The 72,089-nt window shown below is 35.4% G+C and overlaps 6 protein-coding genes across 6 annotated transcripts; 2 read left to right on the top strand and 4 right to left on the bottom strand.

The window, feature by feature from the left end:
• The first annotated feature begins 31,959 nt into the window (after positions 1 to 31,959).
• On the top strand, positions 31,960 to 33,197 carry LOC107861364 (EPIDERMAL PATTERNING FACTOR-like protein 2). Its single transcript, XM_016706703.2, has 4 exons — positions 31,960 to 32,146; positions 32,256 to 32,444; positions 32,558 to 32,598; positions 32,697 to 33,197. Exons 2-4 carry the CDS (start codon positions 32,354 to 32,356, stop codon positions 32,964 to 32,966), a joined length of 402 nt encoding a protein of 133 aa, XP_016562189.1. The 5' UTR covers positions 31,960 to 32,146; positions 32,256 to 32,353; the 3' UTR covers positions 32,967 to 33,197.
• A 6,318-nt stretch (positions 33,198 to 39,515) lies between these two features.
• On the bottom strand, positions 39,516 to 41,404 carry LOC107860148 (cysteine desulfurase, mitochondrial). Its single transcript, XM_016705408.2, has one exon. It carries the CDS (start codon positions 41,153 to 41,155, stop codon positions 39,788 to 39,790), a length of 1,368 nt encoding a protein of 455 aa, XP_016560894.1. The 5' UTR covers positions 41,156 to 41,404; the 3' UTR covers positions 39,516 to 39,787.
• Positions 41,405 to 41,740: 336 nt separating this feature from the next.
• Positions 41,741 to 45,535, top strand: LOC107860147 (uncharacterized protein DDB_G0290685). Its single transcript, XM_016705406.2, has 2 exons — positions 41,741 to 42,178; positions 42,999 to 45,535. Exon 2 carries the CDS (start codon positions 43,026 to 43,028, stop codon positions 45,258 to 45,260), a length of 2,235 nt encoding a protein of 744 aa, XP_016560892.2. The 5' UTR covers positions 41,741 to 42,178; positions 42,999 to 43,025; the 3' UTR covers positions 45,261 to 45,535.
• Positions 45,536 to 46,961: 1,426 nt separating this feature from the next.
• LOC107860146 (cytochrome c oxidase subunit 6a, mitochondrial) lies at positions 46,962 to 53,093 on the bottom strand. The gene is made up of 4 exons (XM_016705405.2): positions 52,600 to 53,093; positions 51,756 to 51,862; positions 48,138 to 48,180; positions 46,962 to 47,243 (listed from the first exon to the last, which is right to left on the bottom strand). The coding sequence occupies exons 1-4, from the start codon at positions 52,715 to 52,717 to the stop codon at positions 47,209 to 47,211; spliced, it is 303 nt and encodes a 100-aa protein (XP_016560891.1). The 5' UTR covers positions 52,718 to 53,093; the 3' UTR covers positions 46,962 to 47,208.
• A 316-nt stretch (positions 53,094 to 53,409) lies between these two features.
• Positions 53,410 to 62,862, bottom strand: LOC107860145 (tubulin alpha-3 chain). Its single transcript, XM_016705404.2, has 4 exons — positions 62,615 to 62,862; positions 54,989 to 55,223; positions 54,526 to 54,896; positions 53,410 to 54,299 (listed from the first exon to the last, which is right to left on the bottom strand). The coding sequence occupies exons 1-4, from the start codon at positions 62,705 to 62,707 to the stop codon at positions 53,643 to 53,645; spliced, it is 1,356 nt and encodes a 451-aa protein (XP_016560890.1). The 5' UTR covers positions 62,708 to 62,862; the 3' UTR covers positions 53,410 to 53,642.
• Positions 62,863 to 63,131: 269 nt separating this feature from the next.
• LOC107860144 (LRR receptor-like serine/threonine-protein kinase HSL2) lies at positions 63,132 to 68,197 on the bottom strand. Its single transcript, XM_016705403.2, has 2 exons — positions 65,283 to 68,197; positions 63,132 to 63,814 (listed from the first exon to the last, which is right to left on the bottom strand). The coding sequence occupies exons 1-2, from the start codon at positions 67,858 to 67,860 to the stop codon at positions 63,438 to 63,440; spliced, it is 2,955 nt and encodes a 984-aa protein (XP_016560889.1). The 5' UTR covers positions 67,861 to 68,197; the 3' UTR covers positions 63,132 to 63,437.
• Positions 68,198 to 72,089: the final 3,892 nt, after the last annotated feature.

The raw sequence follows: 72,089 nt of genomic DNA, 5'->3' as shown, positions 1-72,089 counted from the left end.
ATGTCGTTAATTAGGAGGTGATTTATTCATGTACTAAATCCCATATATCTAGTATCACATGCTTGGTAGCATTTCTTTGCTATGTATAAAATGCAATACGTCAAGCACGGCTTTTGTTTAGCAATTTAGAATCTTGACAACTGATACATTATTTTATGCAAAGTAGAATATAAGATAACTACTAATAACTAGGTACATCACTAATATATATCTGCATAACTTTAAAATGGCAGGACCAATATGGGTTGTGGTGCAGCGGATGAGGCTACTCCACCTTAATCAGAGGTCGAGGATTATATTCTGGACATGAAAAAAACTCTGTTGGGAGCGCTACTCCTCGAATGGGATCCTACCGGCGCAAATCCAGATTAGTCGGGCTCCGATGCGGTACCAGACATGGGACACCGGATGAGAAACAAAACAAAACTTTAAAATGGCAGGAGGGGAGGGATGTATCATGTATGTATGTGGATTCTGTGATTGGTGGGATGACTGTTGAAAGCAATCAGAAGAAGAAACCTCCTAGAATGAGCAAAACATATTCACACTGTTTAAGAAAATTCTGAAAACGAAAACCCCATAATTCAAAACAGCTATATTCAGGTGTCTGTTAGTGTATTTTTGGCGTTTTAAATGGATTCTTGCTGTTTTGGGCCCTTGCTTCTTTTCTCTTCTTCTGTCCTTTGTAATCCGCTCATTCACTATCTCCTCCTGCGCACACTACCTTATCTTCTTTTGCTTTATGCTTTTTGGACTTTACTTACGATACAGCTAGAACAAAAAACAATTACTGTTTTACACTATCAATATCAATATAATAGTATATTCTTTCTATCTCAATTTATGTGAGTTGGTTTAAATTGACATGGAGTTAAAGAAATAAAGAAGACTTTTGAAATTTCTGGTCTAAAATAAGGGTAAGATATTTGTGTGATTATAAATCATTTTTTTTTGGTAAAAAATGTGAAAGATTACCATTAACAAACAACAAGGTTTACAATCTAAAGAGCCTCCAGTGTTCTGGGAGAGAACAGCTAGAGCTCAAGGAATCACCACATCTAAGTACACAACTGTTATATCAAAGTGCTACACTTCTGTGTCCTCTTTGAGCCTCTAAGTATCTCTATTCTCTCCCTCACTTCGTGTTGTATCTGCATAGTAACAACTTCCGCATTAGTATTCACTTGTTGCAATATCTTCCTATTTCTAGCCTGCCATATGTGGTAAATCAGGACTCCGTATACTGCTGCAACAATTTCTTTCCCAAATAATTTCCATCTTTTCCTTTTGATCCATTGAAAGATTTCATAACAATCCTTGTTTTCGAATTTGATTCCAAGCCATGCCTGTAAAAGTTCCTTCACCTCTGTTGTCCATTTGCAATTCATAAAGAGATGTTTCTATGTTTCCAGGATACTTTCACCACATAAACTACAGTTAGGATCATCTATATGTATTTTCATCTTGATTAATCTTCCTTTAGTTAGCAATCTTCCCTTACAGGCTAGCCAGGCAGTGAATCTTTGTCTTGGCAACATGACTGAGCTCCAAATAGTTCAGCCTCCTTTAATCTTGGATGTACTCCTTTGAGAGCATGGTAACTACATGAAATTGAATATGATCCTGAACAAGTCAGCACATATCTTCCATTTTGATACCACGCAACCATCTGTGTCTTGAGACCATTTAATTTCCTCCACTAACAACTGGAATCAGCTGGGTGTGTGTGTTCCCATATATTTGTTGTACCTATCATATATATTCCATTCACCCATTTCACCCATAACACATCTACCTTCATAGCCACTTGCCATAGTAGTTTACCTACTGAAGCAATATTCCAATTTCCACATCCTTTAATATTTAGGCCTTCATACTTCTTTGGTACACACAAATTTTCCTATGCAACTAGAGCTATCTTTCTTTTACCTTCTGTAGCACTCCATAGAAAATTTTTGCATATTTTGTCTACCTGCTTCACCACACTCTGAGGCAAAATGAAAACTGTACACCAAAAGTTGTAAATAGAGAATAGCACCGCCATCACTATTTGCAATCTGCCAGCATAGGATAAGTACTTGGCATATGCATTTTGTATTCTTGTGATAATTTTATCCACTAACTGTTGACACTCTATCTTTGTCCATTTTTTGGATGCAAGTGGGAGTCCTAAATATCTAATAGGTAGAGTGCCCAAAGAGAAACCAGTAGTGGAAGTATTTGCTGTTTCAAACCATCATCAACTCCTGCAATAAAGATGTTTGATTTATCCAAATTTGCATGTAATCCTGTCACTTGACTAAAGTGCTCCAAAGGCTCTTTTACTCTACACACTAATTTTATATCTCCTTTTCAAAAGATCATAAGGTCATCTGCAAAAACCAAGCGAGTTAACCTGGTCGATTTGCACATTGGGTGAAAATAAAAATCTGGTAGGTCACTCATTTTGCTCAATAGTCTTGACAGGTACTCTATTACCAAAACAAACAATAGGGGTGCTATGGGATCCCCCTGTCTTAATCCCCCCTTGCCTTCAAAATAGCCATAGCCCTCTCCATTTATCTTCACAGAAAAACTTGTTGTAGTCACACAAATCATTACCATAGTGACAAAGGATTCTGGAAAGCCATATCCCCTTAAAGCTTCTTCAATAAATTTCCATTTGACCATGTCATAAGCCTTCCTCAAGTCTATTTTCATTAAACACCTAGTTGTTGTCTTCCTGTTATAGTGTCTCAACAAGTCATGAAAAATTAGCACATTGTGGATTAGTGATCTTCCTTCTACAAAGGCTGCTTGGGATCCATTTACTAGACTAGGAAGTACTGCTTTCAATCTCAAACAACTCACTTTTGATATGCACTTGTACAACACATTACAACATGAGACTGGCCTATATTGATTGGCCAATTTTGGCACTTTCACCTTTGGAATTAAAGATATCATAGTAGAGTTTATTTATTTAAGTAATTTACCATTTTCTAAGAATTGAAATATTGCTCCTGTGATATCCTCACCAATCAAACTCCAAGCTTCTCTAAAAAACCCACTGCCATAGCCATCAGGTCCTGGACTTTTGTTGATGTCTATTTTGAACATGGCCTGTTTGTCTCTACCTCTGTATATGTCTTTATCAACTCCATCTGTTGTGTCAAGGTGATCTGAGGTCCATTCATCAAGATATTATCAGCTGTTCTGACTCTATTTACTGCTTCTTTGCCTAGCATGTTGTCACAGTATTCCACCATTATTTGTGCTACTTTGTCTAGATTAGTGTGCAGGACTCCATGCTCATCCTTTATTTGTGTGATAGCTTGTTATAACCTTCTCATCTTGATAATGGAATAAAAGTATTTAGTGTTGTCATCTCCTAGTTGCTACTAATTTGTTTTACTCCTCTGTTGTAAGAAAATTTTTGCCATATAAGATGATCTCCTGAATCTCTAATTTTTTTCCTTTTCATCCTGCTGTAGGCTAGCATTGTTTGGATCAGTGTGTAGCTTATTTTTAACCTGTATTAACACATCTCTATCCTCTTCAACTTCAGCAAAAATATTGCTACAATAGATTTTATTTAGTTGTTCAATCTCTTCTTCAACAATTTTAGCTTCTTCACTACCTGAAGTATTTTACATCCATATATGGGAGTTAACCAGACTTCCTTAACAATCTCCAGGAACTGTGGGTGCTTTGTCCATAGATTGCAGTATTTGAATGCTCTTTTCTGTGTGTTATTCCTGCCCTCTTTTGTAATCTTCAAGGGCAGTGATCACTTATTCCTTCCCATAAAAATTGCACCTTTATCATTGGTATAGTGTCCAACCATTCATTATTGACAAATGCCCAGTCCAACTTGGAATAAATCCTATTGTTTCCATGCCTATCATTCCATGTATACCTGCTGCCACTAGTGCTAGCTATTACTTTGACTTTATAGTAATTCGGTCTCCAAAACAACATTTTTTTTACCATTGTAGTGCTTCTCATAGTTAGTAATATGACCCCAATCTCCAAACATACTATTTGCCATTTGACTCACTTTATCTACCTTTATTTTTGTCTTTAATAAGGCTACTAGACCAGTGCTTTCTTTATTACAAAGGAGTCTTACCTCCCTTTGCTTGTTAGGGGCATTCATGCCCCTAACATTCCAACATAAAATGTTATCCATCTCCCGTAGGTGACACAACCTTGCCACCCTCATGTTGAACCTGGCAATCTGCAATGACACTATTATCACCTTCTCTTAACATATTGAAAGGATTCACGTTTGTTTGCCTATACCCTGTCTTCCTTAATAGTAATTTGCTAGGATTTGTTGGAGTTATCCAACCAGTTTGTTCCCCTTGTCTATCCTTCTTCCCCAAATATTGTTTTTCCTCTACTTTTTAGCCCTTTACATGTTGTATTTCTGTTGATTCGGCACCCTTCTCCTTCCCATGTGTATTATTTACCACAGTTTCCTTAGGTTCTTCCCTCTTCTGTTCAGGTTTCTTCTTTTTCTCGCACTCATCCTCCGCATGTCCATACTTTTGACAGTACTTACAAAGCATTGGTTTCCAGTCATACTGGATTCTCTATTCAATTAGTATTCCTTTCTCATTTCGAAAGAACACTTTATCAGGCAACTGAGCATCCACATCCACTTCTATAAGCAGCCTTGCAAAATTCAACCCCATTTTCTTCTTTGTGTTTTTGTCGACCATCAGAGGTTTGCCAAATAAGCTTTCAATTTTACTTAAACCTTTTGGACCCCAGTATTTGAAGTTCAAAGCAGGAAATTTGACCCAAATTGGTACTGTTCGCAACTCCTCCCTGGTGAAATCCATGTCTTCATTCCATGCCTTGACAATGAAGGGTTTATTGTCAAAGTGAAATATTCCTCCCTGTAATACTTCATTCTTCCCATCCTGAGAATCAAAACGTACTAGCAGTATACCATTTTTCTGCATCGAAACTTTGTTTATGCCATGTTTGCCCCATTGTCGTTGAACATAGCCATTCAAGACGGAAAATGGTGGGTGCGCCCCCAAAACGTAGCAGACCACAACATTCCTCCAATAGGCTATCTCAGAAGAGATATCATCTATCTTAATTTCGTATATTGGTGCATCACCTTGTCTTTTGGGGTTAACAAATTCCAACTAGAAACCAACATTTGATACTCGGCGTCACACCCCTTTTTTCGCTCGAGGGGATCGAGTCGAAGGGTTTTTCCAATTAAAGTGACGGTATTGAATAGAGATTAATTTATTTACAGAGTCGCCACTTGGAATTAAGTTATGGTGTTTCAAGTCACCTTTTGAATCCCTAGTCAAAAGAAAATGACTTTTTATTGGTCTGCAAAAACAGAAGACTGGGTAAGGAATTCTGTTGATCGGGGGGAAGGTGTGAGGCACCCCTCGAGTCTCGTGGTTCTAGTATGGTCGCTTTATCAACTTATCTTGACTTAAATTATTTTAACAAATTATATTAAGGCTTAAAATCACTCATTTTTAATTATACTTAAACTTATCTACACTTCTCGTATCAACTCATAGTATATTAATTTTTTAGGAAAAATATTTATCAAGGGGCATTATTGCATCCATGAATTTTAAAATGTCTCAGAAAGATGCGTATGCTGCATTCTCAGAAAGTGGCTAGTGGAGTTAATGCCGCAATGGGAAGGAGTTTTGATGGCTGATTTGCTAAATTTTTTACTGGTTTTAGCATTTTTCCCAGCGAGTTTTCGATATGAATTTGCCAGAGAACTTCAAGAAATAAAAATATTTTCCAATCAATTTTCTACCATCTGATTTCTCTTAAATTTTGCTCTCTAAATCATCTGATTTTATGGATTTTTTTTAATATGAATTTTGTTGCAATTTTTGATACTCTATGTGTATTGTTGTACATCAAATAGTGTTGACTTCTTTCATCTATTTCTCTTTTTCATTTCAAATTATCTTTAACAAAATTAACACAACACAATTTTTTTTTTACTCAAAACATAAATAAACTTGTTATAACTTAATCAAATAGCATACAATGATAATAAACCCATATAATCAATTAACTATGCTTACTAAATAATGCATAAAGCAACTTAACATTGTCTTTATTCATGCATTTATAAAATAAATTCATAATATGAGTGGTACAAGATATAAAAAATAAACATGTGATTGACTCAAAAGGAATAATGAAACAAGCAACAATCGTCACCGAAATCTTGAACACGAATCCAAATTCGACTTCACCGTTTTTTCTCTCAGATTTCTTAAAAAAAAAAAAAAATTTTACTGGCTTTTTCTACACTTTAATTTTTTAGTATCTGATCCCTAATAATGTACGTAGAGAGAATCCTTAAATAAAGGATTTAAGGGAGGAAACAGTTATTCTTTAGAAGGGAATTCCTCATCAATAGATAAGGAAAAAAGGGTATTTAAAATTCAATTTTTTATTATTTTTTTTATATATATATTTTTATTTTTATATATAGAAAATAATAGTAATAATAATAAATAAAGATAATAATAATAATAAATAAATAAAATAAAAGTAAAAATAAATATAATAATAATAATAAAAAATATAATATTAATTAATTAATTTTATATTTAACATAACATAATAACAATTTATAAATAGAAAAATATAAATATAATAAAATAAATATTAAAACTATCATTTTTTTTTATTAAGAATTTATAAAAGCAAAATTATTCATTTTTTTTTACTAAAATTTATTAAAAATAAAAAGAATAATCAAAATAATATATGATTAAATATAAATATAAATTTTTAATATCTATAAACAAGTTAAAATTTAGAGAGGATCAAAAATCACGTGTCTACATTTTCCCCCCTCTTTGTGTGGAATCTCGAAGAGTTTTCATACAAAGAAATTGTCAAGATATGATTTTTTACCCTCCAATTATTTGAAAGGTAAGGATAAAATAAAATTAAAATAAAAGAAAAAAATATGATCGAGTCCTGTTTTCGGACATCCTACCTATCCCGGATTATAAGAGAATCAGGTCACGAGTAGTTCAAATGTAATTTGTTGAGAGAAAAATATAAAGTCGAGTGAGATTCCGTCAAGTTTCCGGCTGACAACTTCTACCTTTTACATTTAAATGACTAAAAAAATGAAAAATACAAATGAAAATTGTAATCTCTAGAATCTTGGTCCTACTCTTCGCAATTTGATTTTGAAAATTCACCCTATTCTTCAAGCGGGCTCCTGACTTGTTATTTCTTCACCCTGTTCTTCAGGCGGGTTCCTGGACTTATAAATTCTTCACCCTGTTCTTTAGGTGGGCTCCTAGATTTTCAAATTCTTCACCCTGTTCTTTAGACGGGCTCCTGGACTTCCTTTTTCTTCACCCTGTTCTTCAGGCAGGCTCCTGGACTTACAATTTCTTCACCCTGTTCTTCAGGCGGGCTCCTGGATCTACAATTTCTTCACCTTTTTCTTCAGGCGAGCTCCTGGACATACAGTTTCTTCACCCTATTCTTCAGGCTAGCTCCTAGACTTAAAATTTCTTTACCCTGTTCTTCAGGCGGGCTTCTGAACTCAAAGCAAATAGTGAAACATAAAAATAACATCCCATTCTTCAGGAGGGTCCTGGACATAAAATAAATTTCCATTTTTCAGGAGAGTCCTGAGAAAAATAAATTTCTATTCTTCAGGAGGGTCCTGAACAAAATAAATTCTCATTCTTCAAGAAAGTCCAGACCCATTCTTCAGGAGGGTCCTGAACAAAAAGTAAATTTTCATTCTTTAGGAGGGTCCTGTCCCATTCTTCAAGAGGGTCCTGAGCATAAAATAAATTTCCATTCTTCAGGAGGGTCCTGAGCAAAATTAAATTTCCATACAACACACATAAAAATTTTGCCCTAGTTTGTACTGAAAAAATTTGTGTGTCATCAAATCTTAATGTTTTGAGAAGTATAGTGAAAGAATAAATCAAAGCCTGAAAAAGCTTTGATAAATTCATCTTGCAAAGAATAAAATTTACCATAACCGAGATCCAACATCGTATGTTGTAATCATAATTCTTGCATTGACAGAAGTGTGAAATTGCATCCTTTATTTGAAAACTTTCTATTTCTGTTTCAAACAAACCAAAGAAAGTCATGAGTTTTAAAAACACGTGGTGGTTGGTTTGTGGTATTTGGCTCTTAAAGTGACTGTTCTAGCACTTGCCATGTTCAACTCTTTTTTCAATCCTTGATAGATATCCATTGACTTGTCACACTTCTGACCCAAATTCTGACTACTAAGACTCTCAACTCAAAAAACATTTCTCTTGTATAATATCTCAGAATTTTTTTATCCCATACACCTTTTATGTTTCAAAGAGTCAAAAATTGCCAAATCAACAATCATTCCGAATACTTTATTATTCTTTGACATGTTGTCTTTGTGCGTCGACCCTTTGTCTTGCTTTATATATTGAAGAAGTTGGTAGCAAGTTTGGAGTCCTTTCTCACTTGACCTGACGTGAATTTGACTCAACAACACACAAAAGACAACAAAAATTTTCATTTGATAACAAGGACTCAAAAATCAGAAATCAAAATAAATAAAAAAAAAGACAATAGGTATCTCTTTTCAAAATAATAAGAAAAACTTATTGAATGTGAAAACCGATTCTGGTGATTATGACATGCATTTCGAATTATACAACCAGATCTAATCACCAATCGTTATTAACTTTCGTCCACTTATTGAGCTTGAAAATTAGGCCAATCTTAAACTTGTTCCTTCTGGATAATAACCCTCCTTCGACTAGTGGCACCTCAATGGGTTTTTGCCAATGAGCCTATCTCATTTCCATTTCTTTCTCAGCTCATATTCGCCTTATGGTGCCCAAAAGAGTTTTCACCAATAAGACTCTCTCATTTTCATTCATTTTTTTTATATGTAGAGAGAAAATAACACCCAAAATATGAAATATCATGTACCCATAAGATGTTAAGCCTTGACATTCTTAAAGATTGATCTAAAGGTCTTTCTTTGGTTGTAACTTGGATTTTAGAAATGGGTTAGAAAGAAAGGGCGGCATGAGGCTAAAAAATTTACATAATCATTGGGTAAAGCATTCAACTTTTGGAATCGACTCTTTTAAAGAAATAAACTTTGGCCCCAGTTTTATTTCATCCTGGGTAATTTGAACTTTATTTTGGTTGGACCGAACCCCGGAGTAGGGCTGCCTACGTAACTTGTCATAGCAAGAATCAGGACACACGTAGTTCAGGAAATGCCATTCTTTATACTTGATTTTGAATTTTGATTGATTTTTTTTTTTTTCAATTTTTTTTACTTTAATTTAATTCCAAAAAAGGGGTACGAAAAAAAAGATAAAAGCTCAAAAGGGGTAGGCAGAGGTTGATATATTATTCGGATAGTAGAAAAAAATGTCTTCATCATTTCAATCTTTTAAAATGTAAGTACAAAACATACATAATGTAATTGTACATGAATATCATATATAATATCTTTTAATTGTATCAGTATTGACCGACATTCCTTCCATTTTTCCTTCTACATCAGTCAGGTATAACACGTCATTAGGTAACACTTTCTTCACCATGAATGGTCCATGCCAATTAGAAGAAAATTTGCCTTTGGCTTCAATCTGATAGGGTGGGATGCGTCTTAGTACTAACTGACCAACTTCAAAATGTCTGTGACGCACCTTTTTGTTATATGCCCTTGCCATTCTCTTCTAGTATAGTTTTCCATGACATACTAATGTTAATTTTTTTTCATCAATCAAGCTTAATTGCTCCAAACGAGTCTTGACCCATTGGACATCATCAATTTCAGTTTCTACAACTACTCGGAGAGATGGAATTTCAATCTCTACGGGTATAACTGCTTCATTTTCGTACACTAACAAGTAAGGAGTTGCACCAATTGAAGTCCGAACTGTAGTACAATAACCCAACAAAGTAAAGGTTACTTTTCATGCCATTGTTGGGAACCCTGAACTATCTTGCGAAGTATTTTCTTTAGGTTCTTGTTAGCAGCTTCTACAGCTCCATTCGCTTTCGGGCGATAAGGAGTTGAATTTCGATGCATAATCTTAAATTGTTGGCACATTTCTTGCATCAAATGACTGTTAAGATTTGCAGCATTATCTGTAACAATAATCTTCGGAATGCTAAACCGACAACTGATGTTGGAGTGAACAAAATTAACCACTGGTTTTTTGGTCACTGATTTAAAAGCTGTTGCTTTCACCCACTTTGTGAAATAATCAATGGCTACTAAGATGAACCTATGTCCATTCGAGGCCTTTGGTTCAATTGGTCCAATTACGTCCATTCCCCAAGCCACAAAATGCCATGGAGTAGTCATTATATGCAACTCAGATGGAGGGGAATGTATGAAGTCCCCGTGTACTTGACATTTATGACATTTACGAACGAAATTGATGGAATCTCACTCCATGGTGAGCCAATAATAACCTGTTCGGAGTATTTTCTTTGCCAAAACATACCCACTCATGTGTGGTCCACAAATCTCAGAATGTACGTCATTCATAATTTTTGAAGCTTCATTAGCATCTACACATCTCAGAAGTCCCAAATCAGGAGTCCTCTTATACAAGATTCCTCCACTTAGGAAAAATCCACTAGATAAACGTCGAATGGTTCTCTTTTGGTTACCATCGGCATGTATAGAATATTTTCCAATCTAAATATATTCTTTGATATCATGGAACCACGGCTCCCCATCAAGTTCTTCCTCAACCATATTGCAATATGCTTGTTGATCATGAATCTGTACATGCAAAGGGTCAATATAAGTTTTGTTGGAATGTTCAAGCATCGAAGATAAGGTCGCCAAAGCATCAACAATCTCATTATGAGCTCTGGGAATGTGTTTGAATTTTAATGATACTAATCATTGACATAGATCTTACAAACAACCTCGATATAGTAGGATCTTTGAATCACGAGTCTCCCAATTTCCTTGGATTTGATAGATTAACAAATCTGAGTCTCCTAACACTAACAGTTCTTAGATTCCCATGTCAATAACTAATCTTAAACCCAGAATGCATGCTTCGTATTCTACCATATTATTGGTACAATAGAATCGAAGTTGGGCTGTTATAGGATAATATTGTTCTGATTCAAAAATAAGAACTGCTCCTATCCCCACTCCTTTTACATTAGCAGCTCTATCAAAGAACAATTTCCAGCCTGAATGGCTATCATTAGAAACAAACTCATCAACATACAATACCACTTCATCTGAAAAATAAGTCTTCAATGGTTCATACTCTTCATCAATAGGATTTTAAGCTAAATGATTCGCTAAAGCTTGAGCTTTCATTGCAGTTCGTGTCACATAGACAATATCAAACTTTGTGAGCAATATCTGCCATTTCCCGAGTCTTCCTGTGGGTATAGGCTTCTGAAAAGTGTACTTTAAAGGATCCATACGAGATATGAGGTAAGTAGTATAAGATGACAAGTAATGTTTCAGCTTTTGGGCTACCCAAGTTAAGGCACAACATGTTTTCTCAAGAAGAGTGTACTTAGCCTCATAAGTGGTAAACTTTTTGCTAAGTTAGTATATGGCATGTTCTTTTCTTCCTGTAACATCATGTTGACCCAATACACAGCTAAAAGAATTGTCTAACACAGACATGTACAATATCAAGGGTATGCCCGGTACTGGAGGAACCAAGATAGACAGATTCGACAAGTACTTCTTAATTCTGTTAAATGCCTCTTGACATTCTTCAGTCCATTCAACTTTAGCATTCTTCTTCAACAACTTGAATATTGGCTCGCAGGTTGTCGTAAGCTGAGCAATAGATCAACTGATATAATTCAACCTTTCAATTAAACTCATCACCTCCGTTTTATTCTTTGGTGGAGGTAAATCTTGAATAACTTTTATTTTGAAGGATCTAACTCAATGCCGCACTGACTGACTATAAACCCCAAGAGTTTTTCCGATGGAACTCCAAATGCACATTTCGCTGGGTTAAGTTTTAGATCATACCTCCGAATCCTTTCAAAGAATTTTCTCAAATCTTTGACATGGTCAGACTGCTCTTTTGATTTAATGATCACATCGTCCATATAAACTTCAACCACATAAACTTCAATCTCTTTGTGTATCATGTCGTGAAACACTGCCCTCATATAAGTTGCCCCAGCATTCTTTAGTCCAAAAGACAAGACTCAATAACAATATGTCCCCCATGGAGTAATAAATGATGTATTTTCTGCATCTTCTGGATCCATAATGATCTGGTGATACCCCGCATAAAAATCTATAAAATATGCAAGATCATGTTTGGCATAATTATCCAACAAAATATGAATATTGGGAAGTAGAAAATTATCTTTCGGACTTGCTTTATTTAAATCCTGATAATCAACACACATCCGAACTTTGCCATCCTTCTTTGGAACAGGGACAATATTTGCCAACCAAGTAGGATATTGGGCCACTCGAATGACTTTATCCTTAAGTTACTTCATGATTTCCTCTTTGATTTTTACACTCATATCAGTTTTGAGCTTTCTTAGCTTTTGCTTGACAGAAGGAAAGGCAGGAACAATTGGCAACATATGAACTACCAAATCGGTGCTCAAATCGGGCATATCATTATAAGACCACGCAAAGATGTCTTTATACTCATGCAAAGCTTCAATTATAGCTTTCTTTTGTTGTGATTGAGCATGTACACTTATCTTAGTCTCCCTGCTATTTTCATGATCTCCTAAATTGATCGCTTCAGTTTCCTCCAAATTAGGGTTTGACTTGTTCTCAAATTGTTTGAAATCTTTTCTTATATCCTCAAATGCTTCTCCTTCATCATATTCAACTTCATTATTCATTATTTCATAATTAGATTGGGTTTTTAAATCTGGTTGACAATTCTTCATGCATGTCATATCATTAGAATCAACATAGAAAGAACTGTATGAATAAAAATAAATAAATAAATATCAGACTCAAAATAAAAATAAAGGAAGACTGCACTTTATTAAAAACAAAGCTAGAAAGAGTTTTAACCTAAATTACCAAGTTAAAGATCTGAATTACAATACTAGAACGATACAAATTACAGAAGGAGAAACAAACCAACTACTAAGACTGAAAAAAAAACAAACAAACTACCAAGACTCCTTCATAGTAGGGAGAGGAGTGGCCTCCCAATTATTAAACTGGACATCAGAATCGATAAAATGCACATCTACATTGCTGGTACCTTCCCCAATTTCAACCATATCAGCTTCAATGAACATATTTTGGAAAAGGCCAATCAACTCAGTATCATCATCATTCACTGACTCTGCAGTAGGTAACATAGAGGACCCAACAACGTTGACTTTGATGAAGGATTCATAAAGTGGCGGGATCAGCTTGGTAAGCGACCATGACTCTTTCTTACGCTTTTTAGCCTTCTTTATATCTTCAATAGTGGGTTCGTATGCCAAACCAAAAGTACCAAGGTTCTCACAGAGGTTTGCTGGATGAATTATGCCTTACAAAAACATCCCTAAACCTTTTTATGGTTCAAAACCATACTTTAACATTTCATTCACTACCACAACAAATGCAGAGGACAATTGTGGTCTTGCGATGAGATTCCCCTCGAGGATATGCTCAATAGCCACTACCTCAGAAATTTGATAAATCGATACTCTGTTTGCAGTATCTACTTTGATGGAGGAAACAGAGTAGTCTTTATACATGGATAAGTTTCCTTCACCATGAACGACTATCTCTTGCCTGTCACATTCGAATTTGACCATTTGATGCAACGTTGATGCGACTGCTTTAGCCCTACGAATCCATGGCCTTCCCAATAACATATTATATGAAGCATCAATGTTCAACACTTGAAAATCTAAAGCAAAATCTACAGGACCGATTGTCAATATGAATTCTATTTCATTGATGGCATTAGTTTTTGATCCGTCAAAACCTTTGACACATACATTGTTAGGTCGGATTCTTTCTATATTAACATTCAAATTTTGTAAAGTTGACAGAGGACAAATGTTAGTGCCTGATCCTCCATCAATTAACACTCGAGTAAAGATGGAATGCTCACATTTTACAGTAATGTAGAGACCCTTATTATGTCCAGTACCTTCCACAGGCAATTCATCGTCTGAGAAAGTAATCTTATTTGCTTCAAGGATCCTTTCAACAATTTTTTCCAGTTGATTCACTTTATTCTCACTGGGAACACATGCTTTGTTAAGAATATTCATTATAGCCTTGCGGTGTTCTTCTGAATGTATTAATAAAGACAATAAATAAATTTGTGCTGGTGTCTTCTTCAACTATTCTACAATAGAATATTTTGGAAATTTCATTTTCTTTAAGAATTCTTCATCTTCTTCATTAGTAATAGGCTTCTTGAATGTCATTCGTTCTTCATTGACTTGTTTATTCTTTCTTAACTCTACTGGGACATAACATCTTCCAGATCGAGTTAATCCTAGCTCCTACTTTATCAACATCTTCAATCACTTCTTTCCCCTTGTGTATCACCACAACGCGATCATAATTCCAAGGAATTGCCTTAGTATTTACCATAGGCAACTGTGAGACTGGTTTAATAACAATGGGAGCTACGGGAGCTCCTTTTATGATTAAGAGAGGCTTTGAGGATGTTCCAGGAACAATGAGTTTCGGATTTACTTGACTTAACCCAACATTTTCTGAGATCTCTTTCCCCACCACTAAGGGAACATTCAATGATTCGGGTTTTGTTATCACCACCTCCGCTTCTGCAGGTTTTTCTTTTGTCAAATCTACAACATTTGCTAATTTTTTCGAACCATTTTTAATCTTAATGATCGGCATAAAGGATATTGCAGCATCTTCACCACTGGGTATCACTTCGAGTATGTTTGTTTTATTATGATCTGGCAGCGGATTTTGATTGACATTTGAAGAGTCTGGACTTTGTACCATGATCTATTGGGTGTCAATCAGCTCTTGAATGACTCTTTTCAAATACCAACATTTCTCAACCTATGAAATAAATGGGTGCCCTGAGGCATCGGAACAGTATTCACATCTTCTAGAATAATCCAAATTCTTTAGAGGAGGATTTGGAATCCTTCTCTCAATTGGGTTTAGGACATTCATTTTCTTAACCTATGAAATAAATTGGTGTAAGATATTCCAATAGGAGTGAAATTATCTTTTCCCATATTATCCCTTTTGAATTCTGCTCTAGGTCAAAAATTAGACCTAGGAGGGCCTCTTTGAACTTGCGGAACCGGTGGATGATTTTGGATGGTTGGTGCTCGCCATTGCGGGTAAAAAGGAGACCGAGCATATAGTTGTGCACTGTAAATAGAATATTGGGGTGATGGAATGAAATATAATGGATTTTGTGTGTATGGTTGATGCGCACCTCTCCAATTTTGTCGTGGACCTGTTACGACAGTTGCTAATCCTCTTTTCTTTTCTTTCCCCCAAAACTTCCTGCACCACTTTGAATTGCCTGTGTTGTTTCTTTCAAAGCGGCCTAGATGATGATCTTTTCTGATTTTATTCCATTCTCTACCATTTATCCAACTTTAATAACTTCAGCAAGTGTGCTTCCGATTGTAAAAAGTAAGTGATGAAAATAATCAGGTTCTTGTGCTTGAAAAAAGATATCAATCATTTCAGATTCCTTTATCGATGGTCTGACTCTTGAAGCCTGCTCTCTCTATTGGATAACATATTCTCGAAAACTTTCAGTTATCTTTTTTCTCATGTTGGCAAGCTTAGTACGATATGGCACTATCTCAATTTTATATTGAAATTATTGGACGAAATCCCAAGCCATGTCATCCCATATGTGCTAATGGGAAATGTCTTGGTCAATGAACCATTCAGAAGCTATCCCTGTAAGGCTTTCTCCAAAGTAAGCCATCAATAATTCTTCTTTTCCTCCTACTCCCCTTAATTGATTGCAAAAACTTTTTCAAATAAGCTACAGGATTGCCGTGTCCTTCGTATTTGTCAAACTTTGGCATTTTGAACCCTATAGGCAAATGGACATCAGGAAACATACACAAATCCTTGTATGAAACATTTTTTGGTCCGCCTAATCCTTGCATATTTCTCATACTCTGTTCCAAACTTCTAACTTTTCTAGCCATCTCCTCCGATTCCTCATTCTTAGCAATCTGCTCAGTCACAATAGAAGTATCATGTTGATAAACATGATAATATGGATTTTGGGTTTTAAAAGTCATTTCAGGAGGATACAATATATCATGACTTGGTTTCCCTACATTCTTCGGTACTGTTGGTTGAGTACCAGCAGTAGCTGGTGTTACAGAAGTAAAAAGAAAGTTATTTATAACAGACAAATTTGGTGGGTGCATGGTAGAAGTACCAGCAACGCCAGACATATTAGCAAATGGGCCAAATCCTGGTGGGTAAAATGGATCACTAGTTTGAGCTGGGTCAGAATTTGGATCATTTAAAGTCGAAAGTCCAGGGATTAAAGAAGGAAGGGCTTGTCCATTCAACCAAGCTTGGTACATCTCTACCATCTGTTGTTTCAATGACTTTATTTCTTCTATTGATGCTACTTCCTGCGAAATCAACTGATTTTGCTCTTCTTCACTGTCAGACCCTATACCTTCTCTAGGTGTCATTTTTCTTTTACCGTTGTATCTGGTGTTATACGGATCTGATGCCAGTTTAAACCACAAAACAACCACCAATTACTTTATCTTTGTGTAACCAAGTAGCAAACGGGTGAGTGTTACATTTTTAACACATTATAATGCCAAGCTATATGTCATGCTTCTATATGCATTTTCCAACCTATCATGGAAGACTTTGTGTTTCATCCCAGCTTTTCTAGACATATTTTTTTCAAAAGTTATAATTGAAACCTTTGGAGGGTTGCCTGCGTATCATGCCAGGACATGAATCAGATCTTGCGTAGTTCGGGATGAATTTAATAAAATAATTGTTTTGTCTCTTTTTTTTATTGAAGAAAATAAATAAAGTAAATGAAGTAAAATATATGTAATATATATAGAAATAAACATTCAACTTCATTACATTCCATAATATAAATACGACAAAATAACTAACCCAACTCCTAAAATAAAATCTACTAACTCACACCAGAAAACTAAAAGAAATAACATCTAAACAAGAAGTTTTAAAACTGAAAATGAAAAACTATGACAAAGAAAACACCTATCCATTCAAGGAGACTTCGGCTTAATATGTCCTCCCAAATTCAAGTATATGTCCTCCAATAAAGTAGTGAGATGTTGTGCAAAAGTTGGTACTTGTGCCAAAAAGTCTTCACGGTCCAACTGCTAATAATCCAAACACATTCTGGTAGTATCATGTGCTACACGACGGACCTTCCCTCGAAGGGAACTGAAGGCCTGATCCCATTCATGGGCCTGTAGATCTCAGAAATCAACCATCTCTTTTGCACTCTGTTCACGAGAAGAAGCAACCTCCAACTGTTCTTGCAATATTCTTCTTTCACAGATCCACTGAGATCCTTCTCGATCAAATTCTTCTTGCATGTTCTTTTCAACTTCTTGCAGTTGCTGTCGGCGAGATTTGGCAAGTTCTGCAATGTCTGACCCTCTAGTGGTAGCCATTTTGATTTGTCCCCGAAGTGCAACCTCAATATCTGCTGATTTAGCTGAAGTGCAACCTCAATATCTGCTGATTTAGCTTTATCTTCAGCAAATTTCCTTTGTTGTTCGTCTATTTTTGCCCTGGCATGCTCTAATTCTGCTCTCAAATCTTGGTTGGCCTCATGATATGCTCACATGGCTCTCTCAATCCCTATCCTGATTGCAACTTCCTGATCTATAGGTCCCCTAACTGATCTTTCTGGTCTGACTGGTGGACTTGACTGTTCTTCAAACCATTCACGGTAATCTGGGTGCACTTCTCCTTTCTCACACTCTATGACCATCGTTTTAATCCCCATGATATGGCAACCCTCCCAAATTTGCTGGGCCAATTCCTCCGAAAGTAGGATCTCTGGTCTGATCTCAAATACAGACTCGGTCATATTTTCCGTAATGGGAATTGTTTGACGTCTTCCTAGATGACGTAAAACTCTCAATGGAACATATGGTTGAACACCCCTAATACCCATTAATAATAAGAACGACCGAATGACAAAACTATGTATGACTTGCCTCAAAGGGAACCAAGGGAGATTCCAAGTGATTTTATCTGCTGTCAGAGAATGAAAAAGCTTATCCCAATCTCTACCTCCTTTTGGGCATTTATATTTCTCTAACCTCTCTTCATAATCTTTGATGCGATTGAATCTTTCAGGATTAAATCTTTCCATGGTAGGACGTCGGTAAAGATGCTCCACAATCCACATCTGTAACAAGTTATTACATCCCTCGAAAAAACTCTTTCCTTTCTGACAAATGGTCAAAGCATGGTAGATATCTGCTAGGATCATTGGTACCATAGTGTAATCTTTCTTAATCAGTATCTGTACCACCCCCGCTAAACGAATATTAATTTTTTCTTCTCTCCTCGGGAAAACCATAGTACCTAAAAAGACTACCATGAATGCAAATCTTCTGTGAACTTTCCAAGCCTCAAAACTTTCCTTATTATAAAGCTGTTTATCGTACTTTTCAAACCCCTCCTATCTTCCATATCTGTCATACAAAAATTGCAAGGAAACCTAACCTTTTTTCATTTATTCTTCTTTTGAGTTTCGTATGTTCATGGCTTGCAGAATCTGTTTATCAAAATGAGTCTTGGGGCTATAAGTTTCTTCCGATGCATATCCCCATATCCAACATACGCCGCTATCTCCTCTACAGTAGGAGTCAACTCAAAATTCAAAAAACAAAACACATTGTTCTTCGGATCCCAAAAGGTTAGTAATGCATCAATCACCTCCCTATTAGGCTTGATTGACATAATACTCGTCAAAAAACCCCAAGTACTTATGTATCTCATCATAATTGAATGTATCCATTTCGTTCCACCACAACCAAAACTGCAAAGGGGTACAATTCACAACCTGAAGCGGTACTCTCCGATCCCTCTTTCTCTTTGGACGTTTTCCACGAACAGGAGAAGACATTTTATACCTATTGACAAGGACACGAGATTAATCAATGTCTAGACTTAGGCAGGACTTAATTCATCAATTTTTGAAAAGAATTTTTAACGTGACTCGTGAAATCTAGTGCGGCCATTATTGAGACTTAGTTGCAAAGAACAATTTTATCAAAATCAAAATGAGAAAAACATGAATGATAATATTTTTAGGAAAAACACTTATTTAAATTGACTCTATCAAAAATTTTACAATAACAGACCTCTAGACAATTTTAACTATATGTTTAGAGACAATACCCTCCTAATTATATTTAAAAAATAAAATAAAAATAAAATAAAAAGATTTAGAAATAAAGAAAAGAAGAAAGATTGTTTTATGTATGAAGTTGTATAAAACTTTCAGCCTCACGACCCCTAAAGGTTCAGGCTATTATGATTTTTACGTTAAAATTAATTTTGAAAAATAAAAAGTAAAATAAAGATAATAATATTCATGAAAATAATCATTTTTTCTTCTTCTTAATATTTTTTCAAAAATATCCCTCAATAAATTTGTGAATAAATATATTATTATTATTTTTTCAAAACCAGGATCTTATCTCGGATAGGACATCCTACGTATCCCACTAAAAAATGAGAATTAGACACTCGTAGTTCATAAAAACCATAAAACTAAGTAACTAAAAATTTTCTCTTTTAAAAATAATTTTTTTCTTTCAAAAATGATTTACTAAATGTGACGATAGTTTAATCTCTTGCATTTTAATGTTGCCTAAAAGCCGGTCAACACACAAATAGTCTTCAAAAAAATGTCAAAGAGCACGTAGGATGCATATGTTGGTCTTTATAAAGTAAGTTACGTGTCCTAGACAGAACCGACCCTGTGCCGAGTCCCGCTAAGTCAAATGCATATGATGCAAATAAAGCGGCACCTAATAGGGATAACCAAATTCTGAGTTTTCAGTTCTTCTAAGTTTAAACCTAATAGAGATAGGTGTCTAGACTGGCTTACCCGAGCGGACACTCGAGCCAGGGAGGGATAACTTGGTCGGTAGCAGGGCAACACCGGGTTTGTTGTCGATAACCCTGCCTAACATGTGTGACTATATACTTCACCAGGTGCCTTGACACTCTGGCCATCTCTAAAAGAAAGTAGGATGCATGTGCTGCATTTCTTATATCCTATTTCAGAGACTCAGAAGGGGTGCACAAGATGAGACAGTATATAATATAGTTCAATCAGTATCAAAGCGGTAAATGAGCGACAAGTAGCACATAGGGCCAATAAACACAATATCAACAATAATTAAAGCAACTATAAGTCAATATAAAAAGCTCGAATTCTATTTAAATCCCCAGCAGAGTCGCCAGAGATGTCACACCCTTTTTTTCGCCTGAGGGGATCGAGTCGAAGGGTTTTTCCAATTAAAGTGACGATATTGAATAGGGATTAATTTATTTACAGAGTCTCCACTTGAAATTGAGTTATGGTGTTCCAAGTCACCTTTTGAATCCCTAGTCAAAAGGAAATGACTCTTTAATGGTTTGCGAAAATAGAAGACTGGATAAGGAATTTTGTTGACCGAAGAAAAGGTGGGAGGCACCCCTCGAGTCCCGTGGTTCTAGAAGGTCACTTTCTCAACTTATCTTGACTTAAATTATTTTAATAAATTATATTAAGGCTTAAAATCGCTCATTTTTAATTATACTAAAACTTGTCTATACTTCTCATATCAACTCATAGTAAATTAATTTTGTAGGAAAAATATTTATCAAGGTGCATTATTGCATCCATGAATTTTAAAATGTCTCAGAAAGATGCGCCGCATTCTTAATTAAAACGAATATTTTAAACATGTCTAAAATTTATCTAGTATTGAAGGTGTGTATATTCAAAATTCTACCTAACATTAATAGTGATTTAGAACAATTTTTCATTTAAAAAAAATAATATTAATTAATTAATTTAATAATAAAATAATAAAACTTTATTAATAACAACAAATAAAATAAAATAATAATAATAAAAAAAAATTACAAAATGCTACATATTATACTAATCTTAGATTCCTTAGTTTGTAAAATAAACTACGCACATATCTGTCAAAATACACGCATAATACAACTAGCAGACCCTATTTTCCTTCTTCTCTCTCTTTCTCAAAAATCACTGCTATTCACCATTACTGATGCCAACAAATTCTGACAGGTTTTGGAGAAGAAGAAGAAGCAGTAGTGGCGCTGTGGGAAAGGAGAGAGGGGAACAGAGCAGTGCAAAGGAGGGGAAAAAGAGGTCAGCGATGGATGGGTTTTCCGGTGCCAGCGGGAGCTGGCTGGTATCACCGAAAAAGGGGAAGAAAGGTGGCGGTGGATAGTAGAGGCTCGTCCGGATGGAGGTGGCAGATCCAGTGGCGGCAAGTGGAGTTAATGCCACGATGGGAAGGAGTTTTGGTGGTTGATTTGCTAATTTTTTTACTGGTTTAGCATTTTTCCGGCGAGTTTCCGATATAGCATTTTTCCGGCGAGTTTTCGATATGAATTTGCCGGAGAACTTTAAGAAATAAAAATATTTTCCAATCAATTTTCTACCATATGATTTCTCTCAAATTTTGCTCTCTAAATCATCTGATTTTATGGATTTTTTTTTATTTATCCGGATTTCATTGCAATTTTCGAAACGCTATGTGTATTGTTGTACATCAAACAGTGTTAATTTCTTTCATGTATTTCTCTTTTTCGTTTCAAATTTACTTTAACAAAATTAACAAAACACAGTTTTTTTTACTCAAAACATAAATAAATATGTTATAACTTAATCAAATAGCATACAATGATAATAAACCCATATAATCAATTAACTATGCTTACTAAATAATGCATAAAGCAACTTAACGTTGTTTTTATTCATGCATTTATAAAATAAATTCATACTATGAGTGGTACAGGATATAAAAAATAAACCTGTGATTGACTCAAACGAAATAATGAAACAAGAAATAACCGTCACTGGAATCTTGAACACGAATCCAAATTCAACTTCACCCTTTAAAAAAAAAAAAATTACTGTCATTTTCAACACTTTAATTTTTTAGTATTGGATCACTGATAGTGTACGTAGAGAGAATCCTAAAATAAAGGATTTAAGGGAGGGAACAGTTATTCTTTAGGAGGGAATCCCTCATCAACGGATAAGGAAAAAAGGGTATTTAAAATTCAATTTTTTATTATTTTTTATATATATATATATTTTATTTTTATATATAGAAAATAATAGTAATAATAATAAATAAAGATAATAATAATAATAATAATAATAAATAAATAAATAAAATAAAAGTAAAAATAAATAAAATAATAATAATTAATTAATTTTATATTTAACAAAATATAATAACAATTTATAAATAGACAAATATAAATATAATAAAATAAATATTAAAACTATTAATTTATTTATTAAAAATTTATAAAAGAAATTTTTTTCATTTTTTTTACTAAAATTTACTAAAAATAAAAATAATAATCAAAATAATATATGAATAAATATAAATATAAATTTTTAATATCGATAAACAAGTTAAAATTTAGGGAGGATCAAAAATCACGTGTCTACACTCGGGATTGGACAAAATTATCCCAAATCGGAGGTTTCCTACCATTCTCCGCCTTAGATTCTTCCTCAACTTTATCTGCCCATGACCTTTTGCTTGACTCTGTTGATACACAAGTAAGTTGATCCCACTCCTGTATCTCAAGAGATTTCTATTCCACAGGGTTCTTCGTAGCACCTATTGCATCTATTGTTCCAATCAAATTTTCCGTAATCACAACATCTATTTTCATTTGCGATGGTAAATCTTCAACTGTAACTGCCTCCACTCCCTTACCCCTCAACGATGTTGACTTACTTTCCTCCACACTGAAAATTCCTAATTGCTCACATTTTCCTGGTTTTACCATTGTTTCACCTTACTTTCCTAGGTTTCCTCTCTTTCAGGATTGCATCGTCATCTGCTGGATACTCGCCTGAGCTTCTATGGCTTTCAGAGTAGGGAAATGTGTTCTCTTCTCCATGGTGAGCACGTTAGGCTAACATGCGCTGAGAGAAAACGTCCCCTATTAAAATTTTTGAGCCTTATTTTTTTAAGAATAAAATGAACATTTAAAAGTTTAATTGTTAGTAAATATAAAAATGTGTTGTTATTTTTGAAACGAATTCAAAAAAATGAGTAATATAAATTGGGACTGAGAAAATAATTATTTTTTCTCTGTTTCATAATATTTTCCAAAACTTTTCAAGTTAACTTCTCATTTTATATTTAGTGGTGTGTTCTTTTAGTCATAAAAATGTCATTACATAGTTAGTCATAAAATTTAGGAATATATTTTGTAACATCCCGTAAAAGTCCTCCATGTGTTATCACCTAGTAGCATGATTATAGAGTTGAAAACTTGAAAAATTTTCTAAGTGTCAAAAAGACTTAGTCTCATTTTGAGCTCCAAATCTTTGAGGAGTTATTTTACGACCTTTCCGACCTCTGATAGTTAATTTTTAAGTTGTTCCACGATGGGGTAAGTTGATAGTACATCTATGACAAGTTTTGAATTTTTTGGGCCGCGCTTAGACCTTGTTTGGTGTCCCAAAACAGTAGACCACCGCTATCTTCGCGCGTCGCGTCGCCCATCGCGTTGGTCAATTTTGTACAGAAATTGCCAGACAAAAGTACTGAGTCTTGGCGCGATTAAGGCGCGACGCATCAAGTATCGCGTCGATGTCAATGCTGTGTCTCTGATCGTGTCGATGCCCAGTTGTTTCAGTTTTTAAAATCCGCATCCAAGTGGGCAATTTAGTTATTTTCGCCCATCCCTTTTTTATCCTTAACATGGGATTATACTCCCAAATCACCACTTTATTGATATTTTCCTCAAAATTCATCAAGAACACTCCTTAGAATTTCAACCCAAAAATTCAAGGGAACTCAAGATTTGACCATCAATTCTCGAAATTGATTCATGAATTGGAATTCCCAATCCGAGGGCTTCAAGAATCATCCATTAGAAACACAAGTAGAATCCCAAAAGCAAACGTTCATCCAAAATTCATAACCTAAGGTATGTGGGGTTTAACCTAAAACTACATGGGCTTATGGAAACACTTGACTATGATTTAAGGTTTATCAAGCATGAATTTATAAAGGGGTTTTGGAATCTATGTTTTAAATTATGCATTCTGAATGTTTCAATGCTATTATTGATTTGACCTTTAGGCCTTTCCCCATAAATTGATTTATACTCATATGTATATGTATGAAATTGAGTTTTTAAGATTGATTGAGAGCATAATTATAAAGTCCCTCACCTGTGATGAATTGAAGTTTATGATCTTGTCAGGAACGATTTGAAATACATATTTTATGGTTTGAAAGTGGTTTTCTTAATATCATAGTATTTGAACATGATTTATAGATGATGAGAGAGAGTTTCTTGATATAACTATATCCTTGTTTAAAAGAGAAAGGATTGCATGTGATTGAGAACTTTGACATGACCACTTTGTGTATTTGAAATGTTGAAAAAGAGAGTTTCTTGCATGTGTTTACATGAGTTTTAAGAAAGGGTTCTTTGAAATGATTTATTGATATGGTGGTCCAAAACCTTATGTTTTGAAAGAAGAGAATTATAATAAGCTACTAATGGCTTAGAGATGCGACTTGCAAGTCAATGATATGACGATACCATATAAATGTATGCCATAATAGAGCTAGAGTTTTCAGAGTTAGATTTCAGAGAATACATGTTTTAAAGAGTTAAAAATGGGCTTAAAGAGGGTTAGGTGGTTACCCGAAGAAGGCACGAGTCAATCGACTCATTGCCTAAAACCGTGTTTTGCCGATACGGGCATATTATTATTGTACGTGGCGACGACCGTGTGGCATAGTACAGATAGAGACTCCGACCCTTGCGGCAAACTCGGGTTGGTGGCTTGGCTGCCGAGTTAATGATAGATTCCATATAGCCCGTGGAATTTTAGAGTTGTAGGGTACACAACCTAGCACAGAAGTAAAATAAAGATGTGTCATAGAGTTCAGATGATTTTATGGAGTCTTTTAAATATGCCCATGTGATTCTTACCATATGATATATTTATGAATTATTTTAAATTACTCTTATATATGTTGAATAAAAATTATTATTTTGGATTTGCTTTGCGTACCGGTACAACTGTATTGACCCCCTACCTTCTAGGGTCTGAGGCCACGGTTCATGTGGGAAATTCAATAAGCTTTTCATCGATATAAAATTTGCCTAAATCCGATAACTGGGTAAGAAGTTATAACTATTTCAAGTTCCCATCGTAAAACAGTATCATATTAGTCAGTGGCGCCCCGCGCCACAAGAGAAAATGGAATTTGTCAAATTCCAGTAGGGGTCCGTGATAGTGGCACGTCGCGCCATACTTTCAGATCTCAAATGAAGTGACAATGTGATGGCTCCGCATCACGCTATTCCCCTATTTCCCAATTGTCAAATTCCAGTGACATAGCGCGATAGCACCGTGTCGCGCCAGGGGTCCAATTCGAGAAATTTTCACCAATTTAAAAGACGTGTTCAGGGTTAAAAGGGTCAATTTTCTACCCCTATTTAAGCCCTTTAACACGAGATTCAACTATTTGGAACCCAAAATAAACTAGTTTCTCTCAATTTTATCTCAAGAACAAGCTAGGGTTTCAATTGGGGATTCAATTTCAAGAAAGTCTCTCCGTCAATCTTCGCTAAACCAAGAACTAAGGTATGTGTTGTGTTGATTTATGGATTCCTTTTATCCATAAAGCTCAAAAACCCTATTTTAAATTACAAATCATAATATTTATGTTGTGGGTTGATTGTAACCATGTTAATCTTGTTATATAATTCCCAAGGTTGAATATTTATGTGTTTTTCATGAAACTACATTAGCAAGAGAGTGAAATCCATAAATTGAGTTATTCATAATGTATCAATTTGATGATTCAGCCTATGCCCTATGGGTGCATGCAAGGTGTTTGATGAAATGCCTAGGAAGATAAAAATTATGCACTATAGCTAAATTGTGATCCAAAATGACTTCTATGTTATTCTTATGTATTGAAATTTGTTTTTATGAAATTATGCTATGTATACATGCTATCTTATTCATGTACCAAGCTATGATAATCAAATGCCCATGAAATATCTCCAATTATTGTATTATGGATTGTTGATGATTGGTCATGCATTCAAGAATATCATGCCTTGTCAGTTTCCTTCCATCGAGTCTTGGGGGTACTTGTACCAGAAAAATATGGTTGTGTGCCTAGAGTCAGTGATATGTTTCACGATATCCTCAGTCAAGCCATGATCTATAGAACTCAGTCAATCATGTGACTCAGGAAATCTCAGTAATTCAGTAATCTCAGTACTATTCTGTCAGTCAATAAAATTCAGTTAATTCAGTTCAGTAATTCATGTTCAGTGTCTATTCAAATAGGAGTAGGAATTAGCACCGAGTGAATCCACAGATGGGAACACACACTATCAGATGAGGGTGTGATTCTTAGAAGTCATCCTTGCATTCCAGAACTATGTAGCCAACATAGGTTGAGACATCAACACTGTCAGATGAGGGTTGATGAGGCAAATAAGCACTATCAGATGAGGTCCCCACCGTTCTCTTTTGGGGACACTATCAGATGAGAGTCACTCACAGCTTGTCCTTACCAGTGGCACGGTATTGATACTCTTTCAATTGAGGTTATAGATTGGACCCCAACTCAGCCATAATAGCGTATTAGGGGTATGTCGGTTAGATAACTACTTCCCACAATTTCAGTTACAGAATTCAGGACTGTCAGATACAACCAACTCAGAACAGTATGAAACTCAGCTAGTTCTATCAGATTTAGGACTGTCAGATACAGTCACTCATGTTATCAGTTATATCAGTCATCAGAACTCAGTTATCAATCATGTTAGTTATCAGTAAACTCATGTTATCACGATCTCAGATATAGTTACTATGTGTTCAAGCATGTATTCTCACATTCATATTAGTCAGTTAGCCAGTATTGTTCATGCATATGAACCCCATGCATTTAGCCTACCTCACATGCATACCAATACATTCAAAGTACTGACGCATTTGCGCTATGGTGTTTTATACCATAGGTTCCGAAGTACGAGCTCCATAGCATCAGTAGATTCTAAATATCAGCAGTAAGTTAGTAGTGAGTCCTCATCCTTCGAGGACATGATTATTTCTTTAGTATCTCATTAATTAATTTATTAGTTGGAGTTAGTTGGGGACATGTCCCATCAACTCCTTATTTAGACAGTTTAGTCAGTTAGAGACTTCTCAGACTAGTGTTTTCAGACAGTTATTTAAGTGTTTTGGGTATTTCATACCCCATACATATGTTATGATTTATCAGTTATGTTACAGATTTGAACCTTATGGACTTTCAGTTCATATTTCCACATTTATATAGTATATCATGCAGTATACAGGTACAAATATCAGTCATGGGTTAGCTTGTGGTCCTTTGGGGTCATGAGCATCGTGTAGCGCTCTAGGTACCAGATTCAGGGCATTACATATGAAGTGGGTGAAACGCAATTGTTTGGGCCTGTATTCATCAGGCAATGGAGAAAGTGAAAATCATTAGAGAACGACTTAAAATAGCTCAGAGTCAACAAAAATTCTATGTCGATGTTAGAAGAAGGGAGTTAGAATTTGAGGTTGGTGATTGGGTATTTCTCAAAGTCTCTCCTATGAAGGGAGTTATACGATTTGGGAAAAAAGGAAAGTTTAGTCCTCAATATATAGGGCCATATCAGATTTTGAGAAGGATAGGTGGGGTTGCTTATGAGTTAGAATTGCCCACAAGTCTAGCTTCTATCCATCCCGTATTTCACATATCCATGTTGAAGAAGTGTATTGGAGATCATTATTGGATATCATTCTTTAGTGTTGCCTGTAGAGGAGATCAATGTGAAAGACTCATTGGTTTACAAGGAGGAACCCGTTGCTATTCTAGAACGTCAAGTCCGGAAGCTAGGGAGCAAGAAAATAGTTTCGCTTAAGGTGTTGTGAAAAAATCAGAAATTTGAAGAAGCTACTTGGGAATCAGAAGATGATATGTGGGCAACATACCCAAACCTTTTTTATCCGGTGGGTGACGAAACGGAAGGTACAATCTTTGCCTTATTCTTTTTATGCCTTTAGTATACTTGAAATCGTGCTTGTCTGTGTTCCACGTCATCATTCGGGGATGAATTATCCCAAGGGGAGATAATGTAATACCCCGCAAAAGTCCTACATGTGTTATCTCCTAGTAGCATGATTATAGAGTTGAAAACTTGAAAATTTTTCTAAGTATCAAAAGGACTTAGTCTCATTTTGAGCTCCAAATCTTTGAGGAGTTATTTTACGACCTTCCCGACCTCCAATAGTTAATTTTTAAGTTGTTCCACGATGGGGTAAGTCGATAGTACATCTCGAACAAGTTTTGAATTTTTTGAGCTGCGCTTATACCTTGTTTGGTGTCCTAAAATAGTGGACCAACGCGATCTTGGCGCGCCGCGTCGCCCATCGCATTGGTCAATTTTGTGCAGAAACTACCAGGCAAAAGTACTGAGGCTTGGCGCGATTAGGGCGCGGCGCGTCAGGTATTGCGTCGATGGCATCGACGCGCCGTGTCGCCTATCGCGTTGATGCCCAGTTGTTTCAATTTTTAAAATCCGCTTCCAAAGGGGCAATTTAGTCATTTCCTCCCACCCCTTTTTTATCCTTAACACGGGATTATACTCCCAAATCACCACTTTATTGATATTTTCCTCAAAATTCATCAAGAACACTCCTTAGAATTTCAACCCAAAAATCCAAGGGAACTCAAGATTTGATCGTCAATTCTCGAAATTGATTCATGAATTGGAATTTCCAATCTGAGGGCTTCAAGAATCATCCATTAGAAACACAAGTAGAATCCCAAAAGTAAACGTTCATCCAAAATTCATAATCTAAGGTATGTGGGGTTTATCCTAAAATTACATGGGCTTATGGAAACACTTGAATATGATTTAAGGTTTATCAAGCATGAATTTATAAAGTGGTTTTGAAATCTATGTTTTAAATTATGCATTCTGAATGTTTCAATGTTATTATTTATTTGGCCTTTAGGCTTTTCCCCTTAAATTGATTTATACTCATATGTATATGTATGAAATTGAGTTTTTAAGATTGATTGAGAGCATAATTATGAAGTCCTTCTCTTGTGATGAATTGAAGTTTATGATCTTGTCAGGAATGATTTGAAATACATGTTTTATGGTTTGAAAGTGGTTTTCTTAATATCATAGTATTTGAACATGATTTAGAGATGATGAGAGAGAGTTTCTTGATATAACTATATCCTTGTTTAAAAGAGAAAGGATTGCATGTGATTGAGAACTTTGACATGACCACTTTGTGTATTTGAAATGTTGAAAAAAAGAGTTTCTTGCATGTGTTTACCTGAGTTTTAAGAAAGAGTTCTTTGAAATGATTTATTGATATGGTGGTCCAAAACCTTATGTTTTGAAAGAAGAGAATTATAATAAGCTATTAATGGCTCAGAGATGCGACTTACAAGTCAATGATATGACGATACCATATAAACGTATGCCATAACAGAGCTAGAGTTTTCAGAGTTTGATTTCAGAGAATATATGTTTTAAAGAGTTAAAAATGGGCTTAAAGCGGGTTAGATGGTTACCCGAAGAAGGAACGAGTCAATCGACTCATTGCCTAAAACCGCGTTTTGTCGATACGGGCATATTATTATTGTATGCTGGCGACGACTCTGTGGCGTAATAGAGACAAAGACTCCGACCCTTGCGGCAAACTTGGATTGGTGGCTTGGCTGCCGAGTTAATGGCAGATTCCATATAGCCCGTGGAATTTCAGAGTTGTAGGGTACACCACCTAGCGCAGAAGTAAAATAAAGATGTGTCATAGAGTTGAGATGATTTTATGGAGTCTTTTAAATATGCCCATGTGATTCTTACCATATGATATGTTTTTGAATTGTTTTAAATTGCTCTCATATATATTGAATAAAAATTATTATTTTGAATTTTCTTTGCGTACCAGTACAACTGTATTGACCTCCTACCTTTCAGGGTCTGAGGCTCAATCTAGAGGTCCAGCTAAGCAGTAGAGATTTCAGAGAGAAGAAACTGTGCAGTGGTGAGCCTTCTCTATTCCAGAAGGCCTGTTTATTTCAGACTATGTTATTTATTTTGATTTGGGTCCACTGGGGACCTTGTCCTAGATTCAGACAGTGATCATTCTAGCATGTTATAGAGATTTCGCAAACTGGTTTAGAAGTTGTCTAGAGTTGTTAGATTTTAATTCTTTATTGTTAAATTGAGTTCAGAGTATGACCATGATTCCGTATTAAGTTGTATTTCCTCATCTTCTTTATTTATATGAATATTGTGCATGACTACCAGATAGAGAAGGGCGTCCGGACCTTCATGGTTCGGAATGCTCGTCACGGCCAGGGCCTCGATTCGGATCGTGACATATTTAGTATCTTTCGATGTTTATTTTTTCGTTTCGAAATTTTTATGTGAGTCAAATATTGTCCTATAAATACTAACATATTCTTACTATCTTGTTTATCTTACTAACTCTGTAACTCATGCTTGATTAGTTTAAACAGTTAGTGCTAATTAACTTCAAGATATCTAATATGGGTGGAACTTTTACATCAGTCCGCGTATTATTTTATATCTAGAGCAATATGGAATAACAATGTCAAGATGAATTATACATGAATAACGTATCCCAAGTGATTTCATTAAAAATCCTTTTCAAACATAAGTTTAAGTTAATGTTTATCCAATTTTTAATACAAGCAATCTTCAATCAATTGTTCAATACAAAGAATTTCTCCTTTATTAATCCATGTGTAACTTACTTTCTTATCCAAACATCCCAAATATCTTTTCTTTTAGAGTTGAAGTAATATACATTGTCAAGGGTCGTTTGTTTGATGGAGTGGAATCAGTGGCGGAGTCAGAATTTTTATTGAGAAGGTTCAGAAGTAAATATATGGATTAGTCGAAGGGGGTTCAACGTATACTATATATACATAAAAATATTTTTGACCATGTAAAAATAATATAATTTTCCGATGAAGGGGGTTCAGACAGAAGGGGGTTCAGACAAACCCTCTGAATTCAATGTGGCTCCGCCACTGGGTGGAACAAATAAAGATATTTCATGAGATTATTTTATTCCATCTTCGTACGGGATAACTTATTCCTCCATTTATACTAAAATGATGGGACTAAATACTCCTGAAATTATTCCTCCATTTATACTAAAATGATGGGACTAAATACTCCTGAAATTACTATCCTTAATCCACCAAACAAACGATCCCCTAGTATATATTTTAATTTTGATACCACCAAGCTATCTTTATTTATTGAATGGAGCAGGTACAATATTTCACTTTCAAACCTTCTGTTTTTCTTTTCTTTCTTTTTTTTTTTTCTAAAAAAACATCATTTAGTACCCGATATAAGGTGAGATATCTCATGCTTAAGTTTGGTATTAGACATACATCATATTTTGTTGATGGTATAAATCTAATACTAAACTTCTAGTCTTGAGATATCCCATCTTATCCCATCCAATATAAGAGTATTTTATACCACCTTCCATATAGTATAAGTTAGTTTAGGGGAAACTATAATTTCGAGATAATTTAGTCTACGTATCAAACGATCTTGTATAGTAGATATTATTTGGATGACCTGATAGACATAAAAAAATGGTTTACATGGTGTATTATAAGAGTGTCTTGTTTGTTTGTATGCTGGTTTTTCAACCGTATATGAGTGCGTATTTTAGTTGTCTGAAACAGAGAAGGGTGGCTCATGGCACGAGGGGAGTTGTTTAGGTTCTTCCCTTTTCACTTACATTGAAGCCTTCAGCCTTGTGCAATACTCATCCTCTTCTGTCTTTCACTTTGTTCTATTACACTTCCAACGAAGGCGACTTCTGATTAAGTACTCATTCAATCACTCATCATTTTCATCCATTGCTTTTAAACTCTTACCCACTTTTTGCTCACATCTACATCACTCACACCTTTCCCTTTCTTTCTTCATTTGCTAGGCTTTCCTCCAACCAAACTCAACTACTCCTATATATATACACACAACAAAAAGGAGGTAAATTCACTTTCAAGTCAATCATTCCTTTTGGTATTTGAAATGGGCTGGAATCAGAATTTCACATGTCACCAAACACTAGCCTGTCTTACAATTTCACTTCTCATTCTCATGTCAACGTTCCAAGCTGAAGGTATATTTATTAGCCCCTCTCTGTTTACAAAACAGAGCCCTCTGCTTTCTAGCACAGGCAACTTTAGAAGCTGAAATTTAACTCATCTACTCCAATTCTTCTTCATTTTGCAGGAAGAAAATTGCTTGATACTCAACGTCACGGGCATGACCAGGTATAATTTGGAAACTCTTTACGTTTCTTTTGCTAAATCTTTTTTCCTGATTAGAATAATGTTTGTAGTAATTTTCTTGGGTTGTAACTTGCATGTAGATAGAGAGTGAAAAGAGAGCAATGTTCATGAGATCACAAATTGGGTCGAGGCCACCTAGGTGTGACAAAAGATGTGGTTCTTGCGGACACTGTGAAGCCATTCAGGTTCCAACAAACCCCACAATCACAAATGGAAACAACAATCACACCATCAACAACAACAAAGTAGTATCCAGCAGCAATATTGCCTATGCCAGGGACAGTGACAACTCAAACTACAAGCCTATGAGCTGGAAATGCAAATGTGGAAATCTTATCTTCAACCCTTGAGATACAAATCTTAGTACAGTCCCCTTGTAATGTACATGAATCATTGCTACTTTCTTGTTAGCTTTATTCCCAAATAATCCCTTAAATTTGGGGGTAAGTCTATTTTTGTCCCTATTTTATTAGTACCTTAAGTGCGTACGATCCTTCAAGTTAACAGACCTAACGTAAGTCCATTGTGTTTTTTTGCATGTCCAAGTAAAATAACAATCATGATCAACGACTTCTTGTCCACCTTAATTTTTTTTTCTTCCTCAAGTTTTTGTAGTGTTTCTCTTGTCTAGACTTTTGCGTTTTTGTGTTTAGTAGTACTAAAATTGGAGGAAAAATGACAGCGGAGAAGAGCTCTACCGGATAGCTTTGCTCTGTTCAAACTTTTCTTTACAAGGTGGAAATCAAACTATCACCAATAAAGTAAAAATTCAGGTAGTCAACTAACTAAACTATTAAAATTTCCTCTATTCATGTGAAAGCACGTGACATTTTTCGTAGTCCATTATAAGAAGTGCTTAGATTTTTTGAACTTATTAAAGACCATATATGCTCAAGATAATATAATCGAGACTTAAAATTGAACGAACCTCAAATTTAAGACACCATTTGGGTTAAAAAGTTCTGTGGGGATATTCCCATTTAAGGTAGGTCTAATGTTAATCAGCTATTAGTGGTACCAGTTAAATAAATTTAGTAAGCATTAGTAATGCATCTCACTAGGAGCAATATGAACCTTCCTACGATTATCTAAAGTTTATAAGAGAAAAGAAAAGAAAGAATAGGAGCGAATCTCTTGAGCGTGTAAGAAAAGAGGTACAAAATGACAGTAAAAGTAAATGTGAAAGTCCGTAGAGGTTACTAAAAGAGCATATGTAATAATTGACCTTACCCTGTTAACAAATCAGGCAGTAGAACTAAGAGTAGGCAGGTGAAAGATTTGGTTAAAACTGTTTACTGCTACTACTGAAAAGCTGATATGGCCATATTTTTTACATTTACTGGAATATTAATGTGGATTCTGGATGCCACCATTCTGACTTCAACCAGATTCCAGAGCTGTGTACTTCTATGAATTTAAAATAACCCCTCCTCTCACCCACTGCTCTCAGATTTACATAGCTAAAATAGATATTACTATCACATTATATTTTCCTTATTTTTGTACGCAACTGTTAAGTTGTGAAATGAAAAAAGAAATAGAATTAACTAATGCCTCAGTTTTCTAGTTGTCTACTGACTCGATGTTACTTTGTGTGAATTGGAAGAAATCACTCACAGGTTTTCTTGTTTTTTTGGCATTGTAAAAAAAAGCTGTTATACATGAGTTATTTGTTAATTAAAAACAAGTATCCGTATTCTGCAAGCTTGCACGTGTCAAACGTTGAATTGTTCCAAAAAAACAAAGCTCTCTTCCTGAGAAAAAAACAAAAGTACGCCAATATTTTGCGGTAACAGCCAATTCTTTTTTTTGAAACCATTATCTATAGCAAAATTTTACTTATTCAATGTAAAAAATGCCAACGAACAACATCATTATAAAGAGCTTTGACTTGATTACATTCCCTATTCAAATTTTTCAGTCATTTCCTTTTTTTAATTCAAGCAAGACAGAGTTCTTACTCTGACATTCATGCTTAATGACTCACTCACATAAGAGATCAATGCATGCTTAACAAATACTCATACCAATCATTTGTGCAGCCATTAATGATGTTGTCATTTTCCTTGTCTCACCCTTCCTTATAGTCTAGTAGTAATAATTAACGAGTACATACAGATTTATTAGTCTACCTTTGTTTAAATTTGACATTCTGGTCAGAGTTAGTAATGAGGTTCTGTAGTCTATAGTCTCTTACATAAATAAGTGCAATTTTATGGAACATTTATCCCGGCCCAATGAAGCAAATTTTATCCAATATACTAATATAAATAGAGAATGTCATATCCATCAGAGCTAAACAAGAATGGGCGCATGATATTCCATTTTTTTGTTTGTTTCCAAGTTTTTAAGCCCATAAAAAGCTTCAACCCATATTTTATACGTAAGTCATTCTCAAAGTCCTTTTTGTTCATATATGCTTTTCTTTAATTTTTGTGATGCTAGCTACTGAGAATTCCAGGGATCAATCAGATCATAAAGACACAGATCTACTGTTCAAATGAACTCCAGGAAAGGATGGCGACCAGATATAAATTATTTTTTCGAAGAACGCGTACTGAATGAAAAAGTTGATGCTAACTTATCATACATTGTCCTTCGAAGAACGCGTACTGAATGAAAAAGTTGATGCTAACTTATCATACATTGTCCTTCTCCACACATTTTTTGAGTCTCGTTCATTCACTTTACAGCTACGCATACAAACAAACCTACGCACGAATACACATCTATGAATACACACACAATAATATCTTGAGATCCAATGGATAACACAGGACACAAAAGAAAGGGAAAGTGACAGCTACAGTAATATATCTGAGGTGCGTTGAGCAACGAGTGTTTTTTGGTATTCACCTAAGAGATTTACTGGTTGATCTATCGTTTTATTTCTTCTTGCTCCCTGCCAGGAGCGCTAAGATCGTCATTGGTAGTAGCGGTGAGGCCCAAGCCTCCAAATACATCCAAGACCATAAACACCACAAGACAATAGGGCGATCAATCTATAGTCCTCCTACCAGTATGCAGAACGACCAATTGCCTGCATTTTGGATATCATCATAAGGTGGTCATGTTTTCATTGCTAAAGAAAAATCCCTTTTTCCAATAATTCCTAACATTGCACATAGTTGTGCAGAACACTACTCAGCTGTGGGAAAAAGAAAATATACACTTACCTTACCGACTTGGCACTTAAACTAGGTGCAAAACAATTCACCAACTAAATAACTAATCAACAACTCCAATTCTTATTGTTAATGAACTCAAGCTGCAAAGACTTCCCTACCAATTGAGCGTGCTTGTGCTTCTTGTCTCAATGTGACCTAAGGCATCTTCGACTGAGCAAGTTAAATTCACCAATATTGAAGGACTTTCACTCAATAGATATAAATCATTGTTCATTTCCAGCTGGATAGTGAAAATTAATACAAAACTCCAAGTCTTCGCGAACAACAAGGCAACAATAAGGATAAAGCATGAAAAATAGTTTCGCCACAAATATTAAAGAATTCAAACTGTAATACAAGTCAAAGGCTTTCCAATTCAGAAAAGAATTGCTTGTATTATAGGCTGATTTGCACTTTTACAGATCAGTTTTTCACTTTCTACTATACCATGCAAGTTACGATATGGCATTTAGTCAACGAAAACAATTTCAAGTGGCACTAAGCCTGAATCAAAGAATGACCTCACAAGACTAAACACACGCTAATAAGATCTGGTCTATGGGCATGAAGGTTCTTGTCAACTTATGAGTAGTAGGAATAAATAAAGCAAAGAGAAGTAAGACCTTCTTGTTACGTTTCAGCATATTGTAAATATAGGTAATACACAAAGAATATAGGATGTAGTTGATCTTCAAGCACATTACTGGTGCCCGTAATTCGTCATTTTCTATGAGTATCAGCTCAGTCCGCAGCTTGGTAGTGAGAGCTTTTGCTCTTCCAAAGCCAGCAGACTGAGAGAAGAAGTGCTAATACTTTCAAAAATTAATCAAGCACACCAAACCACATATTCTGCAATAATTGTTGGAGCAAAAATCATTTTACATTGGCATGACTGCCAAAACCAGCTAAACCTAACAGAAGAATCCAAACGAAAACTATGTGCAATTACAATAAATCTGGAACTGAAGTTATTATCAAGAACGGAGCTCAACAATACACGCTGTAAATTATTATGATGACAGTGAATTTCTTTTTTTGATAGCCATGGGGCTAGCTTGCGTGCACCTCAACTAAATCCACGGGCTACCTGCCACCTCCCACCAATAACAGGTACCGGGTAAACTCTTTCCAAATGGAAAGAAATCACTTAGTGTTTATCTCTGTTGGGAATTGAACCGAAGACCTCATGGTGCTCAACCCACTTCATTGAACCATTAGTCACACCCTTGGGTGCTACATTGACAGTAAATTAACAGAATAATATTCAAAAAAAAAGGATAAGTTGATTAAACAATCAGTGTTAGATTGCATCAATTCACCTCAGTGAAAAGAAATTTTACAAGTGACTTTATCTTCAATAAATTTTCCTAATCTCTTTACTAATCTCACAAAAGATATCTGAGTGAATTGACAAAAGATAGATTTCGTTATGGGCTTTCACCTTGGTCGAAGTCTCATCTACAACAGAAGAGGCCAAGTGCCAGAGTAATAACATATACGGGTAGCACTACAAACAGTAAGCTAAACATAGTTATTTCTCCTCTGAATTTCCCAATAATAGCAACATGGTGAGATATCTTAATCCCTCATAATTCTTTAATTCGTGAAATTTTCCAAAATACGAAAAAAACTAAAGAGCTGAATGTATTTAACCAAAACAAGGTTGGTTGCACCAAAATGAATTTTACATCACCTGGAATAAAGAAGGTAAAGGTAATCATGTTCAAACAGATGACATTTAGGATAAAACTAAAAAGGCCTACCCAACACAAGACTTTGCATTAATTAGTCTACTGCAGAAACTGAAACAGACTACACTTGTTATTATGTATTAAAATAAAATAGATGTAAATAATACACATCAATACCTTAATAGAATTAGAGTGAATGGCAGAAGAATCAGTTTGGACAATTAAAATGATTTTTTATCTTGTCTCTTTCGTTAGCTAATGGAGTACTAATAGTGCAGATCCCTAATGTCAAAGCAGTACATGCAAGTAATAAAAACTATCAATATTCCCACTACGTTATGTACAGATAAGTTGAGTCTCTTGTAAGTTATTCTATTTTTCTTTTCTTCTGTTAGTTAGCTTAAATCGAGAGTTAGCTTAAATCGAGAGAGCTCCGTCCAATTACATTCGGCCATGTGTCTTACCCATTTTTGACAAATAAGGAAATAGCGTCTTTCCCTTTGGAAGACATGCTACACATGCGGTAATTATAAAAATAGGAGCAATTTTCAGATTGAGTCCTTGTGTGCTTCCTAATACTAACAAGTGATCAATTTTAGCTTGTGCTAAGAACTAAATTCAAACTTATAATCACACTATTTATGAAGTACACAATCTAGTTGTAAAGATGATTGTGATCAACATTAACAATTGTCAATCTATACTCTGATTTATAAAGAAATGACTTGGGAACAAGTTTCTTATTAGTTGTGCTAATGGAAAAATAGAAAAAATTTAGAGATCCCTGGTATGCTAGAACTTCATGTGAGGCCAGCCTAAAGAGACTTGATGCTGGCTGCATTGGTTTGTACAATCAGCTTCAGATGTCCCAATTGAAATCTTCTCTTTTACTACTGAATTTAATTAATATACACTAAAGTTACGTTCAACAACAATTTAATTACCAATGGTAGACTTTCTATGGTACAATGACTTTAGTGGCTCATCTGTCTACATAAAATGGCTTCAATTTCAGTGTTATTGGCCATGTTGTGAAGAGCTATGTGTCTTGGACCCACCCAAATATTTTGTACCCATGAAGGATCCTCAAAAGTGCATAGGTTTTTAAGGATTCAACAAACACCCAGCAGTACCTTTGAAGAGTCCAAGAAACCCATAGGTGAAGAAGATTAGATGTTACAACATGAAGTTTTTGTTTCATTCTTCTGATTAAATTTCTCAAGAACTGATATTATCTACTGATAATTTATACTATTATGTAGTCCAAGAACTGTTTGCTTTTCATTTTTCTGTTCTTTTTTCCTATGCCGACTATGGTATATTCACGGGAAGAGGAAGAAGGTAGTAAAATAGACTAGGATTCCATGGATCTAAGTCCCTCCATGATCTGCTAGCAGTAGGTCTCCCCAGAACTGACTTTCAAAAAGAAACTAACAAACACCTAGTAGCCTATGACATCATATATACCAGAAAACCCCTGGTAAGACATATCAATCAGAAGAGCTTCACAGTAGGAGGCACACACAAAAATTCAATAGATCAAGGCAAATGTTATCACCCTAATCAAGGTGTTCATTACAGTAGAATCAAATCTTGCAAAATCAAATGTGAAACGTCGAGTTCAATTTGTCATATAACCAGAAACATTAATTCACAGAATTCAGTTGATTACAAAATCAACTAGAAGCGGAGGACCTTAAACAATGATGGCAATATGGCATCAATCAAACAGCAATGAAGGACACAGGGCAAGGCGCCCACACATAATCAAAGATACAAAGTAAATTTCATTCTGAGTTCCCTAGAATTTATTAAACCAAAATACCAGATGATAAAAGTGCCAGCTATGCCACGGGCATCCAATCCCTGACGTGTAGGAAGTGAGTGCAAATTATTGGATGCAGTAGAATCACCCTAAATTATATCCTAAGATAATCAGAACACCATAAGCTTTCCTGCTATAATCATGCAAACACAATTGGGTCTAAATTAAATCTTATAGGCTTCTTAACGGTCATAAGCGAAATATGAGAAACCAAAATGCAAGGGAGAAACACCCATCATTTTTACCAAAATAGATGCTACATCCTTCGTGTCACTAAAGCAACTCAACATCTATATCATACACAACTATAGTGTCAAATTACAGTCGACGACAGTATGTCTTATTACAGAAACTTAACTCATTAAAATAGCCTCTAAGCTCAAGAACATGCATAAAATATTCTGAACAAGAACCTGGACGATCAACTTCATTCCACATGCTCATGTAGTGGCAGTTATCATCTCAATGCCAATCATTTGGCAATCAATCTAATGCTGTGACCACTGTATACTCTTTATATCAATGCCCTCTTTAACCATTTCATAGAGTGGGCTCATTTCCCTCAATTTCTCAACCTGGTTAACTGTAAGATCAACCGCACGATCAATCTCTTGCTCAGTAGTAAACCTCCCAATTCCATATCGAATTGATGTATGGGCCATATCTTCTTCAACTCCCAACGCCCTCAACACATAGGATGGCTCCAAACTTGCACTGGTGCACGCACTTCCACTTGACACTGCAACCTCCTTCAGCCCCATCAACAAGCTCTCTCCTTCCACATACGCAAAAGATAAGTTCAAATTACCAGCATATCGCCTTTCAACACTTCCATTTATAACAATTCCATCGATCTTAGACCTTATACCATTCAGTAACCTCTCCTGCAAAGCTTTAATCCTCTTGTCATCATATTCCATTTCCTTCATTGCAAGTTCACAAGCTGCCCCAAACCCTACCACTAACGGAGTCGGTACTGTCCCACTCCTAATCCCTCTCTCTTGTCCACCCCCATTCATCTGAGGTTCAACCCTAATCCTCGGCCTACGCCTAATATACAAAGCTCCAACACCTTTCGGCCCATAAATTTTATGCCCGCTTAAGGACATCAAACTTATGTTCATCTTCTCCACATCAATAGGAATCTTCCCCAACGCTTGTGCAGCATCAGTATGGAAAGGAACATTAAACTCCTTACAAATTTTTCCAATTTCCTCCATAGGCTGAATCACACCAATTTCATTATTCACCATCATAATTGACACTAACCCCGTATCAGGCCGTATCGCAGCCCGAAGCTTTTCTAGGTCAACAAGTCCATCAGACTCAACGGGAAGGTAAGTTACATCAAATCCCTCTTGCTGTAAATGACGACAAGAATCCAAAACACATTTATGCTCCGTTTGAGTAGTAATAACATGTCGCTTCTTATCTCTATAAAAATGCAAAACTCCCTTAACCGAGATATTATTCGATTCTGTAGCACCTGAGGTGAAAATTATCTCTTTCGGAGAAGCTTGAACCAGGGCGGCAACTTGAGCTCGGGCCGCCTCCACAGCCTGATCGGATTCCCACCCGTAAAAGTGAGTTCTAGAATGTGGATTCCCGAATTGGGAGATATGGTAAGGAAGCATAGCGTCGAGAACCCTAGGATCGATCGGAGAAGTCGCCTGCATATCTAGGTATAAAGGTCTACCGGAGATTTTTACACCTTTCATCGTGATTCCGGTAGAGTCCTCCTCATATTGTTCTCCGACTACCGCTGCCGCCGTGGAGAAACGGCGAAGACGGCGATGGACATGGCAGGGTTTAGGTGTAGTGCGGCGCAACGCTGTTGTTAGAATCTTCGAGAACATCTTTCCAAATTCGCCGATTTCTGAACCAGCGGTTTGTGTATTTAGAATAATAAAATAAATAAACACCGAGTCACCGGTTCACCGACGGAGTTATTAGTGACACGTGGCAGCTTCTCCACTTTACAGTAACATTTGGTTTATAAAACGACGACGTAACTGCTCACAACAGTGTCATTTTTGTGATAAGGAAATGAGGATGAGAGGTGCCAGTGTAAACGCAACAGTTGTTTTAAAATTACTACTCCCTCCATCTTATGTGATAAGTACGTTCTCTCTCCCTTTAAAAAAATTGATTTATTTTAATTTAATATAACTTTTTTAAAAAATAAAATAAAATTTTATAATTAAACATGTTATCTAAAAATTAAAATTTTATATATATATATATATATATATTTTTTCAAAATCCACAAAAAAAATTAGTTGTTTTTTAAAACGGAGGAAGTATTTCCTTTTAAATTCGTCTCAATGAATATAGTTTTATTATAATTAAAAATAATTTAAGCTAAAAATTATCTTTACTTTCAGTAAAATAATTTTTAATTTATACTAATTTATAATACCGCAACAAATCTCAAATTGTTCCCTTTTTTCACAAATACCATATTTATCAAGTAGAAGAGATTGGGGTGTGGGTGTGGGGCGGGGGGTCAGTATAAAAGAAAGAGAATATGTGTGGTTTTCAAATAAAGTGAGAAAAACTGGATCTTGATCTGAACATAAAAGGTTAAAAAAGGTCACGTCTTCACCTCTTCCTGATAGTTGTTGAATCAACCTCTACAAAAACTACTTGCCACCCATAAAATTCTTAAACCATTTCAAACAATATTGTGTATGGGGTTCCAGTAATACAACCATACTATTGTCATATTATATTATTATTATTATTTAGTTTGCAGTTTAAGGATCTTATTGCACCTTTCCTTCCATTCTAATCATTGATCAAATTTGCCTATAAAGTTACCTACTTTTGCTTCATTTCAATTTGGGATCTTGCATCAAGACTCTGAGACAGTGAATCAGGTATGCCGTTTTCTTCATTTCATCTTTTTTCTATTATAGTTTTGTGTAAAGATTTCAAATTTGGGTTTGTTTTTGATTAGTTGGTTAGGATAATATTCAACAAATGCAAATATTTTTGAAAACAATGTGTTTGTGTTTCTTGATTTGCTTTGATTGTTGCAGTTTCAAATGCCTGCCACTCTTCAATATGTTAAATTAGTAGTACTTGATTTTAAATTATGTAACACGTTGACAGTTCAATGATTGTGCTGAAATGATTCCCTATTTGTGTCTCATGTTTGAATTTTTGTTGAGTTGAATAAATGATTGAGAACTTGTTTGTTGATTCAAAGACAATATGCAGATATATGTACACTGAAGTTATCTGCCAAATTTATTGCAGCATATGCTGCTGAATTTCTTAGCTCCTCTGGCCACTGTTTAGATCTGGATGAAAGTAATTACGTAAATACTCAGATCCAGAAAGTGACCAATCCTTAGTTTAACTAATCTAATTTGATTTGCTAAAATGCCAACTGGTGCGTGTCGGATTCTTCAAAGGTAGTGTATTTTGGAGAATCCGACGCGGATGTGGCATCGAAAGTGTAGAGTCCGCGCAACTTAGAATTTGATAGTCTCGTATTGTGTGCTGATGGTTCTGAATTGTTTGAGGTCTCTGTTAACCAGCATCGTTGTTTTGTTTTCTTTAGATATACCACCTTGGTGTTATTCTCTTGATGTATCAGTATGCGTAAAGCTAAAATTAGTGTTTTCGTGGATTTTCTCTGGCTCAAGCCCCTAAATTGCACCTCTTTTTTTTGGTTGGATCTTTTTTTTTAAGGTGTTGTTGGATTCAAAGTAAATCATCATGTTCAAGAACTCACCGCGTAGAAACCAACAGAGAAATAAAGGTTTTAAGGTGAAGCATGCTCTTCAGATATGTGTACTTGTTGGTGTTTGTATCTGGCTGCTTTACCAAGTCCAGCACTCACGTAGCAAGAAAGCATCTTTTGAACAAAATGCAAGCGTCTCAGAGAAGGTACAGACTGACAATGATGTTATCAGGTTTGGAAGGAAGGACCTCCAACCTCTAAAGAAGGAAGTAGATGTTGATGATGAGAAGCTGACCAAGGTGACAGAGGAAGACGAGCTTAAGCGTTTTGATGATGACGCCAAAGTGGAGGAGCATGGCCATGATCTTGAAAAATCAGCGGAGGATAGGGAGCATAAAGCGGAATTGGTGGATGAGGATAGAGGAACGGAAAAAATCCAGGAGAAAGAAGTGAGGGGAGAAGGCAATGCTGAAGCAGAAAGCAAAGAGCGTAGTGAAGATGGCAAAGGTGAGAGTAATGAGGAAGCCACTGACACTAATACCAACAACAGTGAGCAAAGTGGCGAAGAAAGTAAGGACCAGGAGTCGGAAAAGGAAGACAAGGATTTTAATGAGAACACTGACAAGGAAAGTGAAAGTGAAGAGAAGGGAACTGAGGGAAATGTTGACGCAGGAACTGATTTGAAAGAAGAGAAGGCACAAAGCGAAGAGAATGGAAGTGAAGAAACTTCTACGAGTAAAAGCAACGAAGTAGTTGAAAATGAAAGCGAAAAGAAGTCGGTGGAGTTGGAGGAAAGTAATGAAGGCAAAGTAAAAGAGAATGACGAGAGCGCAGAAGAGAAGAATGATGAAGCCAGTAAAGAGAAGGAAGATAACCTAAGCAAAAATGAAGAATCTGCCTCTTCAGAAGACAAGGTTCACGATGAAATTGATATGACTAATGAGGCTTCAACAGTAGAAAAAAGCAAGGAAGGAAGTTCGTTGGTTAAAGAGACATCAGAATCTGAAAACGTGAAAGGGACAGAAGGCGATGGTAATGTTGCCTTGAACAATGAGGAGGAATCCAAGAAGGGAGAAGATGAGTTGCAAGACAAGAAAAGCAAGAACGACACTAGTGATGAAAGTCTGAACAAGTTGGATTCAGAGTCTGGAGAACATAAGATGCTTGAACAAAACAGTTCTGCAGATGCAAATGCTGCTGGAGAAGTGAGTAATGGAAGCAACACTGGGGACAGTTTTAATGCTGCAGATGGAACCAATGAAGCCACTAGCCAGCAGACAGAAAGTGGCAATTCTGCCTCTGAAACCATTCAAAATGAAAGCAACAGTAATAATAACTCCAATGCTGCAACTGGAACAAATGAAGCCAATGAACATCAGCAAGAAAATGAAAGCTCCACCTCTCATAGCATACAAAATGAGAACTCTGGTGATAACTCAGATCATGCAGGAGGAACCAATGAAGCAAATGAACATCAGCAAGGAAATGAGAAAAACTCTAGTGATGACTCCAATGCTGTAGCAGAAAACAGCAAAACCAGTAAGCAGCAGCAGGAACAGGACAGTTCTGCCTCTGGCACCAAACAAAATGAGAACAACTCAGGTGTAGACTCCAATCTTGGAGGAGGAACCAATGAAGCCAACAAACAGCAGCAGGAAAATGAAAGTTCTGTCACTCATACCACACAAAATGAGAACAACTCTGGTGAGGACTCCAAGCTTGCAGGAGGAACCAATGATGCCAACAAACAGCAGCAGGAAAATGACAGTTCTGCCACTCAAACCGCACAAAATGAGAACAACTCAATTAAGGAGGCTGTTTCTGTTGGAGATGGCACGCAGAACGATCCAAATGAGCAGCTATCTGAGAAAAAAGATTCAAATTCCTCGGCAGATGAAGAATCAATAACAAGTTCAAAACGCGCTGAATCTGTTGGATCAGTTGACCAAAATGGCAACACTGTAACAGCTGGTGCAACTGAGAAGTCAACTGGAGGTGGGAACGATCAGAATGAGACGAACCAGAAATCTGATCCAGGCTCTGAGAACAAAATAAATCCCTCAAATGATAATGACGAGACAGACGCAGATCAAAACAAATCGACTGATTCTTCCAGTTCAAACAGCAATCCTGATGACAGCCAGCAAAACCAAGTCGAGTCGACAGATTCTGCAATTCCTAAAGAAGAGACAGAGACTCGTACTGACGTGGGAACATTGCCACAGACAGGAAATGAGGGGAACAGTCAGGAAGAAGCTGCAGCAGAGTAATATAGATACCTAGTAGTACTATTTTTATGCCAAAGTTTTATTCACATTCTTTCTTCTTGTTGCCTTGTTCAAAGTCTAAGGCAGTAATATGATAGTGAGATAACTTCGGTTGGCTTGCCTGTCGATGCCGAAGACGAAGAGTCATCATGTAACAAATATATAGTTTGATGTTGCGCACAACTTAGTTTCTTTATCATCTCTTATCACATAAACGTCTATCTGCATGTCTAATCTTGCAATATTCCGTGCATTATTAATGATAAAAGATTTCTTCATCTTTAGAACTTACTGCCAAAAGCATCTGATTAATCAATTTTAGTCATTGAATTATAAGGTGCTTCTCACCATAGTATCTGAGGGGACAAAAATCAGTTGACAACACTATCTGAAAATACATTCTAGCAAGCGCTTACAATAACATTTTTAGTTCTACACAATTTTTTCTTCAAAAAGTATACAAACACCACTTTAATTTTTCAACAAGAACATAGGAAATGGTAGCATCGTTTTTCACACTTGGTTGCTGGCTTTAAAGTCATGAAGAATTTCTTATTTGATTGCTGGCTTTTAAGTCAGGGAGATTCTTCGTCTCATTCAAAATGTTGTGAATAGGAGATAGAAAATTAAGGTCAATCATAAAATTCTCCATTCTTACAGATGATACATTAAGTGCTTATAGGTCTCACTTCCCGTGACATGTAGTATCACATTGTTCCAACTTTTATCAAATTGAGTAATATTTCCTAAAGTTTACTGTTCTTCTACGAACTGAAGTTACTGTTCTTTTTACCCTTTTCCTCTCAAAAGTTTGGTTTCTATAGAACAGCCAATATTAGAGATATTTACGAGAGTCTTTAGAAGTGAGCTTGAAATCTACTTCTCGATATGGGTAATCCTTAGTATACTCAAAAACTTCGTTGTGGTGGGTCTGAAGTTCGGAAGAGCGTGGAATAGTAGAGTTATGGTAATGTTCTGTTCTGGTGGGATCAATTCAATAAAAGAAAAAAAAACAATTCAAGTCGGTCTTGAAACACTTCATTGCATTTTCTCCTAGACTTCCTAGGTAAATCCATTAACTTAAATAGAGATGCAGAGATTCTATTGTAAACTACGGTGCAGAAGAGTGTTTTTAGTTACGCATATAAGAAATTCCAAACCAAACCTTGCAATGAATCATGCCAAGTTTTATGTGAAAAAAGATATTTCACTACAGGCATTGTGTAAAACAAACCTGCAGTTTATGTCGAGACTTCTTTTTACAACTCCACCCAAATATCATCTGAACAAATTTCCCAGGAAAGGAAAAGATTACAGGACATCGTAACGGACAAACGGTCACCAAATACGTCCTTACAAAATTACGAATCATGTCTCTTCACTAGCAATATTTGAAATCTTACACTAGTTCAACAAAATTTTAGACAATGCCACATCCGCTACTTGGTAGTTCTGTAGCGCATAATCTAGTTATCAGAATCTTTTTGCCAAGCGTATTGTAGCGCACATGCAACGGCAGGTTTAGACAGCAAAAATTAACCGTCTCCATCCTTAAATTGTGCCAATAAGAACGAATTATACAGAATATAAACCATGAAAAAATGTTGGCCAGGATGAAAAGACGAAGAAACATAATCCTGTATTTCAATAACTCTACATGACACACATGCATTAAGCAGAATGGGGCATTTAACAGCAAACATATTGAAAAGAATGACTGGAATGACTTAATCATCCCTCAATACTTATTCTTTAAAAAGCACTTTGTAAGAAGCAAGAGCATAGTGCAAAATACAGATACGTCAAAGTAAGGACAACAGTTTCTTGTACTGAAAAGAACCAATAGAAGACATCTCATGAAAATTCAAAAGCTTTCACACCACAATATTATGATGATACTTGCAGATGGACAGGAATTATTTTAATGCCTTCACAGAGAAACCATGCAGTTTCAGTGGTGCTTGGACTCAAAAAGGCCATCTGGACCTGCATTCACCAAAGGCCAGAGGAAAATAGTATCACAACATTGCGTAACCAGGTAGCAGATCAAAACGCAAGCACAAAATATGGCAAACATGGAAATTTCATCATCAGAAATAAGTATATCCTAGAAAGCGTACAACAACACGCTATGGGCCCTGAATTAACTACTAAAACAATACAAATACGCATCGGCACGTCCCGTTTACTTTAAAAATGAGGCCTGCAGCACAGGCATTCAAAGTTTTTGAATATCATCCGGCAAAACAACAGGTATACATATGTAGCAGAAGATGACAACTCTGATTTTCTTTTCACAGCGAGAAAGTCACTCATTGCATTATCTGCCAAAATGGCAACAACACCAGGCCATATAAATAAAGGTTGACCTGAATTACCCACCACTTTTAAGTATTTCAGCAAACATCATCAATTCCAAAACGGATTAGGGGACACCAAGGGAGTAAGTTGCATTTTTTGTACCTACTTTTAAAAGTCGAGCAATTTTTTCCTGCCTTTTTTTTCCAAATGATGCATATAATATACTAACATAATGCTCTTATGCTCAATTATTTCAACATTTGGCATCAAGTCCCAAGGGAGAAAAAGATCATGCAAAAATCAGCCCCACTACTATCAGGTAATCAATTAGGATAACAGCAGGAGAACACTTCCAACCCCTTTAGTCCATTGGAATCATGCTGCAACATTTTTTAACCCCAAAAAGTTAAAAAAAGTAAAATGTAATACATCAGTAAAACTCCTTATTAAACAAGTGTTGAAAACTGGTAACGGCATTGCAACGATCAAAGGCCAGATACAATCAAACCACCAAGCATGAGTGCATAAACATGAAATTATACAGATAGAAAATCAGAAAATGACTTGTCACATTATTACCCCATGGAAACTCCTTGTTGCGAATGTGCAAGTATGGGTAAGCCTGCAAGCAGACAGACATAAAAAATAATAATAGGTTACACAGAGTGAGGGAAAAAACATATTATTGACTTGAATCCAAAGACATGTCGCAGCAAAACAATCTTTTACCTTGTCATCTTGAAGTAAATAGATTGAGACACACTAACTATCCTTCATAAAAGCATCAATACATCCCCCTCCATGCAATCTCAAATCAATAGCCAAAATACCTAGGATTGAAATACCGATGTTGGCTTCTCAAAAGACCAACTTGTAGTAAACGTCTCTATGCGATGCCTAATTGTTCAAATTCCTTTCTATAATTGAAATCTCAATCCTTTTTCCTAAATAAAAAACCAACTCCTTCCTAGTCCAACAACAACAACAACAACAACAACAAACCAGTATAATCCCACATAGTGGGGTCTGGGGAGAGTAAAATGTACGCAGTCCATACCACTACATCCGAAGAAGTAGAGAGGTTGTTTCCGAAACTCCTTCCTAATCCAAATATATGAATATTCCATTTTGGAAACATCACAAAAATGATGGAACCATTCACAAGAATAGTCCGACACCTCTTCCACTAATTCAAGAATTCAAATTAATTTAACTAATTATATTGGAACTTTTATATTCTGTCAATTTAACTTCACAACAACTATTTAAATATTTTTTTCAACGACCACTACTATAAAACATAAGTCAATTATCACATAAAATAGGATTTACAATTTATACTTTACCCTTTACATTGATCTAGCAGCAAAATAATGGAAATTAAACAAATGAACATAAAAAGAACCATCTTCCGTCATTTTGAATTTCTTAAGAAATGCATTCCTCCTCTTTTCTAGGCCTTGGGGTGGAGGGTAGTAACAACCCCGTGGAAAACGTCGAGGAGCACGCAAACTAGAAAGGACACAACTGTGTATCACAAAAGAAAAATATTATTATTCCTTTTCTCCAACTGCCACTCCTTCCTTAGTGGTTCCAACACCTTACACCACCATTACATTGTTACACTCTATATTCTATTGGTGATTGATATCTAGCTTCAATAGACAGGCTAAATACTTCCTACAATTATTAGAATATCTTAAGCACATACAAGGAATAATTGAAATGATTTCATAATTCAGTGTTATGACACCCAATTTTGGCAAAATATTGTCAAAATTATACTTTTAGAATTCATATATTCATTAAATAGCACAAAATACAACTTTTTACAACTTTTTTCAATTTTAACACAATTTATTGATAATTATCCTTGTTTCTAAATATTAGGATTTTACCAATTTAGTTAATTTCGTTTATCACTTTTTTTGTCACAATCATTTTGCATATAAACAAATTATTGTATCAGTTTTATTAAATTCTCATTTCTCTTTATTTAAATCAAGTTTTTTTCATGACATTAGATACAATTTTATGCTTTATTTATATAACTTTTAAAGTAAAAATTTTTGATGAAGTGATGCTTTATTTATATAATCTTTTACTATTTTTAGAACATTCTATTAATACATGGAAGCCAGGAAAAATATGTTAACACATACAAATTAAATATCCCATTGCATCAGACCCATGATTTTAGATAGCCCATGGTATTGGGGACATTATTTTGCAAAGCCCATGATATTGGGCACACGGTTTTGCCATAAGATGATTTTACTTTGCCTCTAAAACTTACTCATTCTCCGTACAATTTTGGATGGTGAAAAATTTACAGATTTGGCAACAGCCCAAAAACCGTCCTCTCCCATTTTCTATCCCCTAAAAGAAATAACTCATGAGTATCACTCCCTTTACCCACTGCCAGAACTCCAACAATTGCACCACTAACAACCAATGACGACCACCACCACTAGCTGCTTCACGCCTTTTAACTCTCCCTCACATCGAATTCCGGCAAAATGCCACAAGCCCACAACAGCAACACAACCAGCCACCAGCGAGCTCACCGGAGCTCAACACCACATCCTAACCACGCCGCAACTCTCTCCCTCGCCTCCTTCTCCCAACAATCGACCAACCCCTTCAACCCTCTCTTCGTTTCTGTCAGAGTTAGCGAACTCCAGAAAAACAACCTAGCCATGATCACGACACACCAACGGTTCCAAACTCAGGTGAATCAGAGAACTCTCATGATGCTGTTCACCAGTTTTTTCCCTCAACAGCGGGCTCAAACTTGCGAACCAGATCTGCCCGCCACCAACTCTGTCCGTCGTCTCTTTTTCCCTTTTCCCTTCCCGTTTCTGAAATCTGGCCAAGCTTAAAACTCTGGTGATGTTCATTGTTTTTTTTCTCAACAATTATCACTATTGTTGTTTGTTACAGGCTTGGGTTTTATTTTTGACGTTTTCTGACAACAATGTATTACATTCTCCAGCGACCTTAAGTTACCTAGTTCAAAAAAAAGTTCTCCAGCGACCTTATTTTTCTCTGTTTTAATCACATTATCTGCCTATCGCTATAGATTTGGAAAGAAAGTAATAATAATAAGATGAAATTCAAGTGACTTTGTTGGAAAAGGAAACTTCAATGCTCGCTGTGTTTATCTATATTATTGACGATACGTGAATATTAGGCTACCTTCACCACCCAAAATTGTAAAGAGAATGAATTAGTTATATAGACAAGATAAAACCATCTTATGTTCAAAACCATATGCCCAATACCATGGGCTTTTAAAAACCATGTACCCAATATTAAGCGCTATCTAAAACCATGTGTCCAATACCATAAGCTATTTAATTTACCTGTAATAAAAAAAAATAGACTGTTCTAAAAATAATAAAACATAAAATGGTATCTAATGTCATGTAAAAAATGTGATTTGAATTAACAATCAATGATAGTTTAATAAAACTGAAACAAATTTTGTTCACATACAAAATGGATGTGACCAAAACTAGCGATAATTGAAATTAACTAAAAAATGATAATAAATTGATAAAAATCCTAATATTTTTAGAAATAAGGATAAGTACCAATAAATTGTGTTAAAATTGAATAGTGTGTAAAAATTATATTGTATGTTATTTAACAAATAAGAAGCCTAAAAGTATTAATTTTGCCAATATTATGCCAAACTTGGGTGTCAACACAGTGAACTCATGTCATCTTATTCATAGAATTTTATTTCTCTGGAAACTAACCAGAGACTCATCATGATGTTTTAAAAAAAAAAAAGGAGTTATGCCATAACTACCCTCTTTAAATTTGAATTTAATACGTTAAACACTTAAAGATCCCCCTTGCAAAAGGAAGTGTTGGTAAAAATTCCAGCTGCTTAAACCTTTTAATGGTTGTATCATTATGAATATGTTGATATTTTCCTACACATTGCACTTATTTACACTATTTTTAAGGCTATTACGAGGACTATAAGGACCAAACAAGCATTTCCACTACTTGAAAAGGACCAAGTGAACATCCCTCTGATAGACATAAACAATATGAATTTCTAAAATTAACCGAACATCTGCATCTAAAACGACAAGATAGACACGGAACCTACTGTTGAGAACCAAAAAAAACTAAGATTATTGACATCAAAGAAAGTAAAACAAATTCATAGACAAAGCTTACAGGAGGCTCTTCACTATGAGAATGACCCTTGGCGAGATTAACCACCGCAAGAATAGTGCTGGTTATTATTGCAACGTAAGTGATTTTCTCCCATTTAGCAGCTTCCCCTGGCCATAGAATATGAAGATACACGTCCAAGTTAATCACTCTAAACAAAAACAAATCTACTAAGCCTCAATCCCAAACTAGTTAGAATCATCATACCAATCACATATCAATAGTGCAATCCAGCTCACTCCAATTTTATATCAAGAAGTTATCATTTTAATAAAATGCACATCTTAAGTCAATTTCACCAACAGAATATGAAGATACACGTTCAAGTTAATCACTTTAAGCAAAAACAAAACTTCTACGCCTCAATCCCAAACTAATTAGAATCATCAGACCAATCTCATATCAATAATTCAATCCAACTCAGGCCAATTTTATATCAACAAGTTATCATTTTTAAAAAAATGCAATTCTAAGTCAATTTCACTTAAATAACATTCCAACAGAATATGAAGATACACGTTCAAGTTAATCACTTTAAGCAAAATGAATCCACTAAATCTCTATCCCAAACTAGTAAGAATCATCATACCAATCTTATATCAATAGCTCAATACCGCTCAAGCCAATTTCATAATTCTCATTTTTAACGAAATGCACATCTAATTCAGTTTCTCTTTAATCACATTCCAACAGAAGATAAGATCTAGGTTCTATTCAAGCAAATAAACATCCGTGAGAAAATCAAAAATTGTGATTTCTAACAATCAGTATATAAAAGAAAAATCAGTATTAAGGTTTACAAATGGGAAACCTAATCCAAATAGAAAATTAATTAAAGTTTACATACGGGCCTCTTCTTCTACGGAGGCGTGGGAAGCGAAAGTCCTCTTTGATGCCGGCGTTACACGAGATGCGCCGCCGCGGAGGGCGGAGCGAATACTAGATCTGAACATCGCCGTCGCCATTTAGGGATTTTTCTTCTTTCTCTGTGATGCTGGATTGACGATTCCGTCTATGTATACAGTATATACACTATTGCCCTTCGTTCCTGTTATTATTAATCAGGTTCGCACGCTTTACCTCCTCGCACGTGCAAAGAGTTTTTTAGGTCCGACTTGCATGTAGGGGCTCTTGGAATGTTGACGGAGTTTTAAGTTGTGTTTGTTTGAGAATTTTTTAAAATAGACATCTGCAGAATTTTATTTTATTTCTGCGTTTTCGAAATGATAATTCTCTAAAGTTAATTTTTTAATTTTAAAGAACACAACCAAGTATACTTTAAAAATTCACAGTGATTTTTGTAAAACTCCAAAAAAGAAAGACATCTTTCTTTGAGAAGACATCTTAAATATTTGTTAAATTCTTGATATTTATATACAAATTAAGACTTCAAATATTGTCTTTCTCAAAGTCAAAGTGATCAAATAGAGCATTACTTCACCTCATGATGAACTCGAAATATCAAAGTGTTATCTAACATTCTTGATAAGCATTGTGACTAAGTAAATAATTAATTGCATATTCGAAAGTCCAAAAGAAACACAAACCCACGAGCCAAAGAAATTGATAGCCACATATACCTGGATAAAGATTGAGTATTGTTAATTTTTTTTTCTAAATCTGTTCAAACTCTACAAATATTAGAAGAGATTTTTCATTTTGTTTTATACTTCAAAATAGTAAATATAATGAAAAATTATTTTATACAATTTATCACACTTTGCATCTTTCAAGAAAATGACTTAGACAATTACACAATATCACATAATCAAATTTAGCAGGTACATGTATAAAGTAGAGATCTCTTGTTGCAAATTTTCAGTGCTAAATAAGCATGCTGAAATCAAGAGAAAACAATAAGAAAAACATCTAATAATGATCCATCAGTTATTAGTATTCTTCTCCTTCACTACCCTCTTCACCCTGCCCATACTCAGCACCCACCTCCTCGTAGTCTTTCTCAAGTGCAGCTAAATCCTCACGGGCTTCAGAAAATTCACCTTCCTCCATCCCTTCACCAACATACCAATGAACAAAGGCTCTTTTCGCGTACATTAGATCAAATTTGTGGTCGATTCTAGAGAAAACCTCAGCAACACTTGTCGAATTGGATATCATACACACTGCTCTTTGTACTTTGGCTAAATCGCCTCCGGGGACAACAGTTGGAGTTTGGTAATTGATACCACATTTGAAGCCTGTTGGACACCAATCAACGAATTGAATGCTACGTTTGGTTTTGATAATGGATACAGCCGCATTCACGTCCTTGGGAACCACATCTCCTCGATACATTAGGCAGCACGCCATGTACTTGCCACGACGAGGATCACACTTGGCCATCATAGAAGTTGGTTCAAAAGCAGTTGTGGTGATTTCTGCCACAGAATGTTGTTCGTGGTGAGCCTTTTCAGCTGATATAACCGGAGCATAAGACGAAAGCATGAAGTGGATCCTTGGGTAAGGGACCAGGTTAGTCTGGAATTCGTTCACATCAACATTCAAAGCTCCATCAAACCTCAGGGAAGCGGTGAGAGATGAGATCACCTGATAGAAATTAGAAAACTCATCACATGCATTAATCAGAGAAGCAAAATCATCTAAAGGTGTAGCGGTCCAACTGACAAGGTATTGTCATCCCTGGCCCAATTTTTTTGGTTAAAATCCAAGGGAACAAGATCGTGGGGCCCCAAAAGTTGAACCAGAAACACACAATACCTTGATAGCTAGGCTTGAACGGTTACAAAATGGCAAGAGTTAAAATTGCCAATACCTGTGACACCAATCGGTTCAAGTTGGTGTAGGTTGGGCGTTCAATGTCAAGGGAGCGACGACAAATGTCATAAATGGCTTCATTATCAAGCAAGACAGCAACATCTGTGTGTTCCAAGAGGGAGTGGGTTGACAGAACACTATTGTATGGTTCCACGACAGAAGTTGAAACCTGAGGAGAGGGATACACAGTAAACCCGAGCTTGGATTTTTTACCATAGTCCACTGACAAACGTTCTAACAGAAGTGAACCTAAACCAGAACCAGTGCCTCCACCAACGGCATTAAAGACCAGAAAACCTTGCAGACCAGTGCAGTTGTCTGCGAGCTTTCTGATACGATCCAAGCAAAGATCAACTATCTCCCTTCCAACTGGTAAAGGAAAAAAAATTGAACTCTTTAAATAAGAGTTACATCACAAGTTCAAACTAAGGGTACAATTGAATTAGGTGAAGAATGTGTACTTGTATAGTGGCCTCGTGCAAAGTTGTTTGCTGCATCTTCTTTGCCACTGATCAATTGTTCAGGGTGAAATAACTGGCGATATGCTCCAGCTCTCACTTCATCAATAACAGTGGGCTCAAGATCAACAAAAACAGCACGAGGAACGTGCTTCCCTGAGCCAGTTTCGCTGAAAAATGTATTGAAGGCATCATCACCTCCCCCAAGAGTCTTGTCACTTGGCATCTGGCCATCCGGCTAATAAACACAAAAATTTCAGGAAATATTAGGATTGAGACAAAACTAATCGACAGTATCATTGATGCACCTCGAAGAACTAAATCACTCCAGGAGGTTAACCGCGAGGAAGAAGAGAGCTAAGTTTAGGGTATACCCGAGAAGAATAGCTAAGTTAAAAAAATAAGAGAGAAGAAGAATTGTATTATGATTTTTCTGAATAGCTGTGAATCATTACACATGAGTATTTATAGCTAATCATTGATTGATAACCGCCTAACTAACTCTTGGACTCTGCTACAATAATTCTGTTACAACAGTAAAAACAGACTTTGCTACAGTACTAACTAACTTTTGAATCCCAACTGTTTTGACTCTTCTTATCCTGCTGCACTTGTATCAATGCCCCTCCGTGAAGAACATTCTTGTCCTCAAGGATGGAAACCAGGAAACCTAGTGTATAACTCTGAAACAAACTCCCAAGTTGCTTGAGCTGCATCAAGATCAGTCCATTTGACTAGGACTTGATCTACTGCCTTGTTGTCGCGCTTGACCATCCTCCTATGTAGAACTGACTCGGGCGCAGGACAAAAGGGACTAGATAAGTGCAGAACAGGTGGATGGTTGAAGCTCATGGGGACTTTATAACACTTCTTGAGCTAAGAAACATGGAAAGTAAGATGAATAAGAACATTCTTAGGCAACAACAACCTGTATGCAACAGCTCCAATCCTAGCCTCCACCATATAAGGTCCAAAATACTTAGTTGCAAGCTTATTGAATGGTTTAGTATCTACTGTAACTTGCCTATAAGGTTGAAGTTTTAAGTACACCCAATCACCTATTGAAAATGATCGGTTAGTTCTGTGTTTATTAGCAATGTCTTTCATCCTTTGTTGAGCTGTGGCCATGTGAAATTTCAGCAGCTGAATGATGGATTCTCTAGCTTGTAGTGACCTGTCAACCATCTCAGAAGCACTCTCACCAACCAAGTAAGGCAAATGGATAGGAGGTTTCTGACCATACAACACCTTATAAGGGGTGCACTTAATGTTGGAATGGTAAGTGGTATTGTACCACTACTCAGCCAAGGGTATATATGTAGCCCATTCCTTAGGTTTGTCTAAGCAAAAGCATCTCAAGTAAGTCTCCAAAGTCCTGTTGAGCACCTCAGTTTGACCATCAGTCTGAGGATGGTAAGCTGTGGATCTTTACAATTGAACACCTTGAAGTGTAAAAAGTTCTTGCCAAAAAGAGCTTAAGAACACAGGATCTCTATCACTTGTCATTGTCACTGACATACCATGAAGCTTAAAAACATGGTCCAAATAACATTAGGCTACTGATTGAGTAGTATAAGGATGGTGCAAGCATAAGAAATGACCATACTTGCTCAATCTATCAACCACAACCAATATGACGTCCTTCCCATTTGATTTAGGAAGACCTTCAATAAAATTTAAACAAACATCAGTCCACACACCTTCAGGAATAGGAAGAAGTTGCAAATAACCCGGATAAGTTGTTGCATCATACTTGTTTCTTTGGCATATGTCACACTGTTGTACAAAAGATCTAACATCCTGCAAAAGGAATTTCCAATAGAATAGTGACTGCAATCTCCAAGTAGTTGCATTCATCCCTGAGTGTCCTCCTTGAGGAGTGTTATGCCATAATTCCATGATCTTCCTTTTTAATTGTGGATCATCACCCACCATCAATCTACCTTTCCATCTCAATTGTTCATGACACCAAGTATAGTGCTTAAAGGTTGAACCTGTAATCTTGTAATAATTTCCTGCAACTTAGGATCTTGTATTCAACTCTCTTTAATTTCATCATATAGAACATCATGTGAAGACAAAATGGATATGGCCAAGAGTTCAGCATCAGGCATTCTAGATAAGGCATCATCAACCTTGTTATCAGAGCCCTTTTTATACTCAATAGAGAAATCAAAAGCCATGAGTTTAGAAATTCCTGCAACTTGAAAGTCAGTGTGTATCTGCTGATCTAACAAATGTTTTAATGCCTTTTAATTAGTCCTAACAATAAAATGTCTCCCTAACAAGTAATGGGACCACTTTGTAACAGCAAATATAAGAGCCAACAATTCCCTATCATACACAGACATGGCTTGATGTTTTGGAGCCAAGGCCTTACTGATATATGCAATGGGGTGACCCTGTTGCATTGACACAACACCAATTCCCTTTTCACTTACATCAGTCTCAACCACAAAAAGTAAGGAATAATTAGGCATAGCCAACACAGGTACAGAAACTAGAGCTTATTTGAGTGCATGGAATGTCGTAGTAGCCTGTTTAGACCAATTGAATCCTTCCCTTTTCAACAGGTCATGTAGTGGTCTACAAATAGCACTAAAACCTTGAATAAATCTCATATAGTATCCAGCAAAACCTAAGAAACCCCTCAATTGCTTGATGTTGCTTGGAAATGGACATTGTTGCACAACACTGATCTTTTTAGGATCAGTTGAAACACCTTCAGCACTTATGTAATGGCCTAAGTATTCTACCTTATCCACCCTAAATGCACACTTGGACATCTTTGCATAACTGATATTGCTTCATCAATTCAAATACAGCCTTAATATGTGCAACATGATCATTCAAAGTCTTACTATAGATGAGTATGTCATCAAAGAGTACAAGAACTGATTTTCTCAGTAGAGGTTTAAAAACAGCATTCATCAGCCCTTGAAAGGAAGAGGGTGCATTAGTTAAGACAAAAGGCATTACTAAAAACTCATAATGACCTGCATGAGTCTTAAAAGAAGTTTTATACGTATCATTCTTGTCCATTCTCAACTGATGATACCCTGCCCTCAAGTCTAGTTTGGAAAACAACATAGCACCTCCTAATTCATCAAGCAAGTCTTCAATCATAGGTATAGGAAACTTATCTTTGATAGTCAACTGATTCAAGCTTCTATAATCCACACAAAGCCTCCATGTACCCTTTTTTTCCCCTACTAACACCACCGGAGAAGCATAAGGGCTAGTACTATTTTGTATTACCCCTTGTTCCATCATTTCTTGCACAAGTTTCTCAATGATATCCTTCTTGAAAGCTGGATATCTGTAAGGTCTTTTACTGACTAGATTAGCAGACTCAATCAATGGAATTTTGTGGTCAAACACACCTCTGTATGGAGGTAGTGTGCCAGGTATTTCAAACAAACAAGAGTACTCTTTAACTAGAGAATCTAAGACAGGATTTATACCAGATGAAGTAGCTTGGATATTGTAACAACTAGTGTCAGATATTGTACTATCCACCAGTGATAACATAAACAATTGAGCAGCTTGTGCTTCTTGTTTAATCATCTCCTTTGCCTTAGCAGAATTAAGTTTATCACTAGCTCCTCTCAACACATGTTTCTTGCCCATGTAAACAAATGCAATTGTTCTGTTCTTAAAATCAAATAGTATCCCTCCCAATGTGCTTAACCATTAAACTCCCAACACAATATCCACACTCCCTAAAGGTAATAACAAAAAGTTTGAAGAGAAGGTGGTACCTTGTAGTAACCACTGCAGAATTTTACACACAGCAGCAGTCTGCACTTTTCTACCATCTGCAATGCTGATAGATTGTCCCACTATAGGATCAGCCTGACAACCCAACCTTATGGCTATAGATTGATCAATGAAATTATGTGTACTCCCAGTGTCAATTAACACCTGTAAGGGCTTTTTCTCATGATACCCTATGACTCTAATAGTTTGATAACCAGAAACACCAGTAGAAGCCCGAAGTGATATAGTCATTCAGTCTTCAGGTTCATTAAGCAATTCTTGCACTACATCACCATCACTTATCTCTGCAGTATCTTCATCTTCCAATACCTGTACCATAAATAGTTGTTTCTTACTTCTACAGTTACATAAGTGTACATAAGGTTCATCACTGAAGAAACAAAGGCCCTTTGCCCTTTTCTCATTTATTTCAGCAACAGAAAGTCTTCTACTTGGGAATTTACTAATAATATTTTGATGTACCATCTGACTAGTCACCTGGTGAGTCCCAACATTCTTCTTAACTGCAGGTGTGTTAGTAGAGGGTCTTGGTAGAAAAGGAGTTTTAGGGGTAGGTAATAAGCTTGGCATCTTGAAACCCCAAGATTGAACTTGAGCTTCAAAAACCTCTTCTTGCAATCTAGTGATTTTGTAGGCTTGGTGAAGTGTTATTGGAGTCTGAGTCCAAACAGTTTTGTTAAGTGCAGGTTTCAAACCCCCTAAGTAACAACTCAGGGCATTTTCATGAGATAAATTTACCCCACATAACAACCCGTCGAACTCATCTTGATAATCTTTCACACTACCAGTCTGTTGTAAATTCTTAATAGCTTTCATTGGATCTTCAAAACTATCACCAAATCTATCATTAATGGCCAGTACATACTCAGACCAAGAAGAATCTTTCGCAGCAGCTCTAGCTCTCATCTATGACCTATGCCAAGCTATAACATCCCCATCTAGATGAATTGAAGCTACCCTAACCATTTGATCAGGTGGAACCTCGGCCATGGCAAAAAATTGGTCCACCTTATACAACCAGGTTCGCAAATCATAGGCAGAGAATCCAGGGAATTCAAGCTTAGAACAACGAGTAAGAAATTTACCACTAGAATTCTGAAATTCTCTATTTTGTTGGGAACAACCTAGACCTCTTGGTTCATCACCAACTACCGAAGATTTAGCCCTGCTTTCATTTATATCTCTTTCCTTATGATTCCAATTCCCCAAAGCTTATTTAATCTCCATTAATTCCTTATCTGTACGCGCATTTCGATCATTCATGCTTAACATTCCATCCATCAATTTCTGCAATTGATCTTGGATTTGTGACAATTTTCCATCGACCTCTTCTGTTGATTTATCCACGTTTTTGTCACACTCAACCATGATTATTTAGTAGAGAATCACGAACCTTGATATCAATTAATGCACCTCGAAGAACTAAATCACTCCAGCAGGTTAACCTTGAGAAAGAAGAGAGCTAACAACAGGGTATACCCAAGAAGAATAGCTAAGTTGAAAAAATAAGAGAGAAGAAGAATTGTATTATGATTTTTCTGAATAGCTGTGAATCATTACACATGAGTATTTATACCTAATCATTGCTTGATAACTGCCTAACTAACTCTTGGACTCTGCTACAGTAATTCTGTTACAACAGTAAAAACAGACTTTGCTACAGTACTTAACAGAACTAACTAAATTTTGAATCCCAATTGTTTTCTCTTCTTATCCTACTACACTTGTATCAATTCACTAATTTCTTAAGATATCCAGTGGTGCGAAATCTGTTATTAGGAAACAATTATTTGCTTCCATCATTTTGGGATTTGTTATAACAACTATTGCATAATTTATCATCAATCCTCATAATAGCCTTTTGATCTCATTGTTTGGTATGGTGGTAAAAGATTTTTCATAGAAAATAAGGAAAAGACATCCTTTCCACCCCAAACTATAGTCGAAAAGTCGAATCCACACCTAAACTATATAAGTGACCTATTACACACCTTAACTATAAAAAAGTGATACTTTTTATACCCTGTCAGACATTACCTCACTTTCATGTGGTGTGGTGTTTTACACGCGCTGCCACGTCAGCATAATCCAAAAAAATAAGGAAAAAGGCATCGTTTTCATCCCAAACTATAGTCGAAAAGTCGAATCCACACTTAAACTATATAAGTAACCTATTACACACCTTAACTATAAAAAAAAGTGATATTTTTTACACCCTGTCAGGCATTACACCACTTGTGTGGTGTTTTACACGCGCTGCCACATCAGCATCCATGTCAGCATAATCCGAAAAAATAATAAATTTATTATTTTCATAATTTTTTCTTTTTCTTTTTAATTTAATTTTTTTCCTTCTTCTTCAATGTCTGAAACCTCCATTGTTGTCAATGTCCAAAACCTCCATTACCTTCATTACACCATATTCACCACCATAAACTTTATCCCACCAATAAAATTACCATAACAATTAATTTCTTCTAACATTGTTCTTCATCCGTAACCCATCGTCTTTTCTTAAAAAAAAAATAAAAAAAATCTCATCTATAATGGCCATTATTGTTTCAAAAAATGGTCACTCAATTGTTGGCCTCTATGTTTTAAATGGTAATGACCAAGACATTTTCGTACTTTTTCTATTTATTTTTCAGCTATAATTAAAAAAAAAAAAAAAAACTAATATGGTAGCAAGCTACATTTTTTGATGGATTAATAACTAACAGACAGAGAGGAGAAAGTCGACGATGAATATGACTTTTCCGACGAGAATTAACCAAAAAATATCCTTGCTACAAAATTTTATATTTTTTTTTTTATAAAATTTGGTTTTGCCCGTTTAAACATCAAATACAATTTGATTGTGTTCATTGTGAAATTGACATTGATTCGATGAAGGTGAAAGATGAATTGTGTTATTTGGGGATGGGGTGATGAAGAAACTGTGTTGGTTGAGGTGGGGGTGATGAAGAATAAGATGGTTTGGGGTTGGGGTTGGAGTTTTGGGGTGGAGGGCGATGAAGAAGATGATTGTTTGGGGGTGGGGGTGGGGAGATGGATGCTAGGGGTTGGGGGAGGAGTATTTTAATTTTTTTAAAAAAATTTTACATTAATTTTTAATTTAAACTCGTCAATTTTTATTTAAATAATTATGCATTTTTCACTTCAGATCTAGGGAGTAAAAAGTATCACTTTTTTATAGTTAAGGTGTGTAATAGGTCACTTATATAGTTTAGGTGTGGATTCGACTTTTCGACTATAGTTTGGAGTGGAAACGATGTCTGTTCCTTTAATGTTTTTAGCCGTTTACTTTTGTTATTTAATAGGTTGGACGCGCCTAAAATAATTGTAACATACGCGCCTTAAAATGGGGGTTGCGGGGAGGTAATAATATCACATTTATATAGTTAAGGTGTGTAATAGGTTACTTATATAGTTTAAGTGTGGCTTCGATTTTTCTTGTATAGTATGGGACCCTCCCCAGCCCTCATTTGTGGCATTTTTACTGGGTATGTTATTGTTGTTCTAATAAAGTCATTTTCAACCTTATGTAACTTGTGAAAATCTCCTCTAAGAAAAATATTTTCAATCAATATCCAATACGTATGAACAAAAATCATTTTCCTTCACAAATATCTCAACTTGTACTCCGTATCGCAAGGTTCAACCAATATGTGGATATAATTGTAATTATTAAGAAAATATCCTCTTCATTCTGTGTCATAGAACCTTGTACGATTACCATGTATCATATACTTTTATACACAAACAACAATGAAAAATATATATTTTTTAATGGAAAGAATTTTTTTCTTGACTTATGCATGCTAACATCATTCAAGAAAAGGATAAGACCTGGATGCCATGTTCGAGGCAATAAAGTTCCCAGCAAGCATTGCCAACCTGAATACCTGCCTGACCGATGTGAACGGATATGCACTCCCTCATCTTTCTCTTTTTTTTTATGTGTGTGTTTTTAAGGATAAATTTTTTGCAGAATGAGCGAGCGATAGATTCAATGGAGAAGGTCTTTATGAAGACTTCTCAGGATCTGCTCTGCTCCTCCCTTTCTTCTCTGATTCTACGGAGACATCATAAATAAATGGAGGGACATTGTCTAAAGTTAATGGACACACGCCATTGATTTTTTTAAAATTATTTAACGGGTAAATATTTCTGTGTATTATGAAACAAATTCATAGTACCTGCCATTTTATTTATTTCCATCAACATATAATTCTTTGAAATATCTTAAAATATACTGCCCATTGAAAAATAGATCAAAAAGAGCTGACATTCTAACTTTTGACTTTGGGTGGACAAATCTCATTACAACCCCAGCAAAGATTAATTCTTGGATACAGAATAGTCATATCTGAATGTAAAGTTCATATATTGCAACAAAAACTCAAATGTTCAGCCTTTGCATATGAGCTTTACATGGTCAGCTAGCTTTAAGTTAAGCTACTATGTGTACTGGAGAATCTAAAAAGGCACTTGTTAAACAAGTGCAGCAAACTAAATCAACCTAAAAATCTTGCGTGATGACACTTAACAAAGCCCCATCAAGCATACCAAAACAAACACCCAATTTCCCACATTCTTTACAGTCTACTATAGTAGTATCAAATTACTAAAGCAAGGACATGTCGAAACTGTGAAAAGCTATTTATTGGATTTATTTGGGACGGGGAAAGGAGCTATCCTTCAGCAATTCAACAACTCTTCTCATGGAGGGCCTATTAATGGGCAATGCCGAAGTGCAAAGCAAAGCCACATCAAAAACATTTTTAATCTCTGTGTAATTGCTTGAAGATGGATTCATTCTCTGGTCAACTAGCTGGTTCAAATCAAGAATGCTACTTCCATCTGTAATGTGGCCAATTCCTTCGCCTTTCTTCGACGATGGTGCACCCTCTAACACCCACTTGACAATGTCCTTGTTCTCTCCGAAAGAGGAGTCATTAGGCCTTTTACCAATTATTAGTTCCAACAGTACAACACCAAAGCTATAAACATCACTCTTCTCATTGATCTTCAGAGTGTACGCATATTCTGCAATTGAAACAAAGGAATCAAGGTTAAGCTTAAAAGTGCAGCTGAAAACCTTGAATAACACATTTTCCACCCCATAAGATATTTAGAAACTTTAGTATCTTCCTAATCATTAAATATGCAATATCAACTTAACAAACTGATTGCAATTGCAAGCGCAATGCTTTTATTGGGACTGGTATCAAAAGGCCATCAAATTTTTTACATAAAGGATGTTGGTTTCTATATTCTTCAAACTTTCAAACTTTTGCAAAGGAAGGCAGATGTGCAGTCACAGACCAGATAGTATCAACTTTACAAAAAAGATGAAATTGTGTGTCCAATCAAAGAGGACTTCATGGGAACAAATAGAATTCAAGATAATGATAAATTAGATTACCGGGCAACAATACTTAGGCATAAGTCTCTTTCATTCCTAATCTTTCAGATCAAACCTTGAATATGTTTACAAACGCTAGGTGACAGGACATACATGGCTCTCCTATTTTTTATTCTTTCCATCAAATATTGACTGTGTTAACAAATATTAGGTGACAAAACCATTCAATAATTTGATGTGATCTCAGAATTAAATATTACTACTGGTATAGAATAAATGGTCATGCAGACTTCAGAAAACGGAGTGCCCAACTATTCGTTGATTTTACTTTGACAAATCCCAAATGAAACTCGAGATTAAATATTATAGGTAGTTAGTACAAAATAGTCGTACAGACTTCGAAAATCGGGGGCCTAATCATTCTTTCATCCTAGTGGCGGAGCCAGAATTTTCATCAAGGGGGTTCACAAGTGAACATATGTTCTAACTAAAGGAGGTTCGACATCTGCTATATATACATAAAAAATAATTTTCGGATGAACCCCTAACTTACATGTAGCTCCGCCCCTGTTTCATCCTACTTTGACAAATCTCCTTGTTAAACTTATAATCAAGCATTAGCAAGCAATAAAAATAAGCAGACTTCAGAACCAGTGTCCAGTTAGAGGAATGACACTAGATGCTACCGTTAAATGGAGATTATTAAGGTTTTCCAATCGACATACAAGTTTGAAACATCTATCCTAAAATGTGCTCTGGTTTCATATAAAAGAATCTAAAATCAAATCAAAATTTTATGATAGCATGCGAAGCAACCAAAACTTCCACCAAACTATTTTTTGGATGTCCTTGATATACCAGATGCAAACTATTAAACGTCTCTTTACAACAAGTAAACACAAAAAATAGAACAACAACATTTAGGCCTCGACCTGAAACAAGTAAAGGTCAGTTTTATGAATTTCTGCTGTCCATATGCATCATTTACGACTATCCCAGTCCAATATTATTTTTTAAAAAAAGTGCTCTTAGAACCGGATATTCTCAACATTTTCTATAGGCAAATAAAATTTCTAACAAGACTAGAAAGTTCTAACAGCCATTGGACCTAAAACAAATGGTGAAAACCAACAAGGAATTCAAGCTTACCAGGTGCAATGTAGCCGTAGGAACCAGCAACATGGGACATGGCCTGATCACTCCCCTCAGTATCCTGTTGCATTGCCTTAGCTAACCCAAAATCAGCCACTTTGGGCCTGAAATCCTCGTCCAACAAAATGTTATTAGACTTGACATCTCTGTGCACTATTGCAGGCACACAATCATGGTGCAAATATGCCAATCCTTGAGCTGCTCCAACTGCTATGGCAAATCTCCTCGGCCAATCCAACAGCAATCCAATTTTTTCCCCATGTAATACATCTCCTAAGCTCCCATTCTCCATGTATTCGTATACCAATATCCTAAAGTCATCACCAATGCCAGTGTACAATAATTTCACTATGTTTCCATGCCGGACTCTTCCTAATGTCTCCACCTCTGACCTGAACACCTCCTCGGATTCTCTTACCCTCTTAGCCGCCCAAAGTTTCTTCACCGCTACCATCTGCCCATTTTTCAGTTTGACCCGGTATACCCGACCCGACCCACCAGCTCCTATGAGATTGTCATCTGTCAGTGCAGCTAACACGTCTCGCTCTGTGAACCCGACCCGTTGGAATGCAGTAATCCTCCATACACTTTTATGCTTGCTCCGGATTGGTAGCAGCTTACTAGCCTTGAGTAAAACGCAAACAAGTGACCCGACAAGTATGAAGGCGAAAGCTGATAAAATACACACCACGTACAAGCTTACACTTTTGGGTTTTGGGCATTCAGGCAGAGGTTTAAGATCCGGACTACAAAGACCCGGGTTACCTCGTAAACCTGAGACAAAATAATTGTCATCCAACCAAAGAGGCACTTTCCCTTCAAGCCTGTTATTTGATACATTGAATTTGTTGAGCTTGAGCTTGCTCAGCTCCGATGGAATTTTGCCAGAAAGCAAGTTTCCAGCGAGGTCTAAGTAGGTTAAGACTGGTAACGTCCCAAGCTCACCAGGAATTTCACCTGTCAATTGATTGTTAGCTAAATTCAATTCAGTCAAGTCATTCCAAGAACTAACTGATTTGGGAATTTGACCCGTGATCCTGTTTTCCGAAAGATCGAGGTTTTGTAACGTTTTCAATCTTGTGATACATGAAGGCAACTCCCCTGATAATTGATTCTTGCTAATATTCATGATCACAACCTCTTCCAACTTGCATATTTCTGCAGGCAATTCCCCGGAAAATCTATTGCCAGAGATAAGAAGTTGTGTTAGGCCTCGAGCATTGGAGATTGAAGCTGGAATTGAACCTTGAAAGTTGTTGTTTCGCAGTTCAAGAAATGTGTATCTAGCTAATCCCCAGAAACCAGCTGGTAACTCACCAGAGAATTGGTTGTCATGGATACGCACATATGCTAGTGAATTACACTCCCCATAGGATTCTGGGATTGGCCCATTGAACTTATTATTAAACAGGTTCAAAGTCTTAAGCTTTTTTCTAGAACATAAGTTAGGCGGCAAAGAACCTTCTAGATTATTGCCGGAGACATCAAACTCATCTAAATCTGAAAAACCAAGATTTTGAGGTAAAGTACCTGAAAATCTGTTGTTAAAGAGCTTGAACTGACAAAGATTTGGGTTAAGAGCTAAACTTTCTGGAATTTTGCCTTCTAACTGGTTATCATTGAGATTCAGAGATATCAGGTGCAAACGGGCAAGGGATTCAGGTATTTTTCCTGTGAGATTGTTCTCAGAAACGTCAAACATGAAAAGAGAACCAAGACCCGAAAATATATCAGGCAATTCACCTGAAAAATGGTTTCCAAAGAGCTCTATTTGTTGTATGGTTTTCAGTTCTCCCAAGCTTTCTGGAATTCTTCCCGTCAGATTGTTAATTGCCGCATCAAAATTCTGAATAGATTTCAGGTCTCTAATGGAATCTGGAATTTCTCCAACAAGATTTGCATACCGAAAAAAGAGAACTTGAAGTTTACTGAGTCGACCGATTGAGGAAGGCAGTGGGCTTGGCTTATATGGATTTGAACCAATTTCCAATCGAGTCAACTCGGTAAGATTCGTCAAGAACTCAGGAATTGAACCATTCAGGAGATTGTTAGCTATATTCAGCTGTTGTAATTTGGGTAAACGGACCAAACTCGCTGGAATTTCACCGGAGAAATTATTCGAATTAACATCAAGGACAGTCAAGTTATCAAACTGGGCAATAAACTCCGGCAACTGACCAACAAAGAAGTTCAAAGAAATATTCAGAAAGTGAAGATGTGAACAGAGAGACCAAGAATCAGGTGATATAGAATCACCAAAACTGTTATCACCCAGATTGAGTTTCTGCAAAGTCGAAATCCGGCAGAAATCAGCCGGAAAACGACCGGAAATTCCAAAACTTGCAAACTCAATGGCCACAACCTGACCAGTTTTCCGATTACAGCTAATGCCAGTCCAGCTACAAGGAGCATTTGGAGCAGACTCATTCCAATTAGCAAGCAAACCATTTGGGTCCCCGAGATGACCAGACTTAACCCGGAGTAAAATGGCGATATCCCTGGCCGATGAACTCGCCGGAACAACGAACAGAAAAAAAATAATCACTAACAGAAATTGGATTTTCATGTTATCCATTGATGATTCAATGAAGAAAAAAGAAAAATGACCCCCAAGTTCCTTAAAAAGACAAGAACCTACGTACTAGATTAGTAAGCATTAATAAACACAAACATCTGAAAATGGAAGTTGGATGGTGGGAAGATGAGAGTTAGCAAGAGGTGGGGGGAATTTATGCATGGATAACAAGTGTAACTGAAAGAGTTTAAGGAGAAGAAGGAGTACTGAAAATGTGAAAGAGTGTTCACACACACACACGAGAAGAAACACACAAACTATTTGGATTTTGGACTGTAATGGCGAGAGCAAGATAGAGTTTACACAGTAACTTGAAGAAGCATAATGATAAGTTTTTTGACTCAAATTGTATTATATACTCACATTAAAACACATGCTCTTCTAGTAAATTTGAGTTTTGAAGCAGTTAATTAGAGGTTTATTTTTTTGCCATATTAAGTGATTGTAATCACTTAGGATATGATTCATCTTTTAAGAAAGATATTTAAGGGTATATGAAAAAAAAATCCAATGATTTTCTTGAATTTGGAAAAAAAAAAAAAAAAAACACTTGTTTTGAATTATACAGAAAGTTTCAATAACTTAATATGAACTATTGAGATTACTAAATTACCTTATTAATTATATTTTGGCCAAACTTCCAATACTAAATTACCTTGTTAATTATATTTTGGCCAAACTTCTAAAGCCAATTTATTTTGAAAAGTATTTCTTATAAAAACACTTTTAATGAAAAACGTGTTCAACTAATAAATTTCAAAATGCTTTTTAAATAAGTGTTTTTAGAAAGAAATTATTTATTTTAACTTGTAAAAAATAGTTTCTATTACTCCTTGGAAACATTTTGTTTTCTAAAGTTTAACCAAATATATCATTTAAAAAAAAATAGACGCTTTTAAGAAAAAAATAAGTACTTCTAAAAAAAAATAACTTCGACCAAACAAGTTAATATTAGAAAAAAGAAATAAAACTCTCTTAATTTTCAAAAACAAACAAGTAAAGTGAAACATTGTTTTTAATATAGGAGTAAAATAAAAATAATACTGAGAGATTATAAAAGATGCCTCCTCCGTTTTAAAATAGTTAATTCTTATTTACTTGATATTTCCTTAAAAAACTATTTATTAGAAATTTATTTTATCAAATTGACCTTATTAATTAATATTTTAAAAATATAAATTTGAGTATATACTTCCTCCGTTTGCTTTTACGTGTCATTATTTTCTTAATTAATTTTTTTACTTGTCACTTTTGACATATAAAAAAAAAGACAAAAGTTTTTTTTTATAGTTTATCCTTACCAATAATTGTTTATTCTTCAAACCATATTAAAAACATATTATTCTAAACATTAGTTAATAGGAATAGTACGGTAAAATAGTCATATCAATAATTATTTTCTTAATGGATGTGTTATGTCAAAAGGTGACAAGTAAAAGCGAACAGAGGAAGTACATTTATGTAGTCATTTGATGATAAAGATAATACCAGAAGAACATAATAAAAAAAATAAAAATTTAAATAAGCCAACTAAATAAAAACAAATAATTTCAATAAGAAGGCCAACTAAAATGAACTAAACGAAGTACTTATTTTATAAAGACAATTAACGTAAAATCTTGAATTTATATTACCATTATGGGGTAAAAGTACTCTCTATATATCATGAACTGCTAAGTTAATGCACAACTATTAAGAAGAGAAAATTCAGACATAAATTAGACATTACTTTTTATTTTTGCCCTCTTTAGTTTTTGTCAAATAACTCTTCAAAAAATTAAAACAATGATCATAATAATTATTTCCTTTATTTCAAAATAAATAAATTATTGAACTATTTCTTAACATTCAAAATAAATGAACAGTTCATTAGAGACATGTTAAAAATTCCTTTCAATTTTATTTTTTTATTTAATGAAATTTATACGAATTTCATATTTTTTAAGATAATAATTTAAAGAGTAATTATAAAATTAACTATAATTTATGTGTTAATTTAAAAAATAAAATAAAATATATATATATATATATATAATTCAATTATTTTAAAATAAACCGAGTATGAAAGAGAAGGAGCAATTTAGATTTTAATTCTTTCTTGGGGAAAAAAACACTAAGGAAGCAAAAGGAGTGTCAAATTTGACTATTTTAGTTAGGCTGGCTACTTTTTGGATGAATAGTAGTTCCTATACGGCGCGAATAAAGAGTACATTAGAAATGGGAATGGAATTTGTTCGGGCTCGAATTTTTGGGTTTATGGAGACAGGGGTAACAACTTGGGGATCTAACCTTAGTTTTTGGCACGTTAAGAAAATAATTACTCCCTCCGTTTCATTTTATGTATCATTATTTTCTTTTTAATTTGTTCTAAAAGAAATGTCATATTTCCTTATTTGGTAAATATTTAAAAATATAATTACACTTTTATTCTTATTGAGCCACTTAATTAAAAAAAAAAACAGTAACACATTTTTTTATAAAGGACAATTTGGTAAATATTATCAAGTCTTCCCTTATTTTTTAAACTCGGTGCCCGATCAAATGGCGACACATAAAATGGGACAGAGGGAATATTAATATTATTATTTTATATATTATTTTTATTAAATAATATTTAAAATAATATGTCTTAAAAATATTTTAAAGAATAAAATTATTTTTTGGTTATATTTTCTTGATATATCAAAAACACGGAGCTAGTAATTTGTTTTACTTATATTTATTGGTTACAAGCAATGTAGGTGTGTAATGTGTTGGCATTTCAAAATGGATAGAATTTTTTTAAAAAAGAATAACTACACAGGTTTTAAACCAAATATTCTTCTAGAAAAGTTGTATTATAGCTTAAATTTGAGGCTAAGATAAATTTAGCATGCATAGTTTATGGGGGAGAAGCACTACAAAATAATGCTCTACACAAGGTTTATTAACACGTTTGGACTAAGAAAACTATGCATATTTTATGGGGAGTACGCTACTATATACTATATAAAATGGAGAATTTTAGTAGCTCAATTGATTAAGAAGAAAGTGAGAAAAATGAAAAAGAAAATATTACTTTCGAAATCTAAAATATTTGTGTATGGTGATTAATATTCTCTCAACCTCTACAAAAGATTAATTTTATTTCGTGTTGTTCTCTTTGGCCATATTTTTGTTTTCCTAGCAAATGTTCCCAAATTTTAGAAAAATATTACCCCACAAAGTGAATTAAGAAATTAGCTAAAACAATTACTTCGCTAAGTTGCTCTCTGTTTCTTTTTATGTATGGAATTTTTTCAGAAAAGAAAAAGTAATATCCATCATTTACCCCGGTAAAAAAACAATATTAGTATATTTTTTAAGACACTCTCATTTTGGTTCAATTTTAAAGTCTAAAGAGACACTTAAAAGGGATAGGACTCCCATATTGGGGATGGGGGTGGGGTGGGGGGACATTTTATATTTCCTTGAAAGAATAATTATTTTAGAAATGAAATACGAGAATTTATTGTTTCCTTTTCCTGCTTATCTATTGTATTTCCAAATTTTGTTGTAAAACTATAAGTTAAAAAAAAAAAAAGTTTATATGTCTCATTCTAGCAAATAATTCGTTGTTTTCTAGAATAGGAAACTCATATGTTTGATGCCGGCGTCGAATCTTTAAGCTAGTGAATCCAATAAGAAGGATAGATTGTTCAAGAATTTTATTTAAACAAATATAGAACTTTCTTTTCATTTTTACTTGTCACTATTTTTTTAATTAAATTTCAATTTTTATTAATCACTTTTGATATATCAAAAAAAAAAAAAAAGAATTTTTTCTATTTTACCTTTCTTACTTATTCTTCAAATCATTTTCAAAATATATTACTCTAAACATCAATTAATAGGAATAACATAACATGATAAAATAATAATATCAAAAAGTGAAAATTAAAAGCTAACGGAGGGAATACTAATTTCATTCCCATAGTTGTATACTTGGATAGATTTAGTAATTTAACTATTCACTTCCTTAAACGAGCCCATTGATAAATGATTCTGCAGACACCAAGCATTACTAAACTCATTTTTCCCTAGATTGCACTAGGTCACGGGTAAAATTTACACGCACCCGATATATACACCAAGTCAATACATGCATGTCATGTATTTGAATTTAAGTTCATGCCGATTATCGGGTGTGTGTAAGTTTTTACGGTAAGTGACTTAAGCATTCTACATTCTCACCCCCTTTTTAATTATTG

This window comes from Capsicum annuum, chromosome 2 (assembly GCF_002878395.1).
Source record: "Capsicum annuum cultivar UCD-10X-F1 chromosome 2, UCD10Xv1.1, whole genome shotgun sequence".
Taxonomy (NCBI): domain Eukaryota; kingdom Viridiplantae; phylum Streptophyta; class Magnoliopsida; order Solanales; family Solanaceae; genus Capsicum; species Capsicum annuum.
The sequence above is the reverse complement of the archived record's forward strand: the minus strand, read 5'-3'. Positions and strand labels throughout refer to the sequence as shown.

Excerpts from the sequence above, each read along its gene's own strand:
- LOC107861364 (XM_016706703.2), top strand. The coding sequence starts at position 32,354 with ATGGGCTGGAATCAGAATTTCACATGTCACCAAACACTAGCCTGTCTT. Across the intron at positions 32,445-32,557 it reads GTCAACGTTCCAAGCTGAAG|GAAGAAAATTGCTTGATACT; the intron begins GTATATTTATTA and ends TTCATTTTGCAG. Across the intron at positions 32,599-32,696 it reads AACGTCACGGGCATGACCAG|ATAGAGAGTGAAAAGAGAGC; the intron begins GTATAATTTGGA and ends ACTTGCATGTAG.
- LOC107860148 (XM_016705408.2), bottom strand. The coding sequence starts at position 41,155 with ATGTTCTCGAAGATTCTAACAACAGCGTTGCGCCGCACTACACCTAAA.
- LOC107860147 (XM_016705406.2), top strand. The coding sequence starts at position 43,026 with ATGTTCAAGAACTCACCGCGTAGAAACCAACAGAGAAATAAAGGTTTT.
- LOC107860146 (XM_016705405.2), bottom strand. The coding sequence starts at position 52,717 with ATGGCGACGGCGATGTTCAGATCTAGTATTCGCTCCGCCCTCCGCGGC. Across the intron at positions 51,863-52,599 it reads CTCCGTAGAAGAAGAGGCCC|GGGAAGCTGCTAAATGGGAG; the intron begins GTATGTAAACTT and ends TTCTATGGCCAG. Across the intron at positions 47,244-48,137 it reads CAACAAGGAGTTTCCATGGG|GTCCAGATGGCCTTTTTGAG; the intron begins GTAATAATGTGA and ends TGGTGAATGCAG.
- LOC107860145 (XM_016705404.2), bottom strand. The coding sequence starts at position 62,707 with ATGAGGGAGTGCATATCCGTTCACATCGGTCAGGCAGGTATTCAGGTT. Across the intron at positions 54,897-54,988 it reads TGCACGAGGCCACTATACAA|TTGGAAGGGAGATAGTTGAT; the intron begins GTACACATTCTT and ends TTCCTTTACCAG. Across the intron at positions 54,300-54,525 it reads TGAACCGATTGGTGTCACAG|GTGATCTCATCTCTCACCGC; the intron begins GTATTGGCAATT and ends AATTTCTATCAG.
- LOC107860144 (XM_016705403.2), bottom strand. The coding sequence starts at position 67,860 with ATGGATAACATGAAAATCCAATTTCTGTTAGTGATTATTTTTTTTCTG. Across the intron at positions 63,815-65,282 it reads CTACGGCTACATTGCACCTG|AATATGCGTACACTCTGAAG; the intron begins GTAAGCTTGAAT and ends TTTCAATTGCAG.